Raw genomic sequence first — 72,089 nt, forward strand, 5'->3', positions numbered from 1 at the left:
AATACAAGCATCTCCAACAGAATACAAGAGATAGAAGAGAGAATCTCATGAGCAGAAGATTCCATAGAAATCATCGACACAACGGTCAAAGATAATGTAAAGCAGAAAAAGCTACTGGTCCAAAACATACAGGAAATCCAAGACACAATAAGAAGATCAAACCTAAGGATAATAGGTATAGAAGAGAGTGAAGACTCCCAGCTCAAAGGACCAGTAAATATCTTCAACAAAATCATAGAAGAAAACTTCCCTAACCTAAAGAGATGCCTATAAACATGCAAAAAGGATACAGAATATCAAATAGATTGGACCAGAAAAGAAAATCCTCCCGTCACATAATAGCCAAAACACCAAATACACAATCATCCACCATGATCAAGTAGGCTTCATCCCAGGCATGCAGGGATGGTTTAATATACATAAAACCATCAACGTAATCCATTATATTAACAAACTGAAAGAACAAAACCACATGATCATTTCATCAGATGCTGAGAGAATATGATATATATGTAGTGTATTTAAGTGATCCCAAAAGTTCCAACAGAGAACTACTAAACCTGATAAAAAACCTTCAGCAAAGTGGTTGGGTATAAAATTAAGTCAAATAAATCAGTAGTCTTCCTCTACACAAAAGAGAAACAAGCGAGTAAAGAAATTAGGGAAACAACACCCTTCATAAGAGTCCCAAATAATATAAAATACCTCGGTGTGACTTTATACAAGAAAATAAAAGATCTGTATGATAAGAACTTCAAGCTTCTGAAGAAAGGAATTGAAGAAGACCTCAGAAGATGGAAAGATCTCCCATGCTCAGGGATTGGCAGGATTAATATAGTAAAAATGGCCATTTTACCAAAAGCGATCAACAGATTCAATGCAATCCCCATCAAAATACCAGTCCAATTCTTCAAAGAGTTAGACAGAACAATTTGCAAATTCATCTGGAATAACAAAAAACCCAAGATAGCTAAAACTATCCTCAACAATAAAAGATCTTCTGGAGGAATCACTATCCCTGAACTCAAGCAGTATTACAGAGAAATAGTGATAAAAAGTGCATGGTATTGGTACAGAGACAGACAGATAGACCAGTGGAATAGAATTGAAGACCCAGAAATGAACCCACATACCTATGGTCACTTGAGTTTTGACAAAGGAGCAAAAACCATTGAATGGAAAAAAGATAGCATTTTCAGCAAATGGTACTGGTTCAACTGGAGGTCAGTATGTAGAAAACGCATATTGATCCATGCTTATCACCCTGTACAAAGCTTAAGTCAAGTGGATCAAGGACTCCACATCAAACCAGATACACTCAAACTAATAGAAGAAAAAGTTGGAAAGCGTCTCGAACACATGGACACTGGAGAAAATTTCCTGAACAAAACACCCATGACTTATGCTCTAAGATCAAGAATCAACAAATGGGGTCTCATAAAACTGCAAAACTTCTGTAAGGCAAAGGACACTGTGGTTAGGACAAAACGGTAACCAACAGATTGGGAAAAGATCCTTACCAATCCTACAACAGATAGAGGGCTTATGTCCAAAATATACAAAGAACTCAAGAAGTTAGACCATAGGGAGACAAATAACTCTATTAAAAAATGGGGTTCAGAGCTAAACAAAGAATTCACAGCTGAGGAATGCTGAATGGCTGAGAAACAACTAAAGAAATGTTCGACATCTTTACTCATAAGGGAAATACAAATCAAAACAACCCTGAGATTTCACCTCACACCAGTGAGAATGGCTAAGATCAAAACTCAGGTGACAGCAAATGCTGGTGAGCATGTGGAGAAAGATGAACACTCCTCCATTGTTGGTGGGATTGCAGACTGGTACAACCATTCTGGAAATCAGTCTGTAGATTCCTCAGAAAATTGGACATTGAACTGCCTGAGGACCCAGCTATACCTCTCTTGGGCATATACCCAAAAGATGACCCAACATATAACAAAGACACATGCTCCAGTATGTTCATAGCAGCCTTATTTATAATAGCCAGAAGCTGGAAAGAACCCAGATGCCCTTCAACAAAGGAATGGATACAGAAAATGTGGTACATCTACACAATGGAATATTACTCAGCTACAAAACAATGGCTTTATGAAATTCATAGGCAATTGGATGAAACTGGAAAATATCATCCCGAGTGAGGTAACCCAATCACAGAAAGACATACATGGTATGCACTCATTGATAAGTGGCTTTTAGCCCAAATGCTTGAATTACCCTAGATGCTTAGAACAAATGAAACTCAAGAAGGATGACCAAAATGTGAATGCTTCACTCCTTCTTTAAATGGGGAACATCAATACTCTTGGCAGGGAATATGGAGGCAAAGTTTAGAACAGAGCCAGAAAGAACACCCATTCAAAGCCTGCCCCACATGTGGCCCATACATATACAGCTACCAAACTAGATAAGATGGATGAAGCAAAGAAGTGCAGGCTGACAGGATCCGGATGTATATCTCTCCTGAGAGACACAGCCAGAATACAGCAAATACATAGGCGAATGCCAGCAGCAAACCACTGAACTGAGAACGGGACCCCCGTTGAAGGAATCAGAGAAAGGACTGGAAGAGCTTGAAGGGGCTCGAGACTCCATATGAACAACAATGCCAACCAACCAGAGCTTCCAGGGACTAAGCCACTACCCAAAGTCTGTACATGGACTGAACCTGGGCTCCAACCTCATAGGTAGCAATGAATTGCCTAGTAAGAGCACCAGTGGAAGGGGCAGCCCTTGGTCCTGCCAAGACTGAATACCTAGTGAACGTGATTGTTGTGGGGAGGGCGGTAATGGGGGGAGGATATGGAAGGGGAGGGGAAGGGGTTAGGGGTATGTTGACCCGGAATCCAGGAAAGGGAATAACAATCGAAATGTAAATAAGAAATACTCAATTTAATAAAGATTTAATAAATAAATAAATAAATAAATAAATAAATAAATAAATAAAAAAATATAAGCCATATATTCACAGGAACTGTATCTGTTGCTTTTTACTTTTATAATAGAATGTGCAGAAAAATGACTCATCTGTATTAATATGTGACATGAATATTTGTTCAATTGATAAACTATAGGTGTTTTTAACAAATATAAACCAATTTATTACATCTTAGCATCACTTCTGTCCAATGAGAAAATTATCTTTAAACAAACTAAAAACTGAAGCTCGGAGAGTTTAACAAAACTGGTGAGCATCACAAGCAGAGAGCCCCAGACCTGGGGTTAAATTTAAGACGTTCAGCTTTCAGACTTTCAGGATGTTCCTATACATGGTGATGATGCTTCCCTTCACTAGAATTTGGTCTTCTGTTTTGAGGTTTATCCTTCTGGTATCATCATGGCCTCGAAGGAAAATAGATACAAGAAAGGACAGGTCCCATAGGGAATAAAAACATCTAACACCTGGGTAAATAAAGGTTCTTTCTCTTCATCTGACTCCAAGGACAATGGAGATACTGTGAGGACAACTAAAGATTTTCTGTCACCTGTGTCAGCTTCCTCTGCTCCTGTAAGCTCAGTGCAGATGCATCTCATGGCAGTTTTTCAGCCTGCTCAGCAAGGCCAGTGTGTCTCATTTACTATTATTTAAGTATAAAGAGGAGTATTGGTAAATAGATGTGAAGAAAGACAAATGGAATGTCTATTACCATTTATATTACTTAAATATTCACACTGATTCTATGTTTCCGACCAACAAATTTGCAGAGATTTAAAGAAAATTCTAATCGTCTTAAAGATTCCTCTCTCATTAATTGTAAGTCATCTCTGTTATCTACTATTACCATTGCCCTGTTATTGACTTTTAGCTGGCATTCAAACTAATTGGCTCCATTACACCATGCCTCTTTTGAAATGCATTCGAAGTTCATTAACACTCTGAATCTGTCAGATTTTTTTAATTTGTTATAAAATTTTGTTCATGATTTTATGTAAATAAATATAATTTTATGGAAGACATAACCAATTATGACAGCCAACTGATATGATGAAGTCATTTCCAAACATCCAATTGCCCTTCATCGTAAAGGATTCCTTTACAAAGCAATGTCTTTCCATTTGTTAAAACGTGACACTTACTTTAAAGATACAAATTAATTATTTTATATTACTTCTTGAAATAAATTTAGTTAGGCAGTTGCAGGAAGTAGAAAAGTGTGGTATATCCCTTCTCCCAAAGTGAACAGCTGTAAAAATGCCTTACAGTAAGATATCCAGGACGCTAACATTTCCTTTAAATGATGTTGGTAAGTAATTTTTCTTTCTTCCCCCAAACCAAAGTGTGGTTTATAAGGATATTTTTATTTATTTTACAGTGTTGAATTATTTTTCTAATCAGAAAACTTAACCAAAATTTCCTTATCACGTCCCCCCAATTTTAGGCAAAACAAGATAGCAATCTGTTCATTATAAAAAGTTACTGCATGTTCTTTTTAATACATAACTAGTATTGACAGATCTGGTGCTGCCTTTCATTGACAGTAAGAACTTTTCTACTTGAGAGTTTCTCCTGCATTATTGATCCCTTTACTGTTTTGTAAGACTTTATTAGAAAATTCAAGAAATTATGTGCTTCAGGAAAATCATTGATCAATTTGACCATAGTCATTCTGTGATAACAATCCCCTGTTCCTTGATAGAGTTTTGGGATTTTAAATGTAGCCTTGATAGTCACATTATTTATTAATAATAATGGCCTTTCTTCAATAATTTTTTTTCCCTGCTTCAGAATTGGTTAATAGTGAATACTCCTAGGAAAATTGAGCCTACAACCTGGTCTCCTTGTTTCTGAGCACACAGCTTTCATTCTTCTCCTTCATTCATACTATACCTCCTGGCCTCACAATTTACAGAACAATTTGTCTACACGAAGGGTATGAGCGTGTCATTCCCATGTCCTAATGTCCACATGATTTCTTCATCTAAAAAATAAAGTCCAAATTCATTAGCATGGGATAAAAATCTAAGAGTGCAAAATATCCAACACCAACCATTATTTTTCTTTTCTCTTTTTTCTCTAAAAATGTTAGTTTGTGGGATTTTTTTATTGGTTTGTTTGTTTAGTTTACTTTTAAAAGAGAAGCCTTACTCTCTAATACAGGTTAGTCTAGAACTCACAAAAGTTCCAGATTTGCCTGGAACACATGGCCATCACCTGCCTCAGCCTCCCAAATGCTGGGAATATAGGTATGACCAGTCACACCCAGAATCTAAGTTTCTTTCACTTTTCATGGTTTTCTTTTTTTTTCTTATGCTGATTCCCTAAACGTATATAGTTTACTATATTTATTTTCCAACTTTATCATATCGTGTTTTCTTAGAATTCAATATCATGAATTGCAGCAGTGACACTAAGTACTTGTTGATAATCAACAAAATTAGAATGAAAGAGGATCCAATTACATCTAAGGAACCTCCTGAACTGGTTGATTTTATTTTTCTTTATTGGATTTTTTTTATTTACATTTTAAATGTTATCCAGTTCCCAGTTTCTGGTCCATAAACCTCCGATCCCATCCCCCTCCCCCCTGATTCTATGAGGATGTTTACCCACACACCCACCCACTCACCCATTCCCGACTCCCCCCTTGACATTCCCCCCACACTAGGACATCATGCATTGGCAGGACCGTGGATTCTCCTCCCATCGGTGCCCAATAGGGCCATCCTCTACTACATATGCCAAACAGGGCAATACAGTACAGCTGCAAATCTGTGTATGGAAAAGAACATACATGTTCTTTCTTGATTTTTCACCATTACTCTGAGGTTAAAGTATTCACACAGAAATAGAATTTTCAGGGGAAGAGAGAGCATAAGCTGTTTTCAATAGCTGTTAGCCCATCATTCACCTCTCAAAGTCAAGTCTCAAAAAGATTATAAAAAAATCATTACTTGACCTAGCTACTTTTATTATTTTATTTTTAGAGCCTTGATAAATTTCTATTTGATATACTTTTGTAAATTATTGACCATGGATATATTTCTGAATTGTTAGGGTGCATTAAGGACCATCACATCTCCAAAAATATATTCTTCGATGCCCTTTCTACAAATTCAGGTCTCTACCTATGCTTGGCCTTTCTAGATGTTCATGTACAATCTGGAAAAAATCAACTTCAGAAGTTCATTCAGGCATGTCTAAGCTTATGCACTAAGAATTGGTCTTCTTCTTCCCAAGGATCCTTACTCTGGCTCTTTCCATGAAATTAATCAGTAATCTGGAGAAAAAGAATCCAAAATCTGATTTTTGTGCTCAAAAATCTGTCTTTATGAGCACAGGAGACTTTTGGCCATAGCCATGGCTGCAGGAAACCAGACAAGAGTAACTGAGTTTATCCTCATGAGCTTCTCTTCTCTGCCTTCTGAAATACAGGATGTTCTATTCCTGGCCTTTCTAGCCATCTATTTAGTCACTCTGATGGGAAATAGCCTCATCATTCTGGTGACCTTAGCTGACCCCATGCTGCAAAGCCCCATGTATTTCTTTCTCAGGAACTTATCCTTCTTAGAGATTGGCTTCAACATGGTCATTGTACCCAAAATGTTGGGGACCCTGATTGCCCAGGACACAAGCATCTCCTTCCTTGGCTGTGCCACTCAGATGTATTTCTTCTTCTTCTTTGGAGTGTCTGAATGTTTCCTCCTGGCCACCATGGCCTATGACCGCTATGTAGCCATCTGCAGTCCCTTACATTACCCAATCATCATGAACCAAGGGACACGTGTCAAACTAGCTGCTGCTTCCTGGTTTCCAGGAATCCCTGTAGCCACTGTGCAGACCACATGGCTCTTCAGTTTTCCATTCTGTGCCAACAAAGTGAACCACTTCTTCTGTGACAGCCCACCTGTGCTGAGGCTGGTCTGTGCAGACACAGCACGGTTTGAGGTCTATGCCATTGTCGGAACCATTCTGGTTGTCATGATACCCTGCCTGCTGATCCTATGTTCCTACACTCTCATTGTAGCCTCCATCCTCAAGATTCCATCAACTCAAGGGAAGCACAAAGCCTTCTCCACCTGCTCCTCACACCTCCTTGTTGTCTCTCTTTTTTATGTATCCTTAAGCCTCACATATTTTAGGCCTAAATCAAATAATTCTCCTAAAAGCAAAAAGTTGTTATCATTGTCCTACACTGTTGTGACTCCTCTGCTGAACCCAATAATCTATAGCCTAAGAAATAATGAGGTGAAGAATGCCCTCAGCAGGACCTTTCACAAGGCCCTGGCCCTCAGAAAATTGATCCTGTAGACATTTAAAGGTAAGGTTAGTATTTGCTGAATGGAGAGCATATATTTGTGACTTATATCTACCTATTGATCTCTATTGTGATGAATTCCGGTTGCCAATGTGGGTTTTGGAAATCTCATTGGAAGATGAAAATACCCACTAATATAGTTTAGACATATTATTGCAACCTACACAAAATTTACTTTACTTGCTAATGATATAATCACAAACTCTATCTTTAATTTTCTTGTTCATTTTCTATTAATAGTCATGAACTTAACTCTTAAATCACTTAGACTTTGAGGTGAATAAAGAACAAAAGAACCCAGAGAACTACAGTGAGATGAACAATGAGTAGTGTGGTCAGATGAGGTGGGAATCTCCTGAAGGATTGAGTAGTGCTTAAGATATCCACAGGGCAAAAGTATTAGGGCTACCCATGGTGTCATTCTGGTCATTCCAAGTCTTCCCTGCTTCCAAATTGCCGATGGTTTTCACCTTTCCAATGAACACATATTTATTATTCATCATGGTATGGCAAATGAAACTCAAAACTCTTTGTGTTTGTTTGGTCCAGAATTTTCTATGGACAAAATACCATGGCCTGTATGCTTCAGGATGAAGTTATAACCTTCAAATTCCTCCCTACTATTCCTTTCATAACCTCATGGCACTTTATTTTATAGATGAGTCATTTGTTTATTTAATCATTTACTGTTACAAATTTTGCCATCAAAATCAGCTTTTTGCACATGTCTTTTATTTCTAATGATATGTATGACAGATGTAAATCTAGAAAATTAATTTCTGGGGCAAAATATAAATGCAAGAATAATATTACATAATGAAAATATCAATCCATTAAAATTACCACCAGCAGGTTTTTAGTATGTTTATTTCATTGATATTTCATTAAGAATATTTATTATGATAAATTGATATTGACTATTTCATTTGCATAATAAATTCAGTGAATTTTTAATTAAATAAAATAAATCTTGAAGAGTGAGGAAAAATAGAGGAGTATATGAGAGGAAAGGTACACATTTCATTTGAACCTCTGAATACATACTTCAGATAATTAACACAGGTAATGTCTTAATATTCCACTGTTTCTCTTCAAAGCCTGAAACCATTATTTGGTCAAATTCATCCATCTTTCAATTATTCACTACAATTTATCATACAGTCTGTACTATTCAATTCATTTGTGCTTAAATTCCAACTTTATCAATAATTTCAACTTTATAAACACTTTTGTGCATTTAGTTTACAATCTAGCTTTTCTTGAAATACTTTTTAATTCTTTGAAAACTAAAACTTCATTCTGTTTAGGTATATCAAAAGCCTTATATTCCACAGAACTACAAAAAACACTAGGAAGATATGGATAGAGTTAGAGCCTAATAAAAACTATAGAATTTCAAATCCAGAGTATTGTCATAATAACACTTGATGTGTAGATACACAATACAACACAATGCAATAATCAGTAGATATTTAACATGCACAACAACAAGTAGAACAGAAATTCTGATGGTATTTCCAATAGAACATTAGATGTTGAGGCAGATGAATGAGGTAGTCTAATCTAGTGAAACATCCTACAGATGATCATAAAAGTCAATACTGTATCCCAGAAACCAAAACCAAATCAATCAAGGTTTGTCCCATAGCTGTGGGTGGAAACTAAGGTATAGGTATTATTTCAAATGATTGTAAAAAGAATATCCATGAAAACTCAAAATGCAAGACTTAATAATTAGTTCAATGTTGAGTATATAATTACTTTGTACAATAAAATTTTAAATTATAAAATGTGTGTTCTGTTTTGTATTGGGCTGGGTAAATTCAACTGCATACATGTAGAGGGGAGAAGAGGTCATTGAGTATGTTCCTCTATCATTCTCTCCCTTGTTTCTTTGAGACAGTATCTGGCATTGAAGCAGAAGCATATCATTTTGGATAGGTTGGCTGGCTAGCAAGCTCCTGGGACCTGCAGGATTTTGCTCCCCGCCCCGTCAGTCTTAGGATTACAGCCATATATAGTCATGTAAGGGATTTTACAAGGATGCTAGAGATTTGTACTCAGATTTGTACAGTGAGTGAGCACTGCCCCTGTCTTTGACCTTTATAGTATAAAAATTGACAAATTAATGGGATACTCCAGCTTTACAAATGATGCTATGTTGAAGTAGTATGAGAATAAATTAATTCAAAATAATCTTTAAAGAAGAGTTTATGGGAAGTGATTGTAGACGGCATATTGATAATTGTGCTACTCCAAAGACCAGGGACAAGTCTGGAGAAAGACCAGGCCTTACAGCAAAACTAAAGTGTCCTGAAAGGTTGGAGAAGACACATAAACTATGTAAAAGCTGGGGTTACACGTGATTTTTCTTCTTGCCTGTTCTTCTGTTTGTTTAGAACACAAAACCAAGAGGAACATCACTTGCTGCGGGACCCAGCAATGATCAGCACACATTGGTTCCAGAGTCAGAAAGTCAAGACGAAAATTTGATTACCAATGACATAATTGAGTAGAGCAATTGTAGTAGAGAGGAGAGAGTATGAAGCTTAGCTTTGATTTCATATGAAATCCTGGCATCAGTCTGATCCTCCATGTAACAGTGAGGCATAAGCAAATCTTTATCCTTCCTATGGATCATATACGATAAAGAGGAGAGAGCATTCTTCCAGAAACCTCAAGCTCAGAAGGATTTTAGGATTCAAGGACACTCTTCTATAGGTACCAGAAAATCTGAAAGAAAAGCTTGTACCAAGTTTAGGAATGTTGTGAATTTTAAATTATAAATGTGTATTACCTTGATTTGTAAAATTAAAGTTTCTAAAGGAAAAGATTCACAGAGTCTGTAAAATTGGCACAGAGAAAGAATGTAAGAGCTAGAGGGTGGGGTGGGATACTGTAAAAGGTTATCTTCTAAGCATGGCATAGCTCTTGCATTAATGAACTCATAGCAAATAAATTGTTTACCAGACAAGACCTGGATAAGGTCAAGACAACCACAATTCCAGGATGGAAAGGAATGTATACTCCAGGCCCTACTCTTTCATGATAATGTATTGGAACCTGATAGCTCCTGGAAGAAGGTACAACCATTTTATTAAAGTTGCTCCCAGTGATAAGTTTCCCATGCTCTTGGTGGATAGCCCATACCCATACACAAATAGGGAGTACCGATTGCACTTAGTGGGTTTTCAAAAATAACCAAAAAAAAAAAAAACCTTAAATTGAAAAGGAACATGTAGTGATGCACATATGGAGAGTTAGAGAAATAGGGACTGATAAGATCATATTTCATCATATGATTGTGTAGAATTCTCCACAAAGAGAAAGACTGGCCCAAGAGGATTGAATGGAAAGTATACCAGTTATCATCTCTACAATCATCCCTTCAGGAATCTCCATCATCTATGGTTTTGAGTTAAGAAAAAACAGAAACAAAACAAAACAAAACTGCAAACCCTTTAACCAAAACACCAAACAAAAACACTTTTAAAAAAGTAAGGATCACTGAAACTTTAAATCTAAGGGAGCTGGATGAGATAACTTCTCCAAATTCGAAATTCAATGCCTACCCAGCAGTATGAGTTTTCCATGGATACTCTTATGTTATGTTTAAACTAATTATATTCAGGCTCATCTTCCACTGATAGGTATTTCTCAACAGCAGTGATACATACTAACACATAAGAAGAGGTAAGTATTTTCCTTACTTGAGCAATACTTTTCATGACATGTTATTTCTGCAATGGATTCAAAACCACAAAAACCCTTATACAGAAGAGTGACAGTTCTGTTTCCTCATCCCCCACTTAGATGCAGTGACCTTGTGGATGTGACCAAGACAATACACAGACTGTTGACTTCTTAAAGGCATCTTTCTTCCCCTTCCCCATATATTTCTTCAGCTGACTCACAAGGAATAATAATTTTCCCATAATAATTGTTCCCTCATGCTCATGGTTTATATCTAAAGAAAAAAAGCCAATGGTGCTTTTGTTGCTGTATCAATTTCTCCTGAATGCACATTTATCATGATTGTAATTTCCTATTTTATAAGATTCCTTTGTTTGTTTTCCTTCTAAACTTTATACCCCATTAAGAGGTGGCCATTTACTACTAAATACTTAGCACCAGTTATGTGATAAGCATCTGATAAATGAAGTTCCAAGTGGACCCTATACATTTCTTCTTTATGAGGACCTGTATTATAAATGGTCCTCTTGCAAATGCTAGAATGAAATCGGTGTTGAGGGAAAGGATGAGAGGGAAAATGACAGAGAGAGGAAGTATCCCTAACTATTCTCACTTTATTTTTGGTTGCAGGCGCCATGTTTGTAACCAAGAAACAATAATGAACAAGTCAGATATAGTTAATGCTTCAAGGAGAGACTTAAAATTAAATAATACTTAAAAGGTATTTTTGAAACATGTCATTTTAAAGAGGAGGAAACATTAAGGGAAATCAATTGGTTATGATAAACAGAAGGGAATGAAATAGTCTTGAGACTCAGACTGGAATCCTCCAGAGTAACAGACATAGGCAAAGTGCAGTATCTCTGGAGTGATGAGCACTGCAGAGCTCAGAGCCTGTTTATAAGACCTGGCCCAGCCAGTGCACAAGATATACCTGAAGTGACTGGCATGGCCCTGAAACAAAGCATCTTGCAGAACTTGACAGTGGCACAGCCCAGAGTCTACTAGATATTGGGAACGAAACAAGCCTAGCCCAGAGAGTCTTTGCAATTACTGACTGAGACTACCTAGTGTTTATCTGGAATAAGTGGCACAGTCAAAACCAAAATTAAGGGGTCTTCTGAAGTCACAAATAGCCTGATGCTTCTCCACAGTGAATGTCACAAAGGAAAGTTCTTCCAAAATTTACATTAACAGATGTCACTGACAAGAGGTGAGTAAAGGACAAGGGGTTGATGGCATAGACTCACAAGCTTCTGTAAATAAGACAAATCATCACCAAAATATATCTTCTTTGACAAATATCTAAGAGATGGGAAGACAGATTGGAGACACCGGTGAAGTATGTGGAATTTTATAGAACTTGACAAAATACGTATTCTGAGAAATGTGTGAAGTAATGGTGAAATGTGCTTTAAAATTTTCAGCGTGTGTTTGCATATAGATCATTTCAGTTGGTCCTTCAATATCACCCTGACAGGTAGTAACATTGCTTTTAGTCTTATGTATCAGAAAAAAATAGCATCAGTTATGTCAGTGTCCAATTTTATGATGGTTCAAAAGTTATCTTACCTTCAGTACTCTGACCTGCACTGAAAACAGAGTCCTTGCTGATAAATCTGTGTGGAATAAAATCAACATTTAATATGGCAATTTTGCTCAACACTCTTTGGTATTTTTCTAGTTTTTCTGTCTTTTACAAAACACAGAATCTCCAAGGTACTAGTCCTGAAAGGAGACACTGTGAACAGAGAGATGTCACTATGCAAGCCACCAACCTCAACTAAGTTTGTCCATTACTTTCACTTCCTGCTATAGTACACTCTGTGTCTATGTCACAACCACAATCAATAAAAGCTCTGTGTTCACTGTTCAATACCTAAAGGAAACTGAATTCTATTGCACTGATAATATCTTCACAAACAGAACCTCAGCTACAGGAATGCCATTTTCAATAGCTACCCAGTGACTTCTCTCCTGCCCTTTCTCTGCATAGTGTGGAAACAGAATCTAAAGGAGAAGTGGAAGATGATGAATGAAAGAGCTCAAAAGAAGAAAGTATTAAGTGGAAGGCTGGCAAGGGATCAAAACAAGTGAAAGAAAGTACATAATTACAACTACAGGGAAGGAGGTAGATGAGAAAGAAGCTCTAAATTTAGGGTTTTTTTTCAAGTCTCCTGCAACCCTGAGTCCTCAGGAAGATGCACCTGAAGGCATTTCACAAAACAGGAGACAAGCAAAGCTGTATGATGATAGCTCAAAGACCTTATCTTTCTTTCCATCCAAATCCTCATTTGACTTCAGCATTGCCATTCCCTGCCTGTGCTTTAACGGGAGTCTATGCCTGCTTGAAAGCCAGAGAGCAATAACTTGTCAGGTGTGAAGTACCTAAACTTTTCTAAGTGTTCCTTTGATAACTGTTTTCTTTCCTTTCACTTGTTTTCCAGTATCTAACTGCAGTCATATGACCATGTGCCCTTAGAAAATTGTGCTTACAACAGTTCAACCTAACACTGGTCATGGCTAGACTTCACTAGATTGCTTTTAAATTATTCAACAATGTTCTACCAGAATATTTGCTAAATCTTTAATGAAGTTGTATAAATTACAGCTTCATAAATCATCTATTGCTATGTAAACAAATATCAAAGAAGGCTTCTTTTCGTTGTTATTCTTTTCTTATTGAAGACATTTTTCTCATATGATTTATACTAATTTCTATTTCTTTTCCCTCTAGCCTACCAAATTTCCCTCACAACTTCTCTCCCATCCAGATCTGCCCACCACACACACCCTTTCTGTCTCTTATTAGAACACAAACTATCTTCTAAGAGAATGATATGATACGATATATGATATGATATGATGTGATATATCAAAAAATTAACATGTCAGCATAGGACAAAACAGATAAACAGAGGGAAAAGTGCCCAAAAATTAGAAATAAGGAAACAGAAGCCCACATGGAGAAACCAAGGTTGGGGATTTTTTAATAAACATCAATCAGCAAAATCATTAAGTATCCCCATTTTCTATTTACCTTTCCTTCTTACCTTTCTATGCTGAACTCTTGAACCTACATGGGACTTGGGTGTCTTCTTTTCAAGGAGTCATTTCTAACAGTCTCTACACCCAAATGCCTTGCTCCCTGATGACTTTATTGTGCAGCATTGTTCATACTCACCACCCACACAGCACACATTCTACCAGAAAAACTTGCTACTTGTGTATCTAATCATTGAGAAGTCTGTTTCTACAAGAGCAGAGATTATCAGTCGTCATCAATTATGACTTTTGATGACAACCACACAGAACACAATTGGTAATTATTGAATAATTCTTATTCTTTTGTCTTAGAAATTTGAATAGTGGTGGCTAAAGAGAGTTTGAGCAATGGTTTGGATAGATTTGCTTCTTATAAAGCAAAGATACCATCAACTGTCATAATCATCATGGCTGACTTTTATTGAGAAAATGCAATGCATAGGACAACATGCTACACATTTTAATTTTGTTTCTTTTTCTAAGATTCTCATCATCAAAATCTGAGACTTTCAATTTTGAAACTTTGTTATTAATGAAATCTTCTATTGCTTTCTCTTAGAAAGTCTTTCTTAGTACTGACATGTGGGGTAGACTTTATTAACATGTTATGTATGACCATCAAACATCTCAATAGCCAAGCACAAGATAGCCAAGAGGAGATAATGTGAAGGCTTACCTAACACATCAGGATTGTCCCATAGGGCTGATGTCATCTCAACTATGTTCTTTGCTCATGTACAGAAACTTTGAGAGTTCTTCCTCCCTGAGATGCATATATGTTCACCTCTGTGCTGTAAGTCTTGGTGAGTATATAAAAGGGGCTTTCTGAAATAATATTAAATATTTATTAATATATACGGTTTGGATATAGGTACTGTTTTAGGACTACTCAGGAATCATTTCCATTTAATCGTTATAACTGTTTCTTTTTTTGTTTTCTCCTCTTTTACTATGCAAAGTGAACCAAGTTGAACTTCATCATCTTCCTTTGTACATCAAAACCACTCACTTTAAAAACAACTGTCTTTCTTAACCTACTGACAAGTGAAGAGTGCTATGGCAAGAAAGTAAGTGGAGTTGTGCCTTCATGTCTTCTCCACAGAACAGTGAAAAGCTTGGAATGTACAAATACATATAATGCATGTCAGTTTAATTGGAAGGAAAAAGCAGGGTATTTTCAGAACAATCAGGAACTCAATAGTCAAAATCATTTCATGCATTTTGGAGAGAATGAATGCTTGATATTCAATAGTCACAGCAAATGTAGAATACAGAACCACAAGAAGTTTCCTATTTAGAATAAAATGTAAGCTTATAACATAACATGTGGAAATTTTTTCTGCATTCCTGAATCTTGAATTTCCAATGAAATCATGCTAAAGAATGACCTGGGGAAACTGGACAACCGTCAAGGAGTTTATTCTTACCAGCTTCTCAAGCTTGTCTTATGAAGTACAAGCTCTACTATTTCTCCTGTTTTTGATCATTTACCTCGTTACACTCTTGGGCAATGTCCTCATCATCCTGGTTACTACAGCTGACTCTGCTCTACAAAGTCCCATGTACTTCTTCCTTAGAAACTTATCCTTCTTGGAAATAGGCTTCAACTTGGTCATTGTGCCCAAGATGCTGAGTACTCTGATACTGCAAGACAAATCCATCTCCTTCCTTGGCTGTGCTACTCAGATGTATTTCTTCTTTTTCTTTGGGGCTGCTGAGTGCTGCCTCCTGGCCACAATGGCATATGACCGCTACATGGCTATCTGTGATCCCTTGCACTACCCAATAATCATGAGCCGCAGGTCCTGTGCCCAGCTGGCAGCTGCCTCTTGGTTCTCGGGATTCCCGGTGGCCACTGTGCAAACCACATGGATTTTCAGTTTCCCTTTTTGTGGTCCTAACACGGTAAACCACTTCTTTTGTGACAGCCCCCCTGTCATAGCCCTGGTCTGTGCTGATACCTCCCTGTTTGAACTGGAGGCTCTGACAGCCACGGTTCTGTTCATCCTCTTTCCTTTCTTACTGATCCTGGGTTCCTATGTCCGCATCCTCGCCACCATCTTCAGGATGCCTTCAGCTGAGGGAAAACGCAAGGCCTTTTCCACTTGTTCCTCCCATCTCCTGGTTGTCTCCCTCTTCTACAGTACTGCCATCCTCACATATTTCCGGCCACGCTCAAACACCTCCCCCGAGAACAAAAAGATGCTATCACTCTCTTACACAGTCGTCACTCCAATGTTGAACCCCATCATCTACAGCTTAAGGAATAACGAGGTGAAAGCTGCACTGAGGCGGATCATGCATAGAACTCTGGGTCCTCAGAAGCTGTGATTGACTTAGAAACTAGCAAAAGCATGGTGTGAGGATAAAACAAAGAACAATGAATTCTCTAAGTAGCTACTCTTTCAGGGAATACTATGCACCTACCGAAATTGTGGACTCTCCACTAGGATCCATTAGAGGATGAAAGAATGCAGGGGCAGAAAGAAGTATAGCAGGCTGAATGAGTCACTAGGTTCTCTAGGGTACTCCTTGGTACTTCAGCTAAACGTGGACAATTTCCTACAACTCACCATATATTTTTATTTTAATCCTGAAATTCTTTATCCAGTTATTTAGAATCTGTTTTACTCCCCTTGATTTGCCCAAACACAGTATCTAAATATTTCATGGGCACCATTATAAGTTAGTTAAAATAATTATACTAATAAAACAAATAAATGTTTTTATTCTTTCACCCCTCCTTATTTTCAATTGCTTTTTTTCACTTGAGTTCAAAACTTGATTCAGAATACCACAGGAGAACCAATCTAGCCCATGAATACAAAGTCTAGAATGAAGTTCTTACCTAATGCAATTTGTATCCTAGTGACAAAGAGAGACAATGAAAAATATTATAAACCTCCAGGGTTTATGGTGGTTGGTAATTAAAGAGTTTTGCTTATGCTGCCAAAATTACAATGTGTTTCATCTATAGAAAGAATATTCCACATTTAAAGCACTTTGTCATATACACTGCACAGATAATCACAAATTAACCATTGGCAAGTTGAACAATCCTTAGGAAGGCTGCAGATGCTCTCCAGCTAAAAATAAGTAGACAATTTGGGGGACCTGCTGTAGATAACCCAAATGTTATTTTATTTTCTCAATTTTTGTGCTTTTATTGTGATTGGGTGAACTCATTTTTTCTTTTTTTTTAAGATTTATTTATTTATTTATTTATTTATTTATTTATTATTTATTTATAAGTACACTGTAGCTGTCTTCAGACACCAGAAGAGGGCATCTGATCTCATTACAGATGGTTGTGAACCACCATGTGGTTGCTGGGATTTGAACTCAGGACCTCTGAACGAGCAGTCAGTGCTCTTAACCACTGAGCCATCTCTCCAGCCCTCAGTTTTTCTTTCAAGACTGCACATTTGATCAACAGAACAGTCTCTCCTCCGAATTCTTCTCTATGAACACACACAAATCTGAACTTTCAGTAAACATCAGCGTTGGCATACTGTCTGCATACACGTGTACAAACACATTTCTAATGATGCAATGATCATGACAGGGTAAAGACCATTTACTGCAGAGGCATTTCCTCTCTATTGATTGTATTATCCATGCTTCCTTTTTTGGCATGAGGAATTGTAATCAGCTGTTTCCTGCACAAAGTGTCTTCAGCATAATGATAACAAAAGCCCTCTAATAAGAAACAGCAGAAAAACACATCATGTTTTAGGATTTTTCACTGGATATTTTTCATTTATTAACATTTCAAATGTTATCACCTTTCCTGGTTTCCTGTCCATAAATGCCTTTCCCAAACCACTTCCCATGCTTCTATGAGGGTATTCAACCACCCATCAACCCATCCCTTTCTTCTTACTACCACTAACATTCACATACACTGGGGGTTGAGCCTTGGCAGGACAAAGGGTTCTCCTCCCATTGGTGCCCAAACAAGGCCTTCCTCTACTACATTTGCAGCTGGAGCCATGGGTCTGTCTGTGTGTACCCTTTGGATGGTGGATTAGTCCCAGGGAGCACTGGTTGGTTAGTATTGTCTTTGTTTTGGGGTTGCAAACCCCTTCAACTGGATCAATTCTTTCTCTAAGTTCTCCAATGGGGAGCCTGTTCTCAGGTCAATGGTTGGCTGTGAGCAAGTACCTTTGTATTTGTCATGCTCTTGCAGAACCACTCAGGAGACAGCTATATCAGGCTCTTGTCAGCATGCACTTATTGGCATCCCCAATAATGTCTGGGTTTGGTGACTGTGTGAGTATGGGCTGGATCCCCAGGTGAAGAAATCTCTGAATGGCCATACCTTCGGTCTCTGCTCAAAACTATGTCTCTGTATCTCCTCCTATGAATATTTTGTTCCCCCTCTAAGAAGGACTAAAGCAACCACATTTTGGTTGTTCTTCTTGAACTTATCACTGAGTGCATACCATGTGTGTTTTCTGCGATTGGGTTACCTCACTCAGGATGAGATTTTCTAGTTCCATCCATTTGTCTATGAACTTCATGAAGTCATTGATTTTAATAGTTGAGTAGCACTCCATTGTGTAAATGAACCAATTTTTTTCTGTATCCATTCCTCTGTTGAGGGACATCTGATTCTATCCAGCTTCTGGCTATTATAATATGCCTGCTATGAACATAGTGGAGCATGTGACCTTGGTATACATTGTAACATCATTGGGATGTATGCCCAGGAGTGGTATAGCTGGGTCCTCAGGTAGTACTATGTCCAATTATCTGAGAACCTCCATACTGATTTCCAGAGTGGTTGTATCAGCTTGCAATCCCACCAACAATGGAGGAGTGGTCCTTTTTCTCCACATCCTCAGCAGCATCTGTTGTCACCTGAGTTTTTTATTTAAGCCATTCTGACAGTTATGAGGTAGAATCACAGTGTTGATTTGATTTGCATTTTCCTGATGTTTAAGGATGGGAAACATTCCTTTTGGAGCTTCTCATCCATTTGATATTTCTCAGTTGAGAATTCTTTGTTCAGAACTGTACCCCATTTTTTGAGAATATTGAAAATATTTAATGAGAGTACAAGGACATTCATCTCCACAATCCTTTGGTTTTACATATTGTACACCATTTTTATAGGGTTATTTGGCTCTCTGGATTCTAACTTCTTGATTTCTTCATGTATATTAGCCTTTATTCGGGTGTAGGATTGGTAAGGATCTTTTCCCAATCTGTAGGTTCCTGTTTTGTCCTAATGACAGTGTCTTTGCCTAACAGAAACTTTGCAATTTTAAGACCCATTTATTGATTCTTAATCTTAGAGAATTTGCCATCGGTGTTCTGTTCAGGAAATTTTCCCCAGTGCCCATATGTTCAACGCTCTTCACCATCTGTCTTCTAATAGCTTGAGTAAAATTAGTTTTATTTGTAGGTCTTTGATCTACTTGGACTTGAGATTTGTGTAGGGCTATAAAAATGGATTGGTTTGCATTCTTTTTTAACTATAACTTTTTTATTGGATATTTCTTTATTTACATTTCAAAGGTTATTTCCTTTCCCACTTTCCTGTCCATAAACTCAATATTCCCTCAACTCCCCTTCTTCGATAAATTATAAATAAGGCTTCTATGAACAACGTGGAGCATGTGTCTTTGTTGTATGTTGGGGCCTCTTTTAGGTATATGTATAGCTGGATCCTTAGGTAGTACAATGTCCAATTTTCTGAAGAACTTCCAGACTGATTTCCAGAGTGGTTGTACCAGTATGCAATCTCACCAACAAAGGAGGAGTGTTCCTCTTTCTCCACATCCATTTCTCCAGATCCTCGACAGCATCTGTTGTCAACTGAGTTTTTTATCTTAGTTATTCTGATTGGCATGAGGTGGAATCTCAGGGTGTTTTGATTTGCATTTTGACTAAGGATGTTGAACATTTCTTTAGGTACTTCTCATCCATTTGATATTTCTTAGCTGAGAATTCTTTGTTTAGTTCTGTACCCCATTTTAATAGGGTTATTTGGCTCTCTGGAGTCTAATTTCTTGAGTTCTTTGTACATTTCGTATACCTCTATACCATGTAAGGTTGGTAAAGATATTTTCATAATCTGTTGGTTGCCCTTTTGTCCTAATGACAGTGTCCTTTGCTTACAGAAGCTTTGCAGTATTATGAGGTCCTATTTGTTGATTCTTGATCTTAGAACATAAGTCATTGGTGTTTTGTTCAGAAAAATTTCCCCAGTGCCCATTTGATTGAAATTCTTCCCCACTTTTTCTTCTATTAATTTGAGTGCCTGGTTTGATGTGAAGGTCCTTGATCCACTTGTACTTAAGCTTTATACAAGGCAATAAGAAGGATGACCAGAATGTGGATGTTTCACTCCTACTTAAAAGGGGGAACAAAAATATTTATAGGAGGGGATATGGAGGCAAAGTTTAGAACAGAGACTCAAGGAACTATCATTCAGAGACAGCCTTACATGTGGCATATATATACACATATCCACCAAAACTAGATAAGATTGATGAAGCTAAGAAGTGCAGGCTACTTGGTCCTGCTAAGACTGAACCCCCAGTGAACGTGATTGTTGGGGGGAGGGCGGTAATGGGGGGAGGATGGAGAGGGCAACACCCATATAGAAGGAGAGGGGGAGGGGTTAGGGGGATGTTGGCCTGGAAACTGGGAAAGGATATAACAATCGAAATGTAAATAAGAAATACTCAAGTTAATAAACACAAAAAAAAAAGAAGTGCAGGCTAACAGGAACCAGAAAAAGATGTCTCCTGAGAGACACAGCCAGAGCATGTCAAATATAGAGGTAGCAGCAAACCACTAAACTGAGAATGGGATTCCCATTGGAGGAATTAGAGAAATGATTGAAAGAGCTGAAGGGGCTTGCAACCCCGTAAAAGCAACAATGCCAACCAACCAGAGCTTCCAGGAACTAAACCACTACCACTACTACTTTACATGGACTGTCCCATGGTTCCAACTGCATATGTAGCAGAGGATGGCCTTGTTGGGCACCAATGGAAGGAGGAGCCCTTGGTTCTGACAAGGTTGGACCCCAGTGTAAGTTAATGTTAGGGAGGGGGCTGGAAGGAAGGTTGGTTGGGGAGGGGAACACCCTTACAGAACAAGGGGACATGAAGAAGATATGGGTTTATGTACAGGAAACCAGGAAAGGGATTAACATTTGAAATGTAAATAATGAAATGTCCAATAAAAAATAAAATAAAATATAATTAAACACTATATAGTTTCTTCACACAAATAAGACATCAATGGAGAATCAAATAAATAAAATATGAAAAAATCATAAATCTATTTGCATTCTTCCACATACTGACATTCAGTTGAACCAGCACCATTTGTTGAAAATGCTATCTGTTTTCCATTGAATGGTTTTAACTCCTTTGTCAAAGATCAAGTGACCAGAGGTGTGTGGGTTCATTTCTGGGTCTTCAATTCTATTCCACTGTTCTACCTGCCTGTCTCTGAACCAATACCATACAGTTTGTATGACTATTGCTCTGTAATACTACTTGAGGTCAGGGATGGTGATTGACCCAGAAGTTCTTTTATTGTTGAAGATAATTTTAGCTATCCTGGATTTTTTGTTATTCCAAATGAATTTGCAAATTGCTCTTTCTAACTCTATAAAGAATTGAGTTAGAATTTTGATGGGGATTGCATTGAATCTGTAGATTGCTTTTGGCAAAATGGTCATCTTTACTATATTAACCCTGCCAATCCACGAGCATGGGGGATCTTTCCATCTTCTGAGATCTTCTTTGATTTCTTTCAACTTGAAGGTCTTGTCATACATATCTATTACTTGTTTGGTTAGAGTCACGCCAAGGTATATTATGTTATTTGTGAATATTGTGAAGGGTGTTGTTTCCCTAATATCTCTTTCACACTGTTTATCGTTTGAGTAGAGGTAGGCTACTGATTTGTTTTAGTTAATTTTATATAAAACCACTCTGCTGAAGTTGTTTGTCAGGCTTAGTTGTTGTCTGGTGCAACTTAGGGGTCACTTAATTATACTATCATATCATCTGCAAATAGTAATATTTTGACTTCTTCCTTTCAAATTTGTATCCATTTCAACTCTTTTTGTTGTCTGATTTCTCTAGCTAGGACTTCAAGTACTATATTCAATAAGTAGGGAGAAAGTGGGCAGCCTTTTACAGTCCTTGGATTTTAGTGGGATTACTTCAGCTTCCTCTCTATTTTGTTTGATGTTGGCTACTGGTTTCCTGTATATTGGTTTTACTAGAGCCATGAACTCTGCATTCACAATTAGGGTCAGAGGTGGGAGGCTGATCCTGATATGTATGTTCTTGTAAGTCTAAAAAGAGTGTGAACTGTGCAGACAGCCGCATTTATTCTTCCTCCATGTTCTGGTTCTCTTCACTACCCACTTCAGACATATGCATGCACAAACAATAGTACCTCGATCACAATGAGGTATTATGTAATATTGTCAAATTTTTATTTGATAATGAAAAGAATTTCAGAAATCACAAAAGAAAACCTGTGATAATCTGAGACTGACAACAACATACGCCATTGTTTAATAGATATATTTTTGTCTTAGAAGATTCTAAGAACTTAGACGGGTCTATTAAAAGACCTTCTTAGAAAAGGCTTCTGGGTAATGCAGAGAGTTAAATATTGCCACATAACCATCATACAGCATCGCTGACAGGAGGGAACATTGTATATTCATAAAGAATGAAAGCAGAAGCTCAGAATTCCTATACTGTCAAAGAATAAATCAGAAGGAAGTATATCTTCCCTACTATTGCTTCATCTATTATAACCCATCTCCTTCAACGGAAGAAGTATGGGATAATGATTGATTGAAGTGTAATAGATAAAGCCTGATGATGAGCATCTTACCATAGTTTACATTCATAGTTCTATTTAGGAAGTCAAGTGTATCTAAGTCAGTGGGTGATTATAGGCCTGCTTGAGAAGTTCTTCAGGGCTACTTTCCACAGAGCTCCCTTTACATCTTTGTTCCTCAGACTGTAGATGAGGGGGTTAAGCATAGGTGTCACCATTGCATAGAAAACAGACACCAGTTTCTCCTGTTCTTTGGAAGATTTCGGAGTCATATAGGTAATAATAGCTGACCCATAAAAAAGGATGACAACAATAAGGTGGGAACCACAGGTAGAAAATGCCTTGAACCTCCCTGCAGCTGATTTCATCCTGACAACAGTCACTATGATATGGCCATAAGACACCAGAATTAGGGAGACAGGTATAAGGAGAATCACAACTCCCATGAGGAAAATGACCATCTCTGAAGTTTGAGTGCCTGTAGATGCCAGAGTCAAAAGTGCAGGAGCCTCACAAAAGAAGTGAGGAATACTGTTGCTACCTCGATAGGGAAGTCTTAATGTGAACGTGGTATCCACCACAGACACTAAAATGCCACTAGTCCATGACACTGTAGCCAGCTGGATACACAGCCTCCATGTCATGGTGCTAGAGTAATGCAGAGGGTTGCAGATAGCCACATAACGGTCATAGGACATCACAGCCAAAAGGGCACATTGTGTACACCCAAAAATGAGAAACAGCAGAAGCTGAGCTGCACAGCGTCTGAATGAAATGCTCTTTTTCCTTGAAAGGAGATGGATGAGGGCCTGTGGAACAATGTTGGTAGAAAAGCAGAGGTCAGCGAAAGACAAGTTGCACAAGAAAAAATACATGGGAGTGTGAAGCCGAAAGTCAGTCCAAACAAGGAACATGAGAAGTAGGTTTCCAAGTACAGTCACCAGATAGATGCCCAGAAATAAGATGAATAGCAGCTTCTGGGTGTGGGGGTCATCAGAGAGTCCCAAAAGGAGAAATTCTGTCACCTGTGTTTGATTTGCCTGTCTCATAGTTCATCTGCTTCTTAAGCAGAAAGTCTCTATAAACACAGATGTGTGCAATACAAAATTATTTTATTCAGAGTTTGGATATCTCTGGTTCTTCAGAAGATGATCATGCTATGAGTCTTGGAGTGTTTCCAGTGCTTGGACAACAGTGCTTTATGAGTTTGAACATTCGTTTGTGGTGTCATTTGGTGAGCTGGGAGTAGAGGAAAGAATCATCTATTTTCTCTGGACATCAGACCTCTAATAACACATTGATGAATCAGATTGCATTAATCTGTAACGGGATGTGAGGTTCCGGTGTATTATCAATGGATTCCTTGTGGCTTTTACTGTTTTCATCACATTTCATCTATTTTATGATTGTGTTAAATTTTTAAAAGATATTTTTGGATAAGTTTTCTTTTCCCTGAAGGGACAATCACAAAGGTTTAATTAAGGTTTTATAGAGCCAATATGCCTTACCGAACTTATTTCTTAAGTAAGAGAAAATAACTTGTTTTAAGGGGAACAAGACCTTAAATGGTAAATCTGATTGCTAGTCTTTGGCAATCTTGTCCACAGCACCAGTTGTATGTAGGTAGCTCTACCAGCATCAGCTGTAATGAACCTCAAAGACAGTGTACATAGCATCACCATAACAAAACTTCCATTTAAGCCATCAGCTCAGCTGGTTTCCTGGTACCCTCAAACAGGACTAACTCCTTGCACTGAGCCAGGCATCGTCTTTCACTTTTGCACATTATCTATAGGCTATCCCTCCCAAAGACTATGAAGCCTTTTGTGAAAATGTTGCCATCGTTTCTTTGTCCTTTAGAAGACATGGAATAGAACATTTTTAATCTATGTTTATGAATTATTAAGTAAATCAAAATACTTGAATAATATACTTAAAAAGTTATTAGAAGGTTTGCAAATACCTTTAAGGAAATTAAATACATTTTAATAATAATCATGTTAATAATAATAATAATAATAATAATAATAATAATAATAATAATAGTGTTATCCAAAAAATGTGAAGCGTAAAGTTTAAGTTCCTATAAAGGTATGTAGCTATCACTCTTCTATCTATCTGCAAAGTTGACTCAAAATAGTCTTCTAAAATGCTCCAATATAAATGTATATTTATTTTCTATATGTACTTTGTACATACAGTAACTGTAGCTACTAAGGAAACTAGTTATATTAAAATACTTGGCATTATATTTTGGGAAAACATGTACGAACAACAACATATAGACTTTACTATCATGTTACCAAATATGTTGTGTCTTTGTCAGCACATTTTTATATATAATGGTGGATCTAGAACAAGTTTACTTCAAAGGAATTATGATTTTAAATGCTTAGAAATATCTTCAACAATTACAATGTAATATAAAAAAAAATTTCTGACTTTTACTGCTAGAAAAACCAGATATTTTAATGCCAGGTTGAGTTCATTCCTTTGTTTAGAAGATGCCAAATTTTGTTAAAGGAGAATAAAATGGAGATACAGCATTTAACACTCAAATTGAAGAACACATTTTAGTCTAGCTGGAGGACTGCTCTATTCATTTCCCTCAGAAACATGAAAAAGACTAAGACACATCCGACATAATCTACTAACGGGCTATTAGCATCTATGGAGCTATGAGTCTAAGTGATGTAACGTTTCAACTCATAAGAGGATTTAAGAATAAAGCTGAGGGGCTGGAGACATGGCTCAGTGGTTAAGAGCTCTCACTGTTTTCCCAGAGTCCTAAGTTCAGTTCCCAAACAACCATCTGTAATGGGATCTGATGCCCTCTTCTGGTTAATCTGAAGACAGCTACAGTGAACTTACATTGTCACTGTGACAACATGCCAAACACAAATCACAGAAGAAAGGGTCTGTTTTGTCTCACAGTTTGAGGATTCGATCCATCACAGTGGTGAGGTTGTGGGAACAGAAATGTGAGTTTATGAGGCATATTACATCCAGAGAAAGAGCAGAGAGATGAATGCTGGCACTTAGCTTTTTCCTCCCTAGTTATCTTGTCCTGGATCCCAAGCCACAAATAGTACTGTCTCCATTCAGGGGCTTCTCTCCTCAGTTAAACATTTCTAGAAATACCCTCATAGATACACAGAGAGGTGTCTTTCCATGGTGATTTTTAAAGCCAGCCATATTACTCTACCACAACTAGAGTAACCATTGATACTTTATATGTGCCAAATGACAAAAGCCCACCTTAAGACCATATCACATTTACCCACAGCTATTTACTCCTAGGATTTTTCCCTCACTATCTTTACCCATTCTCCATTCTAAACCCCCCAATCACAATAGACATATACACACACATATAATTGTTAACAAACACCTACTCTCAGATGCACAAATATGCCTGCAGCATTACCTAACTGCCTCCATAGTAGGTCTGAACAAATTATATCTTAAAACAGTTGCCTTTCTGTGTGCCTATAGCTGATCAAGTATCAACGGAACAATCAGAATCACCTTTATTCACAGCAAATATGATCAACTGTAATACAATAAGAATGTAATGTTCTAGGACTTGTTTGACCTGAGCCAAAGCATTCAGAGACAAGGATGACTGTGAGTCTCATACTAATGTGACTATGACTTTGCATGTGGTGGGGCTATCACTTACTCTACAATGGCATCACAAGGTGATACTCAAACCTCCATTATTGTCATAAAATATAAGTCCCATACAAATGTGAAGGGAAAAATATTGCCTTAGGGTCAAAAAGTTTCTGTTTGAATATCATTGTCATTGCTAAGCTTTTTAACATTTCCTTTAGCTTTTCTATTCTTTTTGTTTGCATTCATTCCTTTAGAGATAAACATCTCTACAATGAAAATACGAGAGAGAGAGAGAGAGAGAGAGAGAGAGAGAGAGAGAGAGAGAGAGAGAAAACCAAACTTATTCTGTGGAAAGCCTGCTTGCAACTCTGTAGCATGTAAAACAACATTATTCTTTACTGGGAAATTAACACTGTAATCATTATTTGTTAGGGTCAAGAGCCGCTGTAAAAAAATCTTCGTTAGATCTATTCCCGAAGATAAGTAAATCCTAAAAATCAAATCTAGGGAAATACAATATACTCTCAACCTAAACTATTTCCTTAGTTCACCTCAGGCCTTGTCTTCTGTACCAACCTTGCCAAATTTTCTCTTTTAGAGGAAAAAGATAAAAAATTAATTAGCATTTCCTAACTATTGAATATATTTCACTCCTGAGAGAGAAAGTCCTAGAATAGCATTTTGTATATCACTGACCAATCAGGAAGTAGGCATCTTGACATAAAGGCAGAGATCTCAGTCAAAGTTGTAAATTGAGACCGAGAGAGGGCAGGAAGGAGGATTCTAATTTATCTTACATCCTCCTGCTGTGTGTACGGTCTTATCACTGTCCTCAGAATATACTATATTACAGTAGCTCCTTTTAAGTGTGATGAATGGAGTAGGGAGCAGAGGTGTTAAGAGCTGTCTCTGGGGCAGTTTAGAGTACTCAGGAGAATTCCTTCTAATTAGTGTGAATGGATCCTGGGCTGTTTCCTCTCAAAATTTTCCCAAATGGCTCTTAGGAGGATGGAAAGATAACACATAGTTATGACTCTCATCTTGCCAAGAGGTCCTATCACTGGGTCTTACATAGCTTCTTTGGAGAAACACTGCATACTCTACCATAACCTCCCTGTATTAGTTTGAGAAGGTTTATCTTCAAAATGTGAAGATAGTATCTTCTAGATTTCCCTAGATGAGCATGACTAGTATAATGTCTGCTTGTGTTAAGAGCATAATACTTAAAATCAGGACTAAGAGTTTAATGTCTGAATCTCAGTGCTATGACGAGTTTGACATTATTTTGGAAATTTGCTATGCATTTTCAGAATCCTCAATTGCCCAGATGAGGGATTGAAAATCTAACACAAATTAATGACAAAGAACAGTTAAGTGTAACATTTGATACTATGGTTGGTGTGAGGAAAGACAGTGCAAACAAAGGCCTGAGACACATTCCTTCTGTTTCTAGTCCCCGCATAGTTTTTATCATGAAGGAGTATTAATTAGATTTTGTCAGAAGACTTTTCTGCAACTCTGGAGATGATCATGTGATTTCTATCCTTGAATCCATTTATCTGATGTGATATATATATATATATATATATATATATATATATGGATTGCATATGTTTAACCATTTCTGTATGTCTGGAATGATGCCAAGTTGATTACAAACAATGGTGGTTTTGATGTGTTCTTGAATTTGCTTTATAAATATTTTGGGAAATTTTGCATCTGTGTTCACCAAGGAGATCTGTCTATACTATTCTTTTTTGACTTTGTAAAGAAAATTTAGCAGAAGCCCCCATCCTTCCTACTTTATGTTAGTTTGAAAAGTATTGGTGTTAATCCTTATTGGTTAGAATTCAGCAGTAAATCCATCTGGACCTGGACAATTTTTAGCTAGAATTGGTGGTGGTGGTTGTTGTTGTTGTTGTTGTTGTTGTTGTTGTTGTTGTTGTTTGTTGCTGTTGTTGTTTCTGCTTCCATCTCACTGCTTATTATAGAACTATTTAAATTATCATATCTTGATTTAATTTTGTTGGTCATGTGTGTCAATAAATTCATCCACTTCTTTGGGATATTGCAACTGAGTAGAATATACCTTCTTACTTATGTCCTAATGATTTTCTCGACTCTATTCATGTTTATTGATTTCTCAATTTTCACCTCTCTTAATTTGGGTCATTTCTCACTGTCTTTTGATTAGTTTATCTAAAGTTTGTTAATCCTTTTTATCTCTTTTGAGGATGAACTCTGCTTATTGGATATTTGTATTGTTTTTACAATTTTCTCTCTCTCTTTTTTACTTCAACCTTTGTTTTAACCGTTAACCATTTATAAACCCCAAAACACCACCAAGCAGCCAACTCTGGTTGCACTGGGGTCTCTTTATTCAAGCTAGCTTGGGCCACACTGCCATCTCTGATGCAGCAGGATAGGTTGGCGAAGCTCCAACCCCTCAGTGGGACAAGGTTTTATAGGAAATGGCAAGCAATTGAGGGGGTTTCTAGCCTGTCACACATCCAAGTGAGGGGATAATATGGAATTATATTGTTCTTTAAAATAATTGGCTGGCACCCAATTAGACAAGACGGATGAAACAAAGAAGTGCAGGCCGACAGGAACCAGAGAGACTCAGCCAGAACACAGCAAATACATAGGTGAATGCCAGCAGCAAATCACTGAACTGAGAATGGAACCCCCATTGGAGGAATCAGAGAAAGGACTGGAAGAGCTTGAAGGGGCTCGAGACCCCATATGAACAACAATGCCAAACAACCAGAGCTTCCAGGGACTAAGCCACTACCCAAAGACTATACATGGACTGACCCTGGGCTCCAACCTCATTGGTAGCAATGAATAGCCTAGTAAGAGCACCAGTGGAAGGGGAAGCCCTTGGTCCTGCCAAGACTGAACCCCCAGTGAACGTGCCACTCTTAGCCCCACACTTCCTCACTCTGTTCTGTCCCTTCCTTAGAAGCTGTGAATGTCTAAGCAACAAGGAGATCCTTTCTTCAGGATCCAAGGCAAAGCTTTCAAGTTCTTGTTTATGCCTGCTTCAGACATGATCACTCACTAACCTGGAGTCCTACATATACATGTGTGATGAACTGTTAACAGCAGCTAGACTGGACAAGGAAAGCAAAGGGAGGGGAATCTCTGTTTGGGGAGGAGGCTTAAGAGAGAAAGATAAAACTCCCTCGCAGAAAACAATTTTTCTCATGCAAATTATTTCCAAGTTAAGCATCAAGAGGACCAAGTAAAACTCCTTGACAAACAAAACAAGCAGTTCCATGATTTCAAACAGTCTTAAGTCCATGATTTCAAACACAGTCATCAGTCCAAGTCCAAAAACAAAACAAAAGCCAAAACGATACTCGACAATACCACAGAAAACAAACTAGACAAACAAGACCAAGACAAGGCGTCCTAACAGATGCCTGATACCTTTCAGTACCTGGCCCAAACTGCAGCTTAACCATAACTGCTTCCAGGATGAGGCAGACCGTCTGATTCCACCTCCCAACGGGATTCTAGAGTATCCTCTAGATTCCTTTCTCCTCCTAGAGCATCCTTTAGGGCCTGTGGCCTGTGACAACTAGCATCTCTGCCTGTCACAGACATAAGCCCCTCATCAGACCCACAGTGACCACTGAGGCAACTCTAATCCCTCTCTGGGGGGGACTCGAACCCCCTCTGAAGGGACTCGAGCCCTTCAGACACAAGATGTGGACAACACAAGACAACATGAAACAAAACGAGACGTGACACAGAGACAAAACAGAAAGTAACACAGAACATAAAACACAGAGCACATATTTGCTCGAGCTTACCTCCGATCTCTTAGCCAATTGTGGTCTGGGGGGAGTGCAATTCCCCGCCAATGCACCAAAATGTTGTAAGACCCCATAGTGGCTTTACCTCAGTAGCACAACCCACAGAGCACAGATTGACAAAGTGACCGCTGCAATAGCATTTAAATCCACATACGTGGGGCTGCTCATCCACACAGGAAGAGGCGACCTCGAACCCAAAAATCACACAACTTTTACTCCTTACAGAGGGCAGACCTCAGCAACAGTGTTAGCTGACCTATAAAACAATCACTAATTCTACACTATCTTTTGTTATCAATTGTTCCTTCCTGAGGGAACTACAGACAAATATTTCCTACAAAATCTAAGAATTTCTTTAAATCTTTTTTCTTAACCCTATTCCTCACGTCCTGAATGACTCCCTGAGTCCTGTCACAAAAGGTGACTGCAGAATGCTTGTCCCATCACTCACCACTGAGATCTGCGTCGTAGGGGAGAAACACACACCAAGCCTCTGAACCAAGGTCGGGCAGTCCATGGTTGCCAGAAGTGGGCGAGCAAAGGCTCCAAGTGGGGAGCAAAGGCTCTGAGGGGGAGCTAAAGCACCGAGAGGGAGCAAAGGCTCCGACAAAGAAGGAAGACAGGACTGTCTATTCATGGGGGATGATGTTCTCCTCCAGGAGACCTCCAAACAGCAGCACTTGGACGCCATTTGAACGATGGTGCTGAGGGTACCTGGAAGAGAATGGAGGAGAAGAGACGCAGAAGGACACCAAGACAAGAGTCTGATCAAGGCTGAATCATTTTATTTCTTCCAAGGCTGAATTTATACCATAACAGAAGGAGGGGAAAGTATGAAACATTTACGCAGGCCAAGGACACAGTATTCGTATGGTCAGGGAATCCGCTGATGTTGACAGGAGGTTAGAACGGTCACAGTTTTGTCATATCTATTAGTCAGTAGGATGTCGGTTCTTCAGAAAGATTACAGGTCATCACATTGGGTACCTTGATGTCAGATGTATTTCTCAGCAAGGTCAATACTTTATTATATCATTATTCATCTTGACCACCAGATTTGTATTAGTCTTCTGCAGCTGGCTGGGAATTTTCCATGGACCTAGTCATACCTAATTCTAACCATAATAATAACATCAATAATGGAGGGATTCAAGGGCATCGCTCCCAACAATTTAAGATACTTGCACCCCACCCACACCCATCTTCCAAAGCTGGAACACTGCCAACTAGGTCCTTAAGAATCATGCAATGAGGGACACTGGAGCGGCAGGTCCCCTGTGGTCCAGACACCGCCCAGACCTGAAAGGACCGATTAACAGCTCTCTGCACCCAAATCCCATGGGAGGGAGAGCTAAAACTTCAGAGGGGCAGACACTCCTGGAAGGCCAGAAGAGACTACACACTGCCCACATTTCTGACTCCAGAGGAAAACACCTAACACCATCTGGGACCCTGGTGCACGGGGGCTCCAGGAAGAGATGGCACAGGCCCTCCTGGTTGCCACCCTCATGTAGAGCTCAAAAGCAGCCCAACCACGAGCAACTTGAGCCACGGGACCACAGGTAAGACCAACTTTTCTGCTCCAAGCAACCTGCCTGGTCAACTAAGGACACAGTCCCATTTGTGTCCTGCTTCAGGAACAGCTGAAGACCAGTAGGCAGCAAAGACTACATGCCCGAAAGCAGTAAACTCTGTTCCCACAACTGGCTTAAAGAAAACAGAAAACAGATCTACAGCACTCCTGACACACAGGCCTATAGGACGTTCTAGCCACTGTCAGAAATAGCAGAACAAGGTAACACCAGAGACAACCTGATGTCGAGAGGCAAGCGCAGGAAAGAAAGCAACAGAAACCAAGACTACATGGCATCATCGGAGCCCAATTCTCCCACCAAAGCAAACACTGAATATCCAAACACACTGGAAAAGCAAGACCTAGATTTTAAATCACATTTGATCATGATGATTGGGGACTTCAAGAAAGACATAAAGAACTGCCTTGGAGAAACGCAGGAAAACATAAATAAACAAGTAGAAGCCTATAGAGAGGAATCACAAAAATCCCTGAAAGAATTCCAGGAAAACACAATCAAACAGTTGAAAGAATTAAAAATGGAAATAGAAGCAATAAAGAAAGCACAAAGGGAAACAACCCTGGATATAGAAAACCAAAGGAAAAGACAAGAAGCCACAGATACAAGCATCACCAACAGAATACAAGAGATAGAAGAGAGAATCTCAGGAGCAGAAGATTCCACACAAATCATCGACACAACTGTCAAAGATAATGTAAAATGGAAAAAGCTACTGGCCCAAAACATACAGGAAATCCAGGACTCAATGAGAAGATCAAACCTAAGGATAATAGGTATAGAAGAGAGTGAAGACTCCCAGCTCAAAGGACCAGCAAATATCTTCAACAAAATCATAGAAGAAAACTTCCCTAACATAAAGAAAAAGATGCCCATAAACATACAAGAAGCCTACAGAACTCCAAATAGATTGGACCAGAAAAGAAAATCCTCCTGTCATATAATAGTCAAAACTCCAAATTCACAAAATAAAGAAAGAATATTAAAAGCAGTAAGGGAAAAAGGTCAAGTAACATATAAAGGCAGACATATCAGAATCACACCAGACTTCTCACCAGAGACTATGAAAGCCAGAAGATCCTGGGCAGAGGTCATACAGACCCCAAGAGAACAAAAATGCCAGCCCAGGCTACTGTATCCTGCAAAACTCTCAATTAACATAGATGGAAAAACCAAGATATTCCATGACAAAACCAAATTTACACAATATCTTTCTACAAATCCAGCACTACACAGGATAATAAATGGTAAAGCACAACATAAGGAGGCAAGCTATACCCAAGAAGAGGCAAGAAACTAATCATCTTGGCAAAAAAACAAAGAGAAGAAAAGTACACAAACATAATCTCACATCCAAATATGAATATAACAGGAAGCAACAATGTCTATTCCTTAATATCTCTCAATGTCAATGGACTCAGTTCCCCCAATAAAAAGACATAGATTAACAAACTGGATACGCAATGAGGACCCTGCATTCTGCTGCCTACAGGAAACACACCTCAGAGACAAAGACAGATACTAACTCAGACTGAAAGGCTGGAAAACAACTTTCCAAGCAAATGATCTGAAGAAGCAAGCTGGAGTAGCCATTCTAATATAAAATAAAATCAATTTTCAACTAAAAGTCATCAAAAAAGATAAGGAAGGACATTTCATATTCATCAAAGGAAAAATTCACCAAGATGAACTCTCAATCCTAAATATCTATGCTCCAAATACAAGGGCACCTACATACATGAAAGGAACCTTACTAAAGCTCAAAGCACACATTGCACCTCACACAATAATAGTAGGAAGTTTGAAGGGGATTGCACTGAATCTGAAGATTGCTTTTGGTAAGATGCACATTTTGACCACTTTAATCCTGCCAATTCATGAGTATGGGGGCTCTTTTCTATTTTCTGAGATCTTCAATTCCTTTCTTCAGAGACTTGAAGTTCTTATCATACAGATCTTTCACTTTTTTGATTAGAGACATACTGAGGCATTTTATATTATTTATGACTATTGAGAAGGATGTCATTGCCTTAATTTCTGTCTCAGCCTGTATATTCTTTGAGTAGAGGAAAACTACTTATTTGTTTGAGTTAATTTTATACCTAGGCATTTTGCTGAAGTTGTTTAGCAGGCTTAGTAGTTCTCTGGTGGACCGTTTGGGGTCACAAGTATACTATCATATCATCTTAAAATAGTGATATTTTGACTTCTTCCTTTCCAATTTGTATCCCTTTGACATCCTTTTGTTGTCTGCTTGCTCTGGCTAAGACTGAGTACTATATTGAATAGATAGGGAGAGAGTGGGTAGCCTTGTCTAGTCCCTGATTTTAGTGGGATTGCTTCAAGTTTCTCTCCATTTAGTTTAATGTTCGCTACTGGTTTGCTGTATATTGCTTTTACTATATTTAGATATGGGCCTTGAATTCCTGATCTTTCCAAGACTTTTATCATGAAGGGGTGTTAAATTTTATCCAGTGTTTTCTCTATGAGAAATGACGTGTTGAATGAGATGATCATGTGGTTCTTTTCTTTGAGTTTGTTTATATAGTGGGTTATGTTGATGGAGTTCCATATATTGAACCATCTCTGCATCCTCAGATGAAGCCTACTTGATCATGATGGATCAAGTTTTTGAGGATTTTATTGAGTATTTTTGCATCAATATTCTTAAGGGAAATTGATTTGAAGTTCTCTTTGACAAATCTCTAAGACATGGTAAGACAGATCATAGTCACTGGTGAAACATGTGGAATTTTATAGAACTTGACAGAATATGAATGCTGAGAAATATATGAAGCAATAGTGATGTGTACTTTGAAATATTCAATGTGTGTTTGCATATAGATCATATCAGTTGGTCCTTTACCATCACCCTGAGAGGTAGGCAGGGCTTTTAGTATTAAGTATCAGAAAAAAATACCATCAGTTATGTCAGTGTCCAATTTTGGGATGGTTTGAAAAATTATCTCACCTTCAGAACTCTGACCTGCACTGAGAACATAGTCCTTGCTGATATATCTGTGTGAACTGAAATCATTACTTAATGTGACAATTTTGCTCAGCACTCTTTATCATTTTCCTAGTTCTTCTGTCCTTAACAAAACACAGAATCTCCCAAGGTACTAGTCCTGAAAGGAGACACTGTGAACAGAGAGGTGTCACTACCCAAGCTACCGACCTCAACTAAGTTTCTCCATTACTTTCACTTCCTGCTATAGCACACTCTGTGTCTATGTCACAACCACAATCAATAAAAGCTCTGTATTCACTGTTCAATACCTAAAGGAAACTGAATTCTATTGCACTGATAATATCTTCACAAACAGAACCTCAGCTACAGGAAGGCCATTTTCAATATCTACCCAGTGACATCTCTCCTGCCCTTTCTCTGCATAGTGTGGAAACAGAATCTAAAAGAGAACTGGAAGATGATGGGCCTGAACGAAAGAGAGGAAAGAATAGCTCAAAAGAAGAAAGTATTAAGTGGAAGGCTGGCAAGGGATCAAAACAAGTGAGTGAAAGTACATAATTACAACTACAGGGAAGGAGGTAGATGAGAAAGAAGCTCTAAATTTAGGGGTTTTTTTCAAGTCTCTTGCAACCCTGAGTCCTCAGGAAGATGCAGCTGGAGGCATTTCAGAAAACAGGAGACAAGCAAAACTGTATGATGATAACTCAAAGACCTTATCTTTCTTTCCATCCAAATCCTATTTGACTTCAGCATTGCCATTCCCTGCCTGTGCTTTAACGGGAGTCTATGCCTGCTTGAAAGCCAGAGAGCAATAACTCGTCAGGTGTGAAGTACCTAAACTTTTCTAAGTGTTCCTTTGATAACTGTTTTCTTTCCTTTCACTCGTTTTCCAGTATCTAACTGCAGTCATATGACCATGTGCCCTTAGAAAATTGTGCTTACAACAGTTCAACCTAACACTGGTCATGGCTAGACTTCACTAGATTGCTTTTAAATTATTCAACAATGTTCTACCAGAATATTTGCTAAATCTTTAATGAAGTTGTAAAAACTATAGCTTGTGTGTCATAAATGATCTGTTGCTATGTAAACAAATATTAAAGAAGGCTTCTTTTTGTTGTTTTTCTTTTATTGTTTAAAATTTTTTCTCATTTATACTAATTACTATTTCTTTGCCCTCTATCCTACCAAATTCCCCTCACACATTCTCCCCCATCCAGATCCACCCACCACCATGACCCTTTTTATCTCTCACTATAAAACTAACTTCTAAGAAATTATACTATGATATGTTATGATATAGAAGAAAATTAACATGTCAGCATAGGACAAAACAGATAAATAGAGAGAAAGGGGCCCAAGAAAAATAGAATATATACAGACACATAAGCCCACATAGAGAAAACAAGGTTGAGGATTCTGAAATAAATATCAATCAGCAAAATTATTAAGTATCCTCATTTTATATTTCCCTAATCTTCAGACCTTTCTCTGTTGGACTCTTGAACCTGCATTGGACTTGGGTGTCTTCTTTTCAAGGAGGCATTTCTAACAGTCTCTACACCCAAATGCCTTGCTCCCTGACCACTTTAATGTGCAGCATTGTTTATACTCACGGCTCACACAGCACACATTCCACCAGAAAAATTTGCTACTTATGTATCTAGTTATGGAGAAGGCTGTTTGTACAAGAGCAGAAATTATCACTTGTCAGCAGTTATGAATATTGATGACAATCACGCAGAATATAATTGGTATTTATTGAATAATTCTTATTCTTTTGTCTTAGAAATTTAAATAGTGGGGGCTAAAGAGAATTTGAGCAATGGATTGGATAGATTTGCTTCTTAGAAAGCAAAGATACCATCAACTGTCATAATCATCATGGTTGACTTTTATTGAGCAAATACAACGCATAAGACAACATGCTACACATTTTAATTTTGTGTCTTTTTCTAAGATTCTCATCATCAAAATCTGAGACTTTTAATTTTGAAACTTTGTTATTAATGAAATCTTCTATTTCATTCTCTTAGAAAGTCTTTCTTATTACTGACATCTGGATGTTTAAGGTGGACTTTATTAACATGTAATATATGACCATTAGACACTTCAATAGCCAAGCACAAGTTAACCAAGAGGAGATAATGTCAAGGCTTACATAACACATCAGGATTCTCCCATGAGGTTGATGTCATCTCAACTATGTTTTCTTTGGTCATGCACAGTAACCTTGAGAGTTCTTCCTCCCGCAGATGTATATATGTTCACCTCTGTGTTGTAAGTCCTGGTGAATATATAAATGGGGCTTCCTGCAATAATATTGAACATTTCTCAGTATTAAGAGTTTGGATATTGGGACTGCTTTAAGACTACTCAGGAATTATATCCATTTAATTGTTATATATGCTTCTTTTTTCTCTCCTTTTGCTATACAAAATGTATGAAGTTGAACTTCATCAACTTCCATTGTACATCAAGACCTCTCTCTTCAAAAGCACTTTAGAGTCTTTTTGTTGTTGTTGTTGTTGTTGTTTCTTTTTTTTCCCGTTTTTTCTTTATTAACTTGAGTATTTCTTATTTACATTTCGATTGCTATTTCCTTTCCTGGTTTCCAGGCCAACATCCCCCTAACCCCTTCCCCTCCCCTTCTATATGGGTGTTCCCCTCCCCATTCTACCCCCATTACTGCCCTCCCCCCAAGAATCCCTTTCACTGGGTGTCCAGCCTTGGCAGGACCAAGGGCTTCCCCTTCCACTGGTACTCTTACTAGGCTAGTCATTGCTACCTATGAGGTTAGAGTCCAGGGTCACTCCATGTTTAGTCTTTGGGTAGTGGCTTAGTCCCTGGAAGCTCTGGTTGTTTGGCATTGTTGTTCATATGGGGTCTCAAGCCCCTTCAAGCTCTTCAAGTCCTTTCTCTGATTCCTTCAACAGGGGTCCCGTTCTCAGTTCAGTGGTTTGCTGCTGGCATTTGCCTATGTATTTGCTGTATTCTGGCTATGTCTCTCAGGAGAGATCTACATCCAGTTCCTGTCAGCCTGCACTTCTTTGCTTCATCCATCTTGTCTAATTGGGTGGCTGTATATGTATGGACCACATGAATATTACTCAGCTATCAAAAACAATGACTTTATGAAATTCATAGACAAATGGAGGGAACTGGAAAATATCATCCTGAGTGAGGTAACCCAATCACAGAAAAACACACGTTATGCACTCATTGATAAGTGGCTATTAGCCCAAATGCTTGAATTATCCTAGATGCACAGAACACATGAAACTCAAGACAGATGATCAAAATGTGAATGCTTCACTCCTTCTTTAAAAGGGGAACAAGAATACCCTTGGCAGGGAATAGGGAGGCAAAGATTAAAACAGAGGCAGAAGGAACACCCATTTAGAGTCTTTCTTAACACTGCTGAATATTGAGGAGTGCTAGGACGAGAAAGTAAGTGGAGTTGTGCCTTCATGTCTTCTCCACAGAACAGAGAAAAGCTTGAACATGTACAAATACATATAATGCATCTCAGTTTAATTGGAGGGGAAAAACAGGATATATTAAAAGCAATTGTGAACTCAGTAGTCAAAAGCATTTCATGCATTTAGGTCCGTGCTTCCTGCGGGAGCAGGAGGTGTTGAGCTTGTGCAGTCAGCAGTACATCGAGGGCTGGCTGGAAGGGATGAATGGCCACAGCCACCACTGTCTCTTTCCCGCCTCGTACGTGCACGTGATCCATGTGCTGGAGTCTGGCCCCCGGCCGTCTGAGAGCTCCAGCCCGCTATGCCCACATGCGGCCGGGTGGTTCCAGCCTCTGCCTGCCGTGCCGCCTGCTGCCTTCCAGCCGCTGCTGCAGCGGCAAGTGTCGCCGGGTTCCTTCCAGCCGCCCGGCACTGGCTTTCCCTACGGAGGGGGCGCCCCGCAGCGGTCGCCTCAGCAGCTCTACGGTGCTTACCAGGCCTGCCTTGGCAGCGACGATGACTGGAACGATGAGCAGGAGGATAGCTCCACGGTGGCAGATAAGCCAGGCGCGTTGGGCAGCGTCGCGTACCAGGACCTTAACAGCAGGCGGTGGCGCGCCGGGCCGCTACCGCCTATCCACAGGCTCGCACCTGTCGCTGGGCTTCCGCGGCGTCTTGGCATCCCCGCTGCAACGCTGCACCAAGCTTCTGGAGCTAAGAGCTCCGGCCATGGTGAGACACAACCTCACTAGCTTCTCCACCTTCCTCAAGTAGGGCGGGGAGGCCTTCGTGCTGGAAGAGGCATCAGGCTTCATTAAGGATGGCGACAAGCTGTGCATGGTGCTGGATCCCTATGGCCCCGAGTGTCAGGAGAATCCCTACCCCTTCCAGTGCACCATCGACGACCCCACCAAGCAGACCAAGTTCAAGGGTATGAAGAGCTACATCTCTTACAAGCTGGTCCCCACGCATACCCAGGTGCCTGTGCACAGGCGCTATAAGCACTTCTACTGGCTGTATGCACGCCTGGCAGAGAAAGCACAGGAAGGGTCTGATCTGGTGGATGAACCACATGGCCAGCCCAGTGGGACGTCTTCCAGCATTTCCTGACCTGCCCCAGCAGCACTGATGAGAAGGCCTGGAAACAGCAGAAGGCTGAGAAGGATGAGATGGTGGGCTCCAACCTCTTCCTCACTCTGAGCACACCACCTGCCGCTGCCCTAGACCTGCAGGAGGTGGAAAGCAAGATCGATGGCTTCAAATGCTTCACCAAGATGATGGACGACAGCGGACAGCCGTTGCAGCTCAACCACACTGCCAAGGAGTTTGCGCACAAACAGGTGACTGGCTTCAAGAATGAGTATCAGAAGGTGGGCCAGTCCTTCCCGAGCCTCAGCCAAGCCTTTGAGCTGGATCAGCAGACCTTCTCCGTGAGTCTGAATAAGGCCATTGCCTTTACTGGAGTCGCCTATGATGCCATCGGTGAACTCTTCGCTGAGTAGCCCAGGCAGGACCTGTACCCAGTCATGGACCTGTTAGCACTGTATCAAGGGCACCTGGCCAATTTCCCAGACATCATCCATGTTCAGAAAGAAGCTCTTACCAAAGTAAAGGAGAGTAGACAACACGTGGAAGAAGGGAAGATGGAGGTCCAAAATGCCAATGGCATTCAAGACCGCTGTAACACTAGTTCCTTTGCCACGTTGGCCGAGATTCATCACTTCCATCAAATTGGAGTAAGAGACTTTAAATCACAGATGCAGCATTTTTTACAACAATATTTTTCCAAAAAGTGACCCAGAAGTTGGAGAAAGCTCGTCACAAATATGACAGCATCTAATAACTGCACATGGGACCGCGCACCTGTTTTCAGTTCAAGGATAATTTCTACAGCAGAATTAAAACTGCTTTCTAAGAGCTATTGCCAACTACAGGCGGTGGTACAAGGACGGTTTTGTGTTCAACTGAAACTCGGCTGGATATATATAATTATGTAGGTGAGAAGCAGTTAATATGGTTATGTAGCAGAAACAGTACCACACTTTGTAACTAAATTATACTATGCATGCCTACACTACCATTGTAACTTTTGTAAATGGTTATACTATTTGCCTTATTGCTTTTGAAGTATGGGTATATTAGTGTGTACTTTATAGACCCCCAAAGCCCATGAAGAGTCTCAAAGAAGCTGGCTGGGTAAAACGTGCTGAGGATGCCTTTTTAGTCTCATAGATCGAGATGACCTAAACTCAACCTATCTCTGTTTACAAACTCCAACTAGAGCAGCTCTGCGTCTTTGTGCCTTCAGACTGGTTCTTTGCTTTTCTGTCCCACCTGTGTTTGAGCCCCAACTTCTGATGGAAGGAGCGAAAGGTGGGCACTGGTGACAAGCCAATGAAAACCTCCCATTTCTGGGGGCAGGGGAAGAATCAATGGCCATCACTTTGCACAGGAAGCATCGCCTGGTAAGATGCTGGCAGTGACAGAAGCATGAGAAGCTCGCTCTGGATGTGAAGTCTCGTAGGAGAAAAGGCAGTGCACCGTATTCCCTTACACCTGTTTGTAGTACATGGCCTCGACTCCAGGGTCACACAGACTGAGCCTGAGGATTCCAACAATGCCCTTATCCAATCAGGGATAAAGTATAGAAGCAGTGGGTGACAACACACTCCATCTCTGTTTGGGGGAGGGTCTCCTGTCTCTTTTTTTTTCTTTTTTAGCTTGAAATTTTCTTTTAATGTTCAGCTTTTTGTTTCGATTTCAAATGGGTCTACACTGTTAACTGAATGATGAGACTCCACTGTGATTGACCCATTTACTTAATCAAAAAATTTTCAGAAATGTCTGTAAATGCAGTGTTGTGCATGACAAGAAGTGCTGTTGGTTGATTTAAGGAGGGACCAGAAATAATTTCTTCTATTCCATTACTGAAGGAAAAAATACTGATTTATGCTGTTTTTAAAAACTTTATATTGATAAAGCCCCATCAAATTTAACCTTAAAATTATTTTAAATATCATCTTATATTATTAGAAGGGAACTACAAATGACTGATAAATACCAAAAAGATTCAAAAGCAGTTTCATTTAAAAAGCACAAAGAGGTTCTGATGTGAAATGCCCAAATCTCAAATGTTTTCTGTAGTTTCTGAGCTAAATAATGTGACTCTCGAGTTTACAGATGTAAAAGCTGTCCCTGAAGGCTGAGGAACTTGTATCTGCTGTCCCTGTGAACTACACTTGCACCGCCCCAGAAACCCTGGTACTGATATGGTGGCTTGGGGGTACAGTCTCAGAGGGGGTGAGGCACAGTTACCCAACGGGGTCAGCCTGCAGAAAGACCAAAACAGAAAAGGTGAATGGTATAGTTACTTAACAGCACATTTACTCTCTACGAAGTAATCACATATGGGTTGAAATTTTAAGAGCAGATTGTGATCAATTTGACCTCCGGTCAAATCCTTGTACTTGAGAACATTGAGGCAGACGTGACATCACGTGGCGTTGCCTTTATTACATGCCCGTAGCACTGTTATCAAAAGCTGTGTTCTCTGAAAAAAGCAACTTCCTCTTGTTGACTGCAAACTACAGTTAGGTAAAGAAAACCCATATATATTTAAAAATTAATTTTATTCCAGAATTTTGGATGTTATAACTTTGAATTGGCATTGAAGAAGCAAGCTCTCCTCATTTCAAATGATTTGAACAGCACATTTATTTGCCTGTTTTGATGGTGCTTTGATTCTTTTTATTTTTTTTTTTTTTTTGCATCATTCTTACCTCGGTATTTCTTATTTACATTTTGGTTGTAATTCCCTTTCCCAGTTTCCAGGCCAACATCCCCCTAACCCCTCCCTTCCCCTTCTTTATGGGTGTTCCCCTCTCCATCCTCCCCCCATTACCACCCTCCCCCCAACAATCACATTCACTGGGGGTTCAGTCTTGGCAGGACCAAGGGCTTCCCCTTCCACTGGTGCTCTTACTAGGCTATTCATTGCTACCTATGAGGTTTGATTCCAGGGTCAGTCCATGAATAGTAGTGGCTTAGTCCAGGAAGCTCTGGTTGGTTGGCATTGGTGTTCATATGGGGTCTCGAGCCCTTTCAAGCTCTTCCAGTCCTTTCTCTGATTCCTTCAACGGGGGTCCCGGTCTCAGTTCAGTGGTTTAATGATGGCGTTCGCCTATGTATTTGCTGTATTCTGGCTGTGTCTCTCAGGAGAGATCTACATCCGGTCCTGTCGACCTGCACTTCTTTGCTTCATCCATCTTATCTAGTTTGGTGGCTGTATATGTATGGGCCACATGTGGAACAGGCTCTGAATGGATGTTCCTTCTGCCTCTGTTCTAAACTTTGCCTCCCTAATCCGTCCCAAGGGTATTTTGTTCCCCTTTTAAAGAAGGAGTGAAACATTCGCATTTTGGTCATCCTTCTTGAGTTTCATGTGTTCTGTGTATCAACAGCAATTTGAGCATTTGGGCTAATATCCACTTATCAATGAGTGCATACAATGTGTGTTTTTCTGTGATTGGATTACCTCACTCAGGATGATATTATCCAATTCCATCCATTTGCCTAAGAAATTCATAAAGTCATTGTTTTTGATAGCTGAGCAATATTCCATTGTGTAGATATACCACATTTTCTGTATCCATTCCTCTATTGAAGGGCATCTGGGTTCTTTCCAGCTTCTGGATATTATAAATAAAACGGCTATGAAAATAGTGAAGCATATGTCTTTGTTATATGTTGGGGCATCTTTTGGGTATAAGCCCAAGAGAGGTATAACTAGGTCCTCAGGTATTTCAATATCCAATTTTCTGAGGAACCTCCAGACTGATTTCCACAATGGTTGTACCAGTCTGCCACCAGCAATGGAGGAGTGTTCCTCTTTCTCCACATCCCGCCAGCATCTGCTGTCACCTGCGATTTTGATCTTAGCCATTCTCACTGGTATGAGGTGAAATCTCAGGGTTGTTTTGATTTGATTTGCATTTCCCTTATGAGTAAAGATGTTGAACATTTCTTTAGCTGTTTCTCAGCCATTCCACTTTCCTCAGCTGTGAATTCTTTGTTTAGCTCTGAACCCCATTTTTAATAGGGTTATTTGTCTCCCTGAAGTCTAACTTCTTGAGTTCTTTGTATATTTTGGATATAAGCCCTCTATCAGTTGTAGGATTGGTAAAGATCTTTTCCCAATATGTTGGTTGCCATTTTGTCCTAACAACAGTGGCCATCGCCTTACAAAAGCTTTGCAGTTTTATGAGATCCCATTTGTCGATTCTTAATCTTAGGACATAAGCCATTGGTGTTTTGTTCAGGAACATTTCTTCAGTGTCCATGTGTTCAATATGCTTCCCCACATTTTCTTCTACTACTTTGAGTGTATCTGGTTTGATGTGGAGGTCCTTGATCCACTTGGACTTTAGCTCTGTCCAGGGTGATAAGCATGGATCGATCTGCATTCCTCTACATGTTGACCTCCAGTTGAACCAGCACCATTTGCTGAAAATGCTATCGTTTTTCCATTCGATGGTTTTGGCTTCTTTGTCAAAAATCAAGTGACCATAGGTGTGTGGGTTCTTTTCTGGGTCTTCAATTCTATTCCACTGATCTATGTGTCTGTCTCTGTACAAATACTATGCAGTTTTTATCACTATTGCTCTGTAATACTGCTTGAGTTCAGGGATAGTGATTACCGCTGAAGTCCTTTTATTGTTGAGGATAGTTTTAGCTATCCTGGGTTTTTTTTTATTCCAGATGAATTTGCAAATTGTTCTGTCTAACTCTTTGAAGAATTGGATTGGTATTTTGATGGGGATTGCATTGAATCTGTAGATCACTTTTTGGTAAATGGCCATTTTTACTATATTAATCCTGCCAATCCATGAGCATGGGAGATCTTTCCATCTTCTGAGATCTTCTTCAATTTCTTTCTTCACAGGCTTGAAGTTCTTATTATACAGATCTTTCACTTGCTTGGTTAAAGTCACATTGAGGTATTTTATATTATTTGGGACTCTTATGAAGGGTGTCGTTTCCCTAATTTCTTTCCCGGCTTGTTTCTCTTTTGTGTAGAGGAAGGCTACTGATTTATTTGAGTTAATTGTATACCCAGCCACTCTGCAGAAGGTGTTTATCCGGTTTAGTAGGTCTCTGGTGGAACTTTTGGGATCACTTAAATATACTATCATATCATCTGAAAATAGTGATTTTTGACTTCTTCTTTTCCAATCTGTATCCCCTTGATCTCCTTTGGTTGTCTGACTGCTCTGGCTAGAACTTCAAGAAATATATTGAATAAGAAGGGAGAGAGTGGGCAACCTTGTCTAGTCCCTGATTTTAGTGGGATTGCTTCATTTAGGGGTTTCTCTCCATTTAGTTTAATATTAGCTACTGGTTTGCTGTATATGGCTTTTACTATGTTTAGGTATGGGCCTTGAATTCCTATTCTTTCCAGGACTTTTATCATGAAGGGGTGTTGAATTCTGTCAAATGCTTTCTCAGCATCTAATGAAATGATCATGTGGTTTTGTTCTTTCAGTTTGTTTATATAGTGGATTACGTTGATTGTTTTCCATATATTAAACCATCCCTGCATGCCTGGGATGAAGCCTACTTGATCATGATGGATGATTGTATTGATGTGCTCTTGGATTCAGTTTGCAAGAATTTTATCGAGTATTTTTGCATCGATATTCATAAGGGAAATTGGTGTGAAGTTCTCTTTCTTTGTTGGGTCTTTGTGTGGTTTAGGTATAAGAGTAATTGTGGCTTCGTAGAAGGAATTCGGTAGTGCTCCATCTGTTTCAATTTTGTGGAATAGTTTGGATAATATTGGTATGAGGTCTTCTAGAAAGGTCTGATAGAATTCTGCACTGAACCCATCTGGACCTGGACTCCTTTTTGTTGGAAGAACTTTAATGACTGCTTCTATATCCTTAGGAGTTATGGGGTTGTTTAAATGGTTTATCTGTTCCTGATTTAACTTTGGTACTTGGTATCTGTCTAGGAAATTGTCCATTTCCTGCAGTTTTTCAAGTTTTGTTGAATATAGGCTTTTGTAGTAGGATCTGATGATTTTTTGAATTTCCTCTGATTCTGTAATTATGTCTCCCTTTTCATTTCTGATTTTGTAAATTTGGACACACTCTCTGTGTCCTCTCGTTAATCTGGCTAAGGGTTTATCTATCTTGTTGATTTTCTCAAAGAACCAGCTTTTGGTTCTGTTGATTCTTTGTATAATCCTTTTTGTTTCTACTTGGTTGATTTCAGCTCTGAGTTTGATTATTTCCTGCCTTCTACTCCTCTTTTGTGTATTTGCTTCTTTTTGTTCTAGATCTTTTAGGTGTGCTGTCAAGCTGCTGATATATGGTCTCACCTGTTTCTTTCTGCAGGCACTCAGAGCTATGAGTTTTCTGCTTAGCACAGCTTTCATTGTGTCCCATAAGGTTGGGAATGTTGTACCTTCATTTTCATTAAATTCTAGGAAGTCTTTAATTTCTTTCTTTATTTCTTCCTTGACCAGGTTATCGTTGAGTAGAGCATTGTTCAACTTCCATGTATATGTGGGCATTCTTTCCTTATTGTTATTGAAGACCAGCTTTAGCCCGTGGTGGTCTGATAGGATGCATGGGATTATTTCTATCTTTCTGTATCTATTGAGGCCTGTTTTATGATCAAATATATGGTCAATTTTGGAGAAAGTATCATGAGGTGGTGATAAGAAGGTATATCCTTTTGTTTGTGGATAGAATGTTCTATAAATATCTGTTAAGTCCATTTGGTTCATGATTTCTCTTAGTCTGCCTATGTCTCTGTTTAATTTCTGTTTCCATGACCTGTCCATTGATGAGAGTGGGGTGTTGAAATCTCCTACTATTATTGTGTGAGGTGCAATATGTGCTTTGAGCTTTAGTAAGGTTTCTTTTATGTATGTAGGCGCCCTTGTATTTGGAGCATAGATATTTAGGATTGAGAGTTCATCTTGGTGAATTTTTCCATTGATGAATATCAAGTGTCCTTCCTTATCTTTTTCAATGACTTTTGGTTGAAAATCGACTTTATTCGATGTTAGAATGGCTATTCCATCTTGCTTCTTCAGACCATTTGCTTGGAAAGTTGTTTTCCAGGCTTTTACTCTGTTGTAGTGTCCGTCTTTGTCTCTGAGGTGTGTTTCCTGTAGGCAGCAGAATACAGAGTCCTCATTGCATATCCAGTTTGTTAATCTATGTCTTTTTATTGGGGAATTGAGTCCATTGATGTTGAGAGATATTAAGGAAAAGGGATTGTTCCTTCCTGTTATATTTGTATTTGGATGTGAGAGTCTGTTTGTGTGCTTTTCTTCTCTTTGTTTTGTTGCCAAGACAATTAGTTTCTTGCTTCTTTCTAGGGTATAGCTTGCCTCCTTATGTTGGGCTTTACCATTTACTATCCTTTGTAGGGCTGGATTTGTAGAAAGATATTGTATAAATTTGGTTTTGTCATGGAATATCTTGGTTTCTCCATCTATGTTAATTGAGAGTTTTGCAGGATACAGTAAGCTGGGCTGGCATTTGTGTTCTCTTAGGGTCTGTATAACATCTATCCAGGATCTTCTGGCTTTCATAGTCTCTGGTGAGAAGTCTGGTGTAATTCTGATACATCTGCCTTTATATGTTACTTGACCTTTTTCCCTTACTGCTTTTAATATTCTTTCTTTGTTTTGTGCATTCGGTGTTTTGACTCTTATGTGATGGGAGGAGTTTCTTTTCTCGCCCCATCTACTTGGAGTTCTATAGGCTTCTTGTATGTTTTTGGGCATCTCTTTCTTTAGGTTAGGGAAATTTTCTTCTATGATTTTGTTGAAGATATTTACTGGTCCTTTGAGCTGGGAGTCTTCACTCTCTTCTATACCTATTATCCTTAGGTTTGATCTTCTAATTGAGTCCTAGATTTCCTGTATGTTTTGGACCAGTAGCTTTTTCCATTTTACATTATCTTTGACCATTGTGTCGATGATTTCTGTGGAATCTTCTGCTCCTGAGATTCTCTCTTCTATCTCTTGTATTCTGTTGGTGATGCTTGTATCTGTGGCTCCTTGTCTCTTCCTTTGGTTTTCTATATGCAGGGTTATTTCCCTTTGTGCTTTCTTTATTGCTTCTATTTCCATTTTTAATTCCTTCACCTGTTTGATTGTGTTTTCCCGGAACTCTTTCAGAGATTTTTGTGATTCCTCTTTATAGGCTTCTACTTGTTTATTTATGTTTTCCTTCGTTTCTCTAAGGGAGTTCCTTCATGTCTTTCTTGAAGTCCTCCATCATCACGGTCAAATGTGATTTTAAATCTACATCTTGCTTTTCTGGTGTGTTTAGATATTCAGTGTTTGCTTTGGTGGGAGAATTGGGCTCCAATGATGCCATGTAGTCTTGGTTTCTGTTGCTTTCTTTCCTGCGCTTGCCTCTCACCAATCAGTTTGTCTCTGGTGTTACCTTGTTCTGCTATTTCTAACAGTGGCTAGACTGTCCTACAAGCCTCTGTGTCAGGAGTGCTGGAGACCTGTTTTCCTGTTTTCTTTCAGCCAGTTATGGGAACAGAGTGTTCTGCTTTCGGGCGTGTAGTTTTTCCTATCTACAGGTCTTCAGCTGTTCCTGTGGGCCTGTGCCCTGAGTTCACCAGGAAGGTCACTTGGAGCAGAAAAGTTGGTCTTACCTGTGTTCCCGAGGCTCAAGTTTGCTCATGGGGTGTTGCTTATGAGCTCTCCTCGGGGGTAGCAACCAGGAGGACCTGTGCCGCCCTTTCCGGGAGCCCCTGTGCACCAGAGTCCCAGATGGAGTTTGGTGTTTTCCTCTGGAGTCAGAGATGTGGGCAGAGTGTAGTCTCTTCTGGTTTCCCAGACGTGTCTGCCCCTCTGAAAGTTTAGCTCTCCCTCCCATGGGATTTGGGTGCAGAGAACTTTTGATCTGGTCCCTTCAGGTCTTGGCGGTGTCTGGAGTGAAGGGGAACTTCAGTTCCAGTGCTCCTATCTACCAGTTCCCAGAGGCCGTATATAGTTTCCTCTTGAGCCAGGGATGTGGGAAGGGGTGGGCAGTATTGGTGGTCTCTCCCCCTCTGCAGTCTCAGGAGTGCCCACCTGTCTGGGCAGTGAACTCTTTCTCCCACGGGGTTTGGGAGCAGGGAGCAGCGTTATGTATAATAGCCAGAAGCTTTAAAGAGCCCAGATATCCCTCAACCTAGTAATGTTTACAAAAAATGTGATGCATTTACACAATGGAGTACTACTCAGCTATTAAAAACAATGACTTTATGAAATTCAAAGGTAAAGGGATGGAACTAGAAAATATCATCCTGAGTGAGGTAACCTAATCACAAAAACATACACACGGTATGTACTCAGTGATAAGTGGATATTAGCTCAAAAGCTCAAATTATCCAAGATACAATCCACAGATCATGTGACACTCAAGAAGGATGAACAAAGTGCGGATGCTTCAATCCTTCTTAGAAGGGGGAACAAAAAATATTCATAGGAGGGGATATGGCGACAAAGTTTGAAGCAGAGACTGAAGGAAAGGCCATTTAGAGACTGACACACCTGGGGATCCAGGCCATATACATACAGCCATCAAACCCAGACAATATTATTGATGCCAAGAAGTGCATGCTGACAGGAGCCTGATATAGCTGTCCCCTCAGAGGCTCTGCCAGAGCATGACAAAAACAGAGGTAGATACTCACAACAAACCCTTGAACTGAGAATGGGATCCTCATTGGAGGACTTAGAGAAAGGATTGAAGGAGCTGAAGGGGTTTGCAACCCCATAAGAACAATACAAACCAACCAGAGCTCCCAGGGACTAAACCACCATGCAAAGAGTACACATGAACAGACCCATGGTTCCAGCTGCATATGTAGCAGAGGATGGCCTTGTTGGGCACCAATGGAAGGAGAAGCCCTTGGTCCTGCCAAGGCTACACCCCACCCCCCAGTGTAAAGAATGTCAGGGCAGGGAGGCTGAAAGGGGGGTGGATGGGTGGAGGAACATCCTCATAGAAGAAGGGGGAGGGATGTGATGGGGGTTTATGGACAAGCAACCAGGAAAGGGGATAACATTTGAAATGTAAATAAATTTAAAATATCCAGTAAAAAAAGTAACATTTAATAAAAGCAGTATGTAGCAAACCAGTAGTCAGCAACAAACTAAATGGAGAGAAACTTGAAGCAATCCCACTGAAATCAAGGACTAGACAAGGCTCAACCTATTCAATATAGTATTCAAGTTCCTACCCAGAGCAATTAGAAAACAACAACAAAAAAAGGTCAAAGGGATACAAATGGGAGAGGAAGAAGTCAAAATATCACTATTTGCAGATGATATGATAGTATTCATAAGTGACCCCAAAAATTTCAGCGAAATCCTACAGCTGTTAACTTCAGCAAAGTGGCTGGATATAAAATTAACTCAAACAAGTAAGTAGCCTTTCTCTACTCAAAGGATAAGCAGTCTGAGAAAGAAATTTGGGAAACAACACCCTTCACAATAGTCAGAAGTAACATAAAAACTTTGATGTGACTCTAACCAAGCAGGTAAAAGACCTGTATGACAAGAACTTCAACTCTCTGAAGAAAGAAATTGAAGAACTCAGAAGATGGAAAGAGCTCCCATGCTCATGGATTGGAAGGATTATTATAGTAAAAATAGATATCTTGCTGAAAACAATCTACAGATTCAATGCAATCCCCATCAAAACTCCCACTCAATTCTTCATAGAGTTAGAAGGAGCAATTTGCCAATTCATTTGGAATAATTAAAAAACAGCATAGCAAGAAATATTCTCAAAAATAAAAGAACTTCGGGGATTATCACTGACCTCAAGGTGTATTACACAGCAACTGTGATTTTAAAAAAAACTGCATGGTATTGATACAGAGACATGCAGGTTGATTGATGGAATAGAATTGAACACAACTTCAATTGATCACACATATGGTCACTTGATCTTTGACAAAGGAGCTAAAATCATCTATTGTAAAAAAGACAGCATTTTCAACAAATGGCGCTGGTTCAACTGGAGGTCAGCATGTAGAAGAATGCAAATGAACCCATTCTTATTTCATTGTATAAATCTCAAATCCAAGTGTATCAAAGACCTCCACATAAAACCAAATATACTGAAATATACTGAAACTAGTAGAAGAAAAAGTGGGAAAGATTCTCAAACACTTAGGCACAGGGGAAAGTTTGTTTCCTAAACAGAACACCAATGGCTTGTGCTCTAAGATCAAGAATCAACAAATGGACAAATGGGACCTCATAAAATTGCAACGCTTCTGTAATGCAAAGGACACTGTCAATAGGACAAAGTGGCAACCAACAGATTGGGAAAAGATCTTTACCAATCCTACATTTGATAGAGGACTAATATGCGATATTTACAAAGAACTCAAGAGGTTAGCCTCCAGAGAGTCAAATAATTCTATTTAAAAATGGGGTACAGAGCTAAACAAAGAATTCTCAACTGAGGAATATCAAATGGCCAAGAAGCACCTAAAGAAATGTTCGATATCCTTAGTCATCCAGGAAATGCAAATCAAAACAACCCTGAGATTCCACCTCACATTAGTCAGAATGGCTAATATAAAATCTCTGGTGACAGCAGATGCTGGTGAGGATGTGGAGAAAAAGGAAAAAGGACAAGCTGGTACAGTCACTCTGGAAGTCAGTCTGGAGATTCCTCAGAAAATTGGAGATAGTATTACCTGACGACCCAGCTATACCACTCCTTGGCATATCCCCCAATAGATACGTATAACAAGAGCACATGCTCCACTATGTCCTTAGCAGCCTTATTTATAATAGCCAAAGCTGGAAAGAACCCAGGTGTCCTTCAATAGAGAAATGGATACAGAATGGAGTACTATTCTGCTATTAAATCTTCATGAAAATCTTAAGCAAATGGATGGAACTAGAAAATATCATCCTGAGTGAGGTAACCCAGCCACAAAAGAACACACATAATATGCACTCACTGATAAGTGGATATTAGCCCAAAAGCTCAGAATACCCAAGATACAATTCACAGACCATATGAAGGTCAAGTCAAGAAGAAGGAAGACCAATATATGTACACTTCAGTCCTTCTTAAAATGCAGAACAAAATGTTCACAGGAGGAAATATAGGGACAATGAGTGGAGCAGAGACTAAAGGAAAGGCCACCCAGAGAATGCCCCACCTCGTATCCATCTCATATGCAGCCACCAAATTCAGTCACTATTGCCAATGCCATGAAGTTCTTGCTGACAGGAACCTGATATGGATGTCTCCTGAGAGCCTCTGCCAGAGCTTTACTGATACAGATTAATATGCTTGCAGCTAACAATCAGACTGAGCATGGTGATCCCAATGGAGTGTTAGAGAAAGGACTGAAAGAGTTGAAGAACTTTGCAACCTCATAGGAAGAACAACAATATCAACCAACCAGACACCCCAGAGTACCCAGGGACTCAACTACCAACCAAAAAGTACACATGGGGAGACCCATGACTCCAGTTGCATATGTAGCAGAAGATGGCATTGCCTGGAATCAATAGGAGGAGAAGCCCTTGGTGCTGTGAAGGCTATTTTCCCCAGTGTATGGGAATGCCAGGGTGCTGAGGTGGGAGTGTATGGGTGGGAGGGGGAGCATTGCCATAGAAACAGGTGGAGAAGGGATGGGAGAGGGTGGAACCAGGAAAGGGGATAACATTTGAAATGTAAATATATAAACTATCCAATAAAAAACAAGAAGAAAAAAAGAAAATACAAAGAGTAGAAATTGTCCAAGACCTGAGAGTGAAAGTAGGATCAATAAAGACAATAAAACAGCATCAGCATCAGCAGCAGCAGCAGCAGCAGCAGCAGCAGCAGCAGCAGCAGCAGCAGCATCAGCATCAGCAGCAACAACAAGAACACAACAACAAAACTGACTTTCTCCCAGCAGCTGTCAATTGTCAATAGCTCTTACAGTTTACAATGTATTAAAAAGTTTCAACCTAACTACTTTTGATATTCTAATTGTGGATTCCTATTTTCCCACATAGATGTGAGAGTAACTCTACTTAGTTACTAAAATAAACAAACTTAATTGATATTTATACTGTAGTAAATGTATACACCAGTCTTGTTTTCTTAATAATGGGATGATGTTTCATGGAGTTATTTCTATTTTTGTTTCTTTTTATGGTTGAGGATTCTTCCACTATATTTGTATGTAATGTTGTGAAGCTGATGAACATTTGTATTATCTGGGCATCCTAGAACCTGGGAAGAAATGCTAGAGTAGAGACTGGATCACCGAGATGGACTGTGTTTTTTGAGGTGTACTGAGGACTGAGTATGGTGCCTATACTAGTCTAGTAGAGGAGGACACTGAAGCCTCAACACTTCTGTAAACTACTTCCTCTTGAGCATTGCAAAAAAAATCAATAAAAACAAAAGAATATGGGTAATTAGAACATCTAATCAATGGCACAACTCCTTAACAAGCAAGTCTTAACACAAACATACAAGAAAGACAAAAATCAAGACAACATGAAAAAGTATTAATTAAAAAGCAATGGCTTTCCAGAATACAGCAAATACAGAGGCGAATGCCAGCAGCAAACCACTGAACTGAGAACAGGACCCCCGTTGAAGGAATCAGAGAAAGAACTGGAAAGCTTGAAGGGGCTCGAGACCCCATATGTACAGCAATGCCAACCAACCAGAGCTTCCAGGGACTAAGCCACTACCTAAAGACTATACATGGACTGACCCTGGACTCTGACCTCATAGGTAGCATTGAATATCCTAGTAAGATCACCAGTGGAAGGGGAAGCCCTTGGTCCTGCTAAGACTGAACCCCCAGTGAACTAGATTGTTGGGGGAGGGCGGCAATGGGGCAGGATTGGGAGGGAACACCCATAAAGAAGGGGAGGGGAAGGGGATGTTTGCCCAGAAACCGGGAAAGGGAATAACACTCGAAATGTAAATAAGAAATACTCAAGTTAATTAAAAAAAAAAAAAGATGAACATCATTTCATTTTGCCTTTTCAAAACCAGGCAACTTAAATATACATTTTTATAAAAGATATTATCAAAAGGTAAATATAATCCTGCATTTATACATTTTAAATAAAATACATTATAAATATAAAAAAAAGCAATGGCTTTCAATGAGAGAGAATTAGATAATATGCCAGGAAAAGGGAGTTGAAGAAATGATTATATAAATTGTGTTAGTTTTTCTTGCTGTGACAAAATTTCATGGCCAAAAGTGATTTATGGAATAAAGAATTTTTATTGACTTATGGTTTCAGAGCGAGAGTCCACAAGGTCAGGATACATGGAAAAGTGCAAACCGAGCAGCAAACTGAGAGACCACAGCTTCAGCCACATACAAAAGGTAGATCTGAAACAAGGCTATAAACTCTTAAAACTCCCTCTATTTCCTTCAGGATGACCCCACCTTCTAATGGCTTCACAACTTCTCCAAACAACACCATGGGGATCAAGAGTTCACATTTATGTGGTATAGTGGACATTTCTCATTCAAATGACCACAAGAATGTTCAAAGAAATAAAAGAGAACATAAAACTTCGTGAGTGAGTTCTAAGAAAATAAAATGTAATAAAGTCAGTACAGGAGATGGAAGTGAGATTTGACAATGAGGGAGAAATACTGGAGGGGGTTTGCTGGATTTAGAGAAAGAAAGAAAGAAATTAAAGACATTTTAGAATTTAATTAAAATGAAGGCACAACCTACTGAAACTTACCCCTGGTAAGTCTAATATGTGTCCAGTGGATGGCCACACATCCCAAGAGTATGTGGACAGTACGACTGAGATTCAATAGGTTTAATTTTTAAAAGAGACACAAAAATAGGTGTGTAGGGAAGAGGAGTTATGTCTGCAAAGACTTGGAGAATTAAGGATAAATATGGTCAAAATGCATTGTATGAAATTCTCAAAAACTAATAAACATAAGAAAGAACAAATTTTTAAAAAAAAAACTAAAGTCTCATCTAAAACGTGTCTGATGTGGGGCTTATACCTACTACGAATCCTAGCAGCCTGAGTTCAGTTCCTGAGACCAATATAGTAGATTCCCAAGATGTCCTCCGGCTCCACATGCTGTGGCACATGAGGAGGGTACACACACACGCGCAAACACACACACACACACACACACACACACACTTTTTTTTCTAAAATAGTCCACATGTTTGTCTACAGCCTGATCTTATGAAGGCATTTTTAAATGTTTGTGAGTATACCCTACAGACACACCAGAAGAGGGTATCAGACACCATGACAGACGGTTGTGAGCCACTATGTGGTTTCTGGGACTTGAACTCAGGACCTCTGAAAGAGCAATCAGTGCTATTAACCGCTGAGCTGGAGGGATGGCTCTGCCCATGAATTCATTTAATATAAGGGAAAGCAGCAAATTAATCTATGGGCTGTATTTCTTTACCTTTGCTAGTCTCCAATAACCACACAGAAAAACCAAGATTTATTTCAAGCTGTACTTCAATATCTGGGCAATTATTCATCTATTAATCCTCTAAAACAATCTGGCTACCTCCCAGCCATGATCCCATAATTCTTACATATTATTTATCTGTCCCTATGGGCTTCAGATGTTTTTTCTCATGGTGTCTTCTCAGACCCTCTATTCCTCCTGACTGACCTGAATCTCCCTCCGTCTCTCCCTTTCCTACCCCTGGTTAATAGAAGTTTATGGCACATTCTCTCTTCCGCCCACCATTGGGTGATCAGCATCTATTGAAAAGGCAGAGAATAAACCAAAAGACTAGTTTACACAAAGTTGAGACTGGAGATTTTAGACATGAGCATTACAATGCTGTGTCTTGATATGAGGGCAGAATAATCAGCATTTAAATAACACAAGGATAACCTTACACAGTACACAAAACTTTATTCCTACACAATGGAAAAACATATTGCCATGTTAATATTAGGGTAGTGTTAAGAAAATTAAATTCTTGTTATTTTAGGTAGTCTTCTGTGTTCTTGAGGTATCAAAACCGGCAAAAAACTGAATGGAAAGTGCAAGCCCAGAACTCTAGTTACATTCCTCAACCGTAAAACCAAAACTCAGGCAAGCCAAGACATGCTCATCCTGAGGGCAGTTACTAAATTAACAGTCAGAGGTCAGATGGCTTTGTGAAACACAAACCATATCATCTTCTGATGCTATTTTGAGCAACATTTGTAAAATATTTGAAAGAAAGACATATACATGTAGTTTGGCAAATTTAGCCTGTAATTTTAATTACAACACAAATGTACCAGGTCTCATTGCTGTACAGGACAGAAAGGTAATAATGTTAAGGACTCTCAACACTCCAGGGAATACCCTGTTTACACAACCTTTAGGAACTCACCTTTAAATAGTTCCTCAAAGGAAAATATTTAGAAGCAAGACCTAGGAGACTTGGAGTTTGTACTTAGTGAAGTAATGCAGAAAGGCATAATTAGAATACTGCTAAAACTCATGTAATCGGTATGGCCTTTAGGAAAACCTTTTCCAGAACCCAGTGCTGTCTTTTAAGTCACTCCCTCATGCTAGGTCCTAGGTTCCTTCATAGATGACACCTCCAACACTGTTTCTACTCCATGTCTGCACTGAAGTAAGAGAGGGGAAGCTGCTAATAGGTCTAGTCTGCATAATTCTGTAGGCTTGACTGGAGATTGGGGTGTAAGAAATAGGCTGTGTTATTAGTCCTCCTACTCATTCATATTTTTTATTATTAGGCTTCTAGGTAAAAAAAAAATCTATTTCCTTTTTCTCCAAAATCTCAGTCTGGAAACTGGAATACAAACTTTCTCCTTCAGGGATGAGCTCATCCCATAGGAACCACAAAGACACATAGGGCACAGGGGCCATGTCTTCCAGTATTGCTCTCCCTTTGGTGTGGAAGGCAGCTCTGCCTGGCTCTCCCCTTGCTTAGCTATCAGCTTTCAGCTTTTCATTGCTTCCTTAGGTTTGTATACAGCCCACCATCTCCCCTGTCTTGTGGCATATCAAATACAGCTGGAGCTGCAAGGACACTAAGAATATTGCTTGGGGGAGCTCATCAAGATGAGCTTGTTTCTCTTAAGCATTGCTCTTTGTAGGAGTTATGAATGAAATCAACATTGCTGGTTCCAATCCCCTGATGACACTATGAAGAAGAGCGTCCAATTACAACGAAGATGGTCCTCCTAGTGCAGAAGAGGTAATAACCCTACTGCTGACACATCAAACTTTAACTTAATGCTTAAATATTCTTCTCATACACAACAGGTCTGACAAGTTGCCGCATGGCTCAACCTTGATTAGTACTTACTCTGCTATGGTGAAAGAGTTGGCAGCTATCCAGATGCTATATAAAAGACTGCATGCTTCCTGTGTGAGTGTATATTGAATGCTGATGTGTTGTACGTGTGTGTGTGTGTGTGTGTGTGTGTGTGTAAAGCACATTGTAAACAAATGCTGCTCATAGAATGTGTGTATGGAGAACTCTCATGTGTGCAGCAGTGTGGCTGTGTAAGAGTCATTAAAATACACGTTTGACCTTATCAAAGAACAACTCAACCAGTAACAAAATAAAGACGTCTAGAGGCGGGTATGGTGACATAAGCCTATAATACCATCACCAGGGAAGGAAAGAATGTCATGAGTTTGAGGCTACTCATATCTAATGAGTTATATGAGGAAAATGAAAGAACATGTGGAAAGGGCTTTTTATTGTAGTGTTACTAGGGCACAAAAGATATTACTGCATTTCCCTTCAGAAGCAGCTTCCAGACTTGCAGGCCACTTCCTGGGTTCTCTTCTTTCTGCCTTTCTCTACATATCAGGATTCTTGTGTTCTTAGGTCCCTCTCCATCTCTTATAACTTTTATTTTCCTTATTCTATTTTCCTTACTCCTACTGGTTCTTCTTCATGTTCTCTCCACTACAGATAGAGATGCCACTGTTTATTCCCTCAGAAATGTTGATAGTCATGTAGAATCTTTAGTATGTAAGGAAATGTATCCCTGGCCTTCTTGAAACATAAATGACATGATGCTTCATGACCTACCCCCTTCTCACTCATTTTTTACTCTACTGTCCTTGTTCCTGTTTTGATATTAGATCACATTTCCTCATATGTATGTGTATTCTGCATTTATTCAGTAGCCCATATTCTTAGTGCAACAATTTCACCTTACCCATAATTTTACTATTCCCGACTTCAGTCACCCATTGTGGACCACAATCCATGAATTATATTAATGTCTGTCTTCATCTTTCAAAAGAGAAATATCATATTTACCTAATGTTCATTATACTGTTTTCATAATTTCTAATTTGTTAGTTATTGTCAATGCTCTGCTGTCCTTATCATATAAGTTAATCTTTTTCATATGTATGTTTGTGTAGAAATTAACAGTTATAAGAGTTGATACCACAGCCTGAAGCATCCACTGGGGTCTTAGAAAATATTCCCAGAAGATAAAGGAGAGGCCTGTATCTACTGCAGACTCCACTAGATTTTAAGTGCCTGTTCTTTGCTTGGTGTTGAAGTAATCACTGTGATAAGGGTATCATCTCTGCATATATACCATAGATACAAAATTATATTTATGTTTCCTTTCAGCTTGCTTTTTATTCAATATTTTTATTTAATTAGTTATTGTGTGTGAATATGTGTATATATGGTTGGGTTTGGAATACGTGTGTGTGTGTATGCAACACATTACATAACTTGACATATGTCAGACATATTTTCCTGGAAAACACAGATGTAATTAATAATTAATTAATTAATTAATTTAAATTATCATAGCATCATTATCTTTATCACTGTGGCCATTTCTTATAGTTCTCAGAAATAATGCAAAATCCCTCTTAAGTTTTTATTTAATCTTTACAACTGTGTCATAGTTTTGGTATAATATTGGTTTTACAGATTGACAACAAAAGAAGTATCCAGGGCTATAAAAGTAAGAAACCAATCATGTATGTGGAACTCAGGTATCGGTACTCTTAGTAATTATTTATTATACTGCATAGATTCTGTTTTATAGGAAAACTATAACTTATTTAACCTATGTTTAAACTATAGTTTACTTTATGCATAGTTACTTACAGGATACAAAGTGCCAAACATTGCTATTTTCAGGAGACAAAGGAATATTCATTTTTATTATTCTTAAAATTTTTTAGAGATTCTAATATATTATTTCACCCTTCCCTTTTCTCCTTGCAACACTCCTCATGTATAACTGCTACCTTGATATTTTCCAAATTCATGGCATCTCCTCTCTTTCTCTCTCTCTCTCTCTCTCTCTCTCTCTCTCTCTCTCTCTCTCTCTCTTCCCCTCTCTTCCCCCCCCGCTCTTTGTGTGTGTGTGTGTGTGTGAGAGAGAGAGACAGAGAGACAGAGAGAGACAGAGACAGAGACAGAGAGAGAGAGACAGAGAGAGATCAATCCACATAATGTTACTTACGATATGTATGATTTTAGGGCTAATTTGCAGTTGGATAACCATGTATGTGCTCTTCCCTGGGGAAGACTATTTCTCTCACTCTCAGCATTCCCTAATTGCCTGTAGTTCTTTAGATTGGAGCTGAGGTCTCCTGAGTTTTCCCCTACCATGTTAGCATGCCTATTGGTGACTGGCTTTGTTCAGGTCATGTTTAGACAACCATGTTGGTGCTCTTGTTGAGCAAATCATAAGTCCAATTAGAGAACTGATGATTACTGCAAAGGTATGTGTACCACAACTGCAGCCTTTGTGTGCTAGCATCATGCTGGTTATTGTTGTGGTTCATTGACATTATAGCTACACAGGACCATTGGTTGTTTCTGTACTTTGGAAGCTCGAATGGCACCTCTGCTACCAAGGAAAGCTAGTCTTTGAGGGGAAGGCTTTAAGGTTAGATCTAATTCTAGGCTTCTGGGCCCTGTGTCCAAAGAAAATGGTGTGTAGTAGGGATTTACCTTAGGTCTCCAGGAAATTAGGGGGAAAGGACAAGGGCAATAACAATAGCTTACAATGATTTTTGGAAGTCTTTTGGACAATCTTGATCAACAACTCAAAAGAAGGCTTCATGTCTGGCATTGGAGTCTTTATTAGGTGGTCTTCGTCTCTCTGGGAATTGTCAGTCAAGATGGGAGGCTTTTATTTAAAATATACATTTAGATTTATACATTGACTTGCAGAAATTATATGTATTTTAGGTAAATAGTAATAGTTTGTTTGCTTAAGAATTTTTCAGACATCCTGTTATTTTACCCACCTTTTTCTGTATTAATGCCCTGCTTCTAACTAATTAGAGCTACCTTGTTTTAAAAATTTCCCTTCAGATCGCTGGTGCTCTGCTATTATTTTGCACCTACACCTGAAATGGTCCCTTTTTATGTCACGAGTTTCTACAGTTACTTGAAGTTATGCACTTGAATCTAAAAATATGGACTTGGAACATCAGCTGAGAGAGAACATACAATTATATTTCTGGGTCTGGGTCTCACTCCACATAATTTTCACTAGAGGAAGATTCATTTTACAACTTCTGATGTTTTCAAGCTCCTCTAAGAGATGCTTTATTAACACTCATGCTGGTGGGTGACTTTATTCTACTTCACCTCTGCCAATCTAGTAAGACAGAAAGGAATGCTAATCACTGCTTCATTCTATATTTCTATGGTTCTACATGAGGATGAATTGATTCTTTACAATGACCAGTTCTTTTGTCATTTGTATTTCTTCTATGACTTGCTTGTTAAAAGTTCTTTTCCCAAGTCGGGGTAATACACCAGCCAAAGAATAAAGGCTTGAGTTCAATCCCTAGCACACATTAAAATTTATGCCAGTTGTGGTGACACAGACATGTAGTCCCAGCACTGTGCCGGGAGAAACTAAGGTATCCCTGGTATATACTAGCTGCAACTGGCCAAGGAGATAAGGCTGACTGGCAAGTGAACCCCAGGAATCTGCCTTGTTCTGCATCTACAATGTTGGATTACAAGTGTGTGCCACCATACCTGAACTATTTATATGCACTCTGCAGATGTAAGTCAGGCCCTCGTACTTATAAGGCAAGCACTCTACTGACTGGGCTCATTTTTCCATCTTTTCAAAGATTACATAAATATTTTTGATCACTTATAGGGTATTTTATTCTGCTTTGTTTGACATCCATCTAAGATTTGGAGAAGGATAGATATTGAGAAATTTTTGTTTCTAATCAGATAGCTGTTTATAATACGTTGCTTTGCTATTGATTTAATAATCCCATATCGTGTTTCTTGCCCATATCCATGTGGCTTGTTCAAGTCTATTCCCCACTCTCACAACAGACTCCCCACTCTCCGCCTTTTGTTTGGCTGTAGGTGCCTGCATCTGCCTCCATCTGAGGTTGGATATAGCCTCTCAGGAGACAGATATCTAGGCTCCTATCTACAAGCATAACAGAGCATCATTAATAGTGTAAGGGGTTGGCTCTCTCACATGGGATGGGTCTCAACTTGGAGCAGTCATTGGTTAGCTGTTCCCTTATTCTCTACTCCACCTTTATGGCTGTATACCTTGTAGACAAGAGCAATTTTGGGTTAAGATTTTGTAGGTAAATCAGTGTCTTCCTCCCTCCTCTGGAAGTCTTGCCTGGCTATAAGAGGTAGTCACCTTAGTCTCTATCTTCCTATAGTAGGAATCCCAGCTAGGCTCACCCCCATAGACTCACTGTACCCTACCCCCAATCCCAGGCCTCTAGCTACTCCAAGAGACACTCCAGATTTCCATCATCAATCTCAACCCTCCTCCCTACACCTGATCACCATCCCCATTCCTCTCCTCACCCACTCTTACCCAGTTCCCGCCTATATTCACCTCTAATGACTATCTTATTTCCCCATCTGAGGAGATTTGCCCTTGGGACCTCCTTATTATCTACTTTCTTTGGGTATGTGGACTGCAGCATGGTTATCCTGCACATTATTGGCTAATGTCTACTTATAAGTGAGTACATACCATGCATGTCCTTTTGGGTTTGGGTTACCTCACTTAGGATGATATTTTCTAGTTACTCCGTTTGCCTGCACATTTCATGATGTCCTGGTTTTTTGGGTTTTTTTTCCATCTTTATTAACTTCTTATTTACATTTCGATTGTTATTCCCTTTCCCAGTTTCTGGGTCAACATCCCCCTAACCCATCCCCCTCCCCACCCTCCCCCCAACAATCACATTCACTGGAGGTTCAGTCTTGGCAGGACCAAGGGCTTCCCCTTCCACTGGTGCTCTTACTAGGCTATTCATGGCTACCTATGAGGTTGGAGCCCAGGGTCATTCCATGTATAGGCCTTGGGTAGTGGCTTAGTCCCTGGAAGCTCTGGTTAGTTGGCATTGTTGTTCATATGGGGTCTCAAGCACCTTCACGTTCTTTCAGTCCTTTCTCTGATTCCTTCAATGGGGGTCCCGTTCTCAGTTCAGTGGTTTGCTGCTGGCATTCGCCTATGTACTTGCTGTATTCTGGCTATGTCTCTCAGGAGAGATCTACATCCGGTTCCTGTCAGCCTGTACTTCTTTGCTTCATCCATCTTATCTAGTTTGATGACTGAATATGTATGGGCCACATGTGGGGCAGACTCTGAATGGGTGTTCCTTCTGCCTCTGTTCTAAACTTTGCCTCCCTATTCCCTCCCAAGGGTATTCTTGTTTCCCTTTTAAAGAAGGAGTGAAGCATCCGCATTTTGGTCATCCTTCTTGAGTTTCATGTGTTCTGTGCATCTAGGGTAATTCAAGCATTTGGACTAATAGCCACTTATCAATGAGTACATACCATGTGTGTTTTTGGGTTACCTCGCTCAGGGTGATATTTTCCAGTTCCATCCATTTGCCTATGAATTTCATAAAGTCATTGTTTTTGATAGCTGAGTAGTATTCCATTGTGTAGATGTACCACATTTTCTGTATCCATTCCTCTGTTGAAGGGCATCTGGGTTCTTTCCAGCTTCTGGCTATTATAAATAAGGCTGCTATGAACATAGTGGAGCATGTGTCTTTATTAGCTATACCTCTCTTGGGCATATACCCAAAAGATGCTCCAACAGATAACAAAAATTATTTTATTGTACAGGATTGTTTTGGCCATCCTGGGGTTTTTATTTTTCCATATTGAAGTTGAGAATTGCTCTTTCAATGTCTGTTAAAAATTGTATTGAAATTTTGATGGGAATTTCATTGATTCAGTAGATAGCTTTAGGCAATATGACCATTTTCAGTATGTTAATCCTACCAGCCCATGAGCATTATTCCCAAACTATTCTTGAGTTTGATTGTGAATTCTCTATTAATTTCACAGAGATGTTATTACCTGAACTATTATGATGTAAATAAATTTCTTTAATGTAATAATACCTTAACATTTGACATACTAACTCTCAGCACACATTGCACACCATAATTTCTTCTTCATAGTCTGTGTTTACTCTTTATAATACCATTGCTTCAATTTATTTTAAACTGTCTTTCATATCTGTTGAATGTTATAGGCAACTGTTATCTAGCATCTCTCTCAAATGTTCTCTCCTAATAGTTATAATCATATTCTTTCACCTTTCCATATATGTCTCAAGTGCAATTCATATTTTCTTCATTGATTCATATGTAGTCCTAACTAGGCATCATAACTATTTAAATTGGTTTTTCTTTTATTTTCATGTATGAATCTTAACCCTACTATCAAAACTAGTCAGGGAGACTTTATCGTTTTTTCTTACTGAGTGGTTTTGACTGCTTTTATCTGTGTACTGCCTATGTGCCTAATGCTTTCAGAGATGAACAGAGGACATCATGTTATCTCAAACTAGATTTAAAGGCATTTATACGCTGTCAGGCAGGTGCTGAGAATTGAATCTAGGTGTTCTTAAAGAGCAGAGAGTTCTCCTACCATCTGAACTATATTTCCAGCCCTCCCAGGAAGCTTTAAACTATATTTGTTTTATCTATTTAAAAACCAGCAGTAGTCTTAATTGTAAAAAAAAAAAAAAAAAAGAACAGCATGGTTAAAAGAAGGATTTGGAGGATGGGGGATGATGTTGTTATGCACTAGAAACAAACAATTAGAATAAAAATAATCATATGATGGACTGACCCTGGACTCTGACCTCATAGGTAGCAATGAATATCCTAGTAAGAGCACCAGTGGAAGGGAAGCCCTGGGTCCTGCTAGGGAACCCCCAGTGAACTAGACTGTTGGGGGAGGGGCAATGGGGGAGGGTTGGGAGGAACACCCATAAAGAAGGGGGGGAAGGGATGTTTGCCGGAAACCGGGAAAGGGAATAACACTTAAATGTATATAAGAAATACTCAAAATAAAAAAATAATAATCATATGTATTAAATAGGACAATTTAGATAGAAAAATATAAAATCCTAGAACTACCCAAGTACACGTCAGTTTTATCACAAGCCCCTTCTATACTACAGTAGGTCATGAACTCAGTCATACTGTATTCTTATTGTTTCTGATAAATAGGTAAATACAAAAACATCTCAATGGGAAGAAAAAACCAGACTTTTGTAGTTGAGTTTTTGTTGCTTGGCCTTTCACAAGATGCACAGACTCAGATTCTCCTGTTTGTTCTTTTCTTCATCATTTATGTGCTGACTGTACTTGGAAACCTGCTCATCATTATCCTCATCTTCATGGATTCTCGACTCCACACCCCCATGTACTTTTTTCTTAGAAATCTTTCTTTTGCAGATCTCTGTTTCTCAAATAGCATTGTTCCTCAAGTATTGTCCCACTTCCTGGCAAAAAGGAAAACTATTTCCTTTTGGGGCTGTGTGACACAGGTAATTGTCTCTCTTCAGATTGGTTGTACAGAGTGTGCACTTCTAGCTGTGATGTCCTATGACAGGTATGTGGCTGTGTGCAAGCCACTGCACTACTCTACCATCATGACCCAACAACTATGCCTGCAGTTGGCCCTAGGGTCCTGGGCCAGTGGGCTCCTAGTATCTTTGGTAGATATTACTGTTGCCTTCCATCTTCCCTATCGAGGGCAGAACATAGTCAGTCATTACTTTTGTGAACTTCCTGCCCTCCTGAAAGTGGCTTCAGCAGATACTTACAGCACAGAAATGGTCATCTTTGCAATGGGCGTGGTAATCCTCCTAGCACCTGTCTCTCTCATCCTCATCTCCTACTGGAATATCATCTCCACTGTGATCCAGATGCAGGCTGAAGAGGGGAGACTCAAGGCTTTTTCAACCTGTGGATCTCACCTCATTGTTGTTGTCCTCTTCTACGGGTCTGCAATATTTAACTATATGCAGCCAAACACCAAAACCACGAAGAAACAGGATAAGATAATGTCTGTGTTCTATACAGTTGTGACTCCAATGTTAAACCCCATAATTTATAGTCTGAGGAACAAGGATGTCAAAAGCGCCTTTAGGAGACTAGCTGCGAGAGTGGCCTTCTTTCACAAGCAGTGACCTGTGGATTTGGTTTTTATAATCATAGTAGCATCTGAACATGGAGCAAGATTTTTTGAGACAGTTATTAAGTAAGTCATTTTAGGAAGAACTGTGGAAGAGAAGAACACTTTATGGAAATGGTGACCACGCTAAGCCAGAGCACAAACAAAAATGATTAAGGTATAAAACTGGGTTATCTTTTTATTACAAGAGGTGAAATGTGCTATTTCAATGAGTGCATAGTTATAATTAATCTACCTTGGTGTAGGGAGCTGCAAAGTCCCGCACCCCAAAGATGGCGCTGGTTTCCACCTTCCACCTTCCCGATGGTGAGCGCTCCGTGAGATAAACAAGTCCTTATTTGGCTAGGCCCACTCAGCCTGGTCGCTTCCGCATAGATACAGCCTATCCGCTATCCCATGTGGCTTGCTAGGATTGGCCAGCGCTAGTTATTTAAGTGTGGTGCGGAGGTTCCCCGTGGTCAGAAGCTTTTACAAGTTTCCTGAATAAACTGCTTGAAGAAAATCTTCACTGGTTGTGTCTTCCTTGCTGGTCGAGGTTGGGCGAGACACCTTGGACCCAATTATGCATAAGCATAGCTAAATCTGCTGGCACATGCCTCAGATCTCAATGTGCTGTCTAGATTTATGTCAACATCAACTTGGTACCGTTCTTTTCATCTGAGGAGGGAAGGAAACTGAATTGAGAAATTGCCTCTGTTAGACAAACCTGTAGAGAATTCTCTTTATTAGTAATATGGGATAGCCCATCCCATTGTGTGGACACCCCTGGGTTGGTGGTCCTAGAATCGAAAAAGAAGCAGGCTGAGCAAGCCATGAGGAGCAAATCAGTAAGCAACACTCCTCCATGGCTCCTGCATCAGCTCCTGCCCATTTCAAGTCCCATAAAAGTGTAACATGAGTTCTTCTGTGCTCATTAATAGGCATGAGTGGAATGTTATCTTGGGGAGTCTGGGTGGCCCCCAAGCAATCACATCACTAAAATGTCTGACCTAACATGCTCTTCATATGTTCATCATAGCTGCATATGGGAGCTCCCCAGCACCACACTCCAATTTACCTTCGGCATACTGTATGTATGGTCTTATCACCCCACAAGACCACTGAAACTACATGCAGATTAGCAGAGTCACACACAACGGAGAGGACAGTATAGGCTAGAGTGCCTATCATCTCCAATCTAACTTAATGACTCTCTTCTATCAAGAATGGCAACAGGCCTGATCTTAAGGGTTGCTTACAAGTAGTCAAAGTTGTACTGCTGCAATTTCCTATGGCTGTTATGCTAGGAAAATGTCATTTCACAAATGAATAGTGAAGCAGATCTTTCCTTGTTGGGTTCACTAATGAAATTCCAATGTCGAGCCCAGAATCTGCCACAAATTAGGGTCTCAATAAAAATATAAGTTGGAGCTCTGATGAAAACTGTTGGTTTGAATCAATTTTTTCTAAGTCTTTATCTAAATAAATGCAGTTGTGTCAATCCAGAAGAGATGGATTTCATAAAGGTAGGAAGGAAGACTTCAGGGTCCTTTACATTGACAATGACAGTCGCCCGTTGAGAGAAACCTCCTCAAGTTGTGCCCTTAATATATGGACCATGAGGTACTTGAAACCTGAAAATAGTTCCTGAGGGAACACTACCAGGCTATCAGAGAAGGTCTTAGGCTACCTGGTAAGAAACTTCATACTCAGATGAGGCCCGTACCTTTTCCCATTTTATGCATTTTAATTCACTACCCAAGACTGTTTGCTGACAACAATTACAAGCTGGAGTTTTTAATTTTCTCCAGCTTGTTAAATACAACATTTGTAAAGATTTTCCCCTCATGAACAATTGAAGTCACTGCCAAACCACTAATTTTATAAAATACCATTCCACATGCCTTGTGTATCTTGCTAATGATTTTCTAAATCTTGAAACACTGTGGTGAGCAAGCATGAAGGGAATGAACTTGAACTCTAGCTTTCCCATTTTTTTCTCTTAATTTGGAAACAGTAATCTCTATTTTAAGTGTTGTGGTGGTGACTAAATGAAATGGAGATGTCTGCAATTATGAAGAAAGTAAAACACACACACACACACGCCTCATCTTTTGCCTTAGTAGATTCCTGGCTTAGATCTAAAGTCACCTGTGGAAAGCATTTTCCAATTTACTAACTTGACTTCTCTCTGCTCTTTTAGCACTGTGTCTGTCCATCTGTCCAAGCACCATTCATATCATCACATCTTTAGGACTACTGAGCATTCCCTCCCTAACCAATCTTCTTGTCCATGTGTCCCCACACCTATTACATGACCTCTTATCTCAAGTCCCAAGCCGAACTTCCCTTCTTACATCATACTTGTTTGAAGGGACTCAGTTCTACTGCAAAGTCCTGCTGGAGAGATGTGTTCTGGACAATAGAGGCACTGTGACTAATTCTAAGTATCATACTGTGGCTGGATTTGATGACTGCTGGATTCCATTTTTACTCTGACATTCTAAACATTACAAATTTTGAGACATTTATTTAAATTCTCTTTTTTTCTTTTTTGAGCTGGGGAAGAGGACGTCATGAACCAGCATTGTTCCTTATCACATACTGATGCTCTTGGCATAAGTGACTCCAATTTTGAAGACTCCTTTGGATACTGTGATTACTTTAATCATTGTTCATTCCAAGGCTTTTATAACCCATACATTCAATTTTCTAATGTTTTTGATGTGAGAATCATGCATACAATTCATATTATGTCATTTTAGGATAGGATGGTTCAAACAGCCAAGGTTTAATGTAATCAGCTTTGTCCTTCCCTACTTCTCTCCTTCCCTCCCTCTGGGCATGCAATGTAAGTACTCTACCACTGAACCATATTCTAAGAACTCTTAAAAAAGAAAAATAACCACAAGGTCTCAGTGAGTTTCCCAGGCAGACTGAACTTGAGATACCCTTGCCTGGGCCTCTCAGGTAGATGGTGAATTAGGTTTTCGATTGCTGTAATGAAACACTGTGGCCAAAAGCAATTTTGGTAGGAAAGGATTTTCTGGCTAAAATATTCTGAATCACAGTCCACTGAAAGAAGCCAAGACAAGAACTCAAACAGGGCAGGAACCAGGAGGCAGGAGTTGTTGCAGAAGCCATGGAGGAGAGCTGCTTACTGGTTTGCTCATCATGGCTTGCTCAGTCTGCTTCCTTATAGAACTCAGGACTACCACCCATGGGTGTCTACACTCACAGTGGCATGGGCCATTGCATATTACTAATTAAGAGAATTCCCTACAGATTTGCCTTATGAAGACAGTTTCTCAATCAAGGCTTCCTCCTCTCAGATGACCACAGCTTGTGCCATGTTGACATAAAACTAGCCAGCCCACTGAGAATTGAGGCCTGTGCCAGGAAATTTGGTTATGCTTATGCCTAAAACAGGTCCGTGCAAATTAATTAATATCATCTCCCACTTCTTTTCTGTTTTTCAGGAGACTATTTTCTCAATTGCCCTACCTGTGACCATTTGATTACATCAACATCCCTTTTCAAAGATATTACTCTTTACATTTAACTACTGTTCAAGTTTCTCTAGGCTATAAAATCCATCCAATTCATGTCAGCTGGTTGCATTTGTATAGACAAATTCCTGTCACATGCACTGCCCTGATTCTTCTCAGGCAGAAGCACTGACTTAGCTGACTCTTACCTCGTCTCGTCATCATAATTAATGTCAGTTTCTCTTCCCACTTTTCATAATTAAAAAAAAGCAATTTTAGAAAACCTGACCTATGTTTAAACTCAGGTAAACTACCAGGCTGGTGCCTAGCATTAGTTTCAAATATGCCCCCCAAGAAAATCAGAGCCTAGCTCCAGTCTCTAGGCTAATCCCCAACCAGCGTCTCAAGGTTACAAAGACAGTTGTGAAATGGAGCATGTCACCTATGTCCTGTGTGTGATTAATTTCTCTGTTAAGGTTTTTGGAAGTTGCTTAGCCTCCCATCTCTGCTTCCCATTGTTGATTTCGTTTCTTGCTTGGAGTGCTATACGCGTGTTTCAGATATACCATTTGACATGTTTAATGGCAGCTACATTTCATTAGGAGGTACCTGCTCCATCACTTAGTTCCCTCTATCTAAATTAATTGATTTGTGATTTTAATTAATTCTGTATCCTGGTTCACTTGTGTCCATCTAGTTATCTGTTCTTTCCTGTTGTTTTTTGATGACCCCTTTATTTTCAACCTTGGGAGTGCATTTCTAGTTTCTGTCTCTTTTGTATGTACTTGTGCTTAAAGTTTGACCTAATCTACAATAGTAAATAAGTAACTTTGTTATTTCTATCTTTTAAAAAATGTATGCTAACAAAACAAAGAGAAGAAAAGCACACAAGCAAAACCTCATATCCAAATATGAATATAACAGGAAGCAATAATCACTATTACTTAATATCTCTCAACATCAATGGCCTCAACTCCCCAGTAAAAAGACATAGATTAACAAACTGGATACCCAACGAGGACCCTGCATTCTGCTGCCTACAAGAAACACACCTCAGAGACAAAGACAGACTCTACCTCAGAGTGAAAGGCTGGAAAACAACTTTCCAAGCAAATGGTCGGAAGAAGCAAGCTGGAGTAGCCATTCTAATATCAAATAAAATCAATTTTCAACTAAAATTCATCAAAAAAAGTTAAGGAAGGACATTTCATATTCATCAAAGGAAAAATCCCCCAAGATGCACTCTCAGTCCTAAATACCTATGTCTCAAATACAAGGGCACTTCCATACGTAAAAGAAACCTTACTAAAGGTCAAAACACACATTGCACCTCACACAATAATAGTAGGAGATTTCAACACCCCACTCTCATCAATGGACAGATCATGGAAACAGAAATTAAACAGAGACGTAGACAGACTAAGTCATGAGCCAAGTGGACTTAACAGATATTTATAGAACATTCTATCCTAAAGCAAAAGGATATACCTTCTTCTCAGCTCCTCATGGTACTTTCTCCAAAATTGATTATATAATTGGTCAAAAAACGGGCCTCAACAGGTACAGAAAGATAGAAAAAATCCCATGCGTGCTATCAGACCACCACGGCCTAAAGCTGGTCTTCAATAACAATAAGGGAAGAACGCCCACATATACATGGAAGTTGAACAATGCTCTACTCAACGATAATCGGGTCAAGAAAGAAATAAAGAAAGAAATTAAAGACTTTTTAGAATTTAATGAAAATGAAGGTACAACATACCCAAACTTATGGGACACAATGAAAGCTGTGCTAAGAGGGAAACTCATAGCTCTGAGTGCCTGCAGAAAGAAACAGGAAAGAGCATATGTCACCAGCTTGACAGCACACCTAAAAGCTCTACAACAAAAAGAAGCAAATACACCCAGGAGGAGTAGAAGGCAGGAAATAATCAAACTCAGAGCTGAAATCAACCAAGTAGAAACAAAAAGGACCATAGAAAGAATCAACAGAACCAAAAGTTGGTTCTTTGAGAAAATCAACAAGATAGATAAACCCTTAGCCAGACTAACGAGAGGACACAGAGAGTGTGTCCAAATTAACAAAATCAGAAATGAAAAGGGAGACATAACTACAGAATAAGAGGAAATTCAAAAAATCATCAGATCTTACTATAAAGCCTATATTCAACAAAACTTGAAAATCTGCAGGAAATGGACAATTTCTAGACAGATACCAGGTACCGAATTAAATCAGGAACAGATAAACCAGTTAAACAACCCCATAACTCCTAAGGAAATAGAAGCAGTCATTAAAGGTCTCCCAACCAAAAAGAGCCCAGGTCCAGACTGGTTTGAGTGCAGAATTCTATCAGACCTTCATAGAAGACCTTATACCAATATTATCCAAACTATTCCACAAAATTGAAACAGATGGAGCACTACCCAATTCTTCTATGAAGCCACAATTACTCTTATACCTAAACCACAAAAGACCCAACAAAGAAAGAGAAACTTCAGACCAATTTCCCTTTATGAATATCGATGCAAAAATACTCAATAAAATTCTGGCAAACCAATCCAAGAGCACATCAAAACAATCATCCACCATGATTAAGTAGGCTTCATCCCAGGCATGCAGGGATGGTTTAATATATGGAAAACCATCAACGTGATCCATTATATAAACAAACTGAAAGAACAAAACCACATGATCATTTCATTAGATGCTGAGAAAGCATTTGACAAAATTCAACACCCCTTCATGATAAAAGTCCTGGAAAGAATAGGAATTCAAGGCCCATACCTAAACATAGTAAAAGCCATATACAGCAAACCAGTTGCTAACATTAAACTAAATGGAGAGAAACTTGAAGCAATCCCACTAAAATCAGGGACTAGACAAGGCTGCCCACTCTCTCCCTACTTATTCAATATAGTTCTTGAAGTTCTAGCCAGAGCAATCAGACAACAAAAGGAGGTCAAGGGATACGGATCGGAAAAGAAGAAGTCAAAATATCACTATTTGCAGATGATATGATAGTATATTTAAGTGATCCCAAAAGTTCCACCAGAGAACTACTAAAGCTGATAGACAACTTCAGCAAAGTGGCTGGGTATAAAATTAACTCAAATAAATCAGTAGCCTTCCTCTACACAAAAGAGAAACAAGCCGAGAAAGAAATTAGGGAAACGACACCCTTCATAATAGACCCAAATAATATAAAATACCTCGGTGTGACTTTAACCAAGCAAGTAAAAGATCTGTACAATAAGAACTTCAAGACTCTGAAGAAAGAAATTGAAGAAGACCTCAGAAGATGGAAAGATCTCCCATGCTCATGGATTACAGGATTAATATAGTAAAATGGCCATTTTACCAAAAAAGCGATCTACAGATTCAATGCAATCCCCATCAAAATACCAATCCAATTCTTCAAAGAGTTAGACAGAACAATTCGCAAATTCATCTGGAATAACAAAAAACCCAAGATAGCTAAAACTATCCTCAACAATAAAAGGACTTCAGGGGGAATCACTATCCCTGAACTCAAGCAGTATTACAGAGCAATAGTGATAAAAACTGCATGGTATTGGTACAGAGACAGACAGACAGACCAATGGAACAGAATTGAAGACCCAGAAATGAACCCACACACCTATGGTCACTTGATTTTTGACAAAGGAGCCAAAACCATCAAATGGAAAAAAGATAGCATTTTCAGCAAATGGTGCTGGTTCAACTGGAGGTCAACATGTAAAAGAATGCAGATCGATCCATGCTTATCACCCTGTACAAAGCTTAAGTCCAAGTGGATCAAGGACCTCCACATCAA

General features: G+C 39.2%; 4 protein-coding genes and 1 pseudogene across 4 annotated transcripts; 4 read left to right on the forward strand and 1 right to left on the reverse strand.

Annotated features, from left to right (window-relative positions):
* The first annotated feature begins 6,319 nt into the window (after positions 1 to 6,319).
* On the forward strand, positions 6,320 to 7,270 carry LOC116894172 (olfactory receptor 10A5-like). The gene has a single exon (XM_032895888.1). It carries the CDS (start codon positions 6,320 to 6,322, stop codon positions 7,268 to 7,270), a length of 951 nt encoding a protein of 316 aa, XP_032751779.1.
* An 8,128-nt stretch (positions 7,271 to 15,398) lies between these two features.
* LOC116894173 (olfactory receptor 10A4) lies at positions 15,399 to 16,346 on the forward strand. The gene has a single exon (XM_032895889.1). It carries the CDS (start codon positions 15,399 to 15,401, stop codon positions 16,344 to 16,346), a length of 948 nt encoding a protein of 315 aa, XP_032751780.1.
* Positions 16,347 to 22,945: 6,599 nt separating this feature from the next.
* LOC116894174 (olfactory receptor 2D2) lies at positions 22,946 to 23,893 on the reverse strand. Its single transcript, XM_032895890.1, has one exon. The coding sequence runs from the start codon at positions 23,891 to 23,893 to the stop codon at positions 22,946 to 22,948; it is 948 nt and encodes a 315-aa protein (XP_032751781.1).
* A 14,554-nt stretch (positions 23,894 to 38,447) lies between these two features.
* Positions 38,448 to 40,150, forward strand: LOC116893196 (annotated as a pseudogene).
* A 23,707-nt stretch (positions 40,151 to 63,857) lies between these two features.
* On the forward strand, positions 63,858 to 64,802 carry LOC116894175 (olfactory receptor 2D3). The gene has a single exon (XM_032895891.1). It carries the CDS (start codon positions 63,858 to 63,860, stop codon positions 64,800 to 64,802), a length of 945 nt encoding a protein of 314 aa, XP_032751782.1.
* Positions 64,803 to 72,089: the final 7,287 nt, after the last annotated feature.

This window comes from Rattus rattus, chromosome 2 (genome assembly GCF_011064425.1).
Source record: "Rattus rattus isolate New Zealand chromosome 2, Rrattus_CSIRO_v1, whole genome shotgun sequence".
Lineage (NCBI taxonomy): Eukaryota > Metazoa > Chordata > Mammalia > Rodentia > Muridae > Rattus > Rattus rattus.

Coding starts and splice junctions, on each gene's coding strand:
- LOC116894172 (XM_032895888.1), top strand. CDS start 6,320: ATGGCTGCAGGAAACCAGACAAGAGTAACTGAGTTTATCCTCATGAGC.
- LOC116894173 (XM_032895889.1), top strand. CDS start 15,399: ATGACCTGGGGAAACTGGACAACCGTCAAGGAGTTTATTCTTACCAGC.
- LOC116894174 (XM_032895890.1), bottom strand. CDS start 23,893: ATGAGACAGGCAAATCAAACACAGGTGACAGAATTTCTCCTTTTGGGA.
- LOC116894175 (XM_032895891.1), top strand. CDS start 63,858: ATGGGAAGAAAAAACCAGACTTTTGTAGTTGAGTTTTTGTTGCTTGGC.